This window comes from Nansenia antarctica (genome assembly GCF_963989245.1).
Source record: "Nansenia antarctica genome assembly, chromosome: 5".
NCBI lineage: Eukaryota > Metazoa > Chordata > Actinopteri > Argentiniformes > Microstomatidae > Nansenia > Nansenia antarctica.
In genome coordinates, this window is record NC_137690.1 from 41013123 (window position 1) to 41085211 (window position 72089).

Genomic DNA, 72089 nt, shown 5'->3' on the forward strand with positions numbered 1-72089 from the left:
AATTTTCGTCTGTTGTGCAAAATGCTATAATATTACAATAACCTATTCACATGTGTATAACAAAAAAGGGTTCATGTTTTGATGCATGTAGCGCTTGTAAAGGTTTAACTTGACTAAAGACTGACTAAAACAACCCCACACTAACTAAAATTGTCAGGCCTCGCCCTGACTGGCACCCCGGACAACCAAGTCAACGAGGAAAACCGTTACAACACGGCTAATGCGCATTGCAAGTTGCGGAGATATATGGTTATAGAAATGACGTTGTTTTATTGATTAAAAAAGGGTAAAACTGGAAAGAGAAAATAGAAAACTCACATTAATCCCAAACAATGTAACAAACTTCAGTTAACGTAATGTGGAGTCCGTTCATTGATCGATGCGCCCGTTCAGCGCTGGACATAATGGCATAGCACGCATGCGAATCATGTTATATTATTATATATTATATAGCTCGCATCTAATCGTATCGGATGAGAAATAGACATTAAATGGCATATATAGGCCGCTACACAACAGTAATCACCGCGACAAACAGCTATATTAGATTTGGCAAAAAAAAATATGATTTTGAAAAAAAAAAATATATATATATTTTAATATGGTGACCGGAATATATCACGTTTGTCCGGTAAATCGAAATCTTCCCGGACACGATGTCCGGCGGCAATTTTTTCTAACGGAAACCCTGATGTGTACATCTACATATATATCTTATTTGGGAAATAATAATACCTCTCAAATTAGGCCTGATGAACGGCTTCAGCTGGGCAACGTTCACACCCTGCTTTAGCTGAGGCCCTTTGGTGCTGGACAGCATCACCAGACCCTTGGGTGAGATGGAGGATATGATGTGCGGCCCAAACCAATTGGCCTCCAGTCGCCCTCCTTTCCGTTTGTTTGCCCGTAGGACCTCATCCCCAACTTTGAAGTCAAAGGATTTGACCCCCTTTTGTTTCTGGGCCTCGTAGGTCTTTTTCTGCCTTGCCTGGGCAATTTGGATGTTCTGGTAAATCTGAAAAATTGTTATCATTTAATTAATTTTCCCTTGAAACATATTCATATTTTATAGCATATATTGCCATTGTATGCATATTTGTTATTATTAGATATTATTATGCATAAATTGCCATTTTTACATCACCTTTGCATGTAGATCTGTAACTTCGACAGTCTTCGCCTGTACATCCTCCTCTGGCAAATCAACCACAACCACAGCTGAGTCGTCACCCTCCTCAGTCTGTGTTGTGTTGATGACACCTGGGCTGCGAGGGTGCCGTCCGAACAGTGCCATGTACGGGGTGTACCTGGTTGATCGCTGTAAAACAAAACAAAAGTACAATCAATAGCATTTCACCATCTTTCTATATTGTTTAAATAGTTTTTTGTTTCTTTCTATGTTTGTTTGAATTGTTTACATATGCAGTTGTTACACAATAGTAGGCTACCTGCTTAGAGGTGTTGATGCTCATTATGATGCCCCTCAAATGGACATCCCAGTCGTTCTGTCCCTCCCCACAGTACTTGGCAAGCGCAGTCTTCACGGTGCGGTTTGTGCGCTCGTCCTGTCCATTGGCCTGGGGGTGGTAGGGTGACGTGATGCAGTGTTTGACACCCAGGGCCTCAAAAACACCACGGTTGACCTGCAGATGCATTAGTGTATGCAATTAAATTAGATTAAATTACAATTATCAAATGTCACACATCACATACACTGTGTCTTATATAGATAACTGTACCTCATTCACAAATTCCCGTCCTTGGTCGGTAATGATCTTCTCTACCAGTCCAAAGTCAAAAAGAATGTTAACTATCTTCCTGGACACCTCTGTTTTGGTGTAGAGGGTTTTTGCCACAGCCCACTTGGTGAAGAGATCGGTTGCAGTCAGAATGTATCTGCAATGAAAAATGCAGATTGTTCTCCATTAGCTACAGCATTGCAGCAGCTATTCCTCATGGGGTCCACCAAAAACGTGCTTCATAACTTTTATTGACTTATCCAATACATGATGTCAGCTTATCTCACTAGCTTTAACCAAAAGGGGTTACACATACTTCTGCCCAACATTCAGTAGCTACCTTTTGCCCTTTGCAGTGGTGGGAAGTGGACCAATGAGATCAATCCCCAGGACACTCCATGCCTCTTTCACTTGGATGGGATGGAGTACAGGTGCAACTGTCTTTATTGTCTCATGATGTTGACAGCGGGGGCACTCATCAACCTTTAAAACAGTGACATTTCAGAGGAAATTATCTAGAGTCAGAGAATTCTTGATGTGGTTGAGGCGTCATGTTGGTGGTGGTGGTCAGCTGCTGGGCTTAGTGCCTTAGGTGCAGAACCGCTGTGGTTGAGGGGCCGCGGCCTGTATGATGGTCTGGGTGTTCCAGTGCAGAATCAGATTGTGGTCAGTATGATAATTACACAAGAGTTGGAGATCTTTGAGTAAAAGATCATTGCTAATGGGCAGTGTATAAATTACAATGTTCACACACACCATGCACTAATAACATCAGAAACTCACCCATTTTGTGACATCCTCCCGCAAGGTGGACCAGAGGTAGGACGCCGTCACCTTCTCCAGCGTTCGGCGTCTCCCTGGATGACCCCCAGTCCCATGGTTGTCGTGGCACTCCTTCAGATCAAATCAAACTTCATTTGTATAGCCCATTTCTCACAAAAATGTGACACAATGTGCTTCACAGAGAGCAAAGAAGATAAAACAACAATAGTACAGATGAAACAACAATAAAGACAGACATTTAAAAGGCGAGATTGAATAAGTAGGTTTTGAGGTCTCCAACAATGATAATCTTGTCATAATTGGGAAAGATGATGGACAAGAACTCAAGTCAGATAAGAAAGTTACCATCAGGACATCACGAACTCCATCTTTGTTTCACACCACCAAGCGAAGTTTGTCCTTGCACTTATAGTACAACTCCTCACCTGATGCAGCAGGAAAATACAGCATTCATTTAGAAGTGCAAATATAAAGCCACTGGAAACAGGTTTTATGCACACAATAGTTAGCAGATGCTTAATGAGACATTCAATTTTGATACAGGCCTATGCATTTTCGCCATTTTCGCCATTTCAAGCAGTGGCTTCAAGAGTGGATATAACATAGTTATTCACACTGACTTACCTTTCATCAAGTAATTCTTGGACGCCTTTAGAATCCTTGATTTAAGGTGTCTCTCTTTCACCTAAACTCTCTCACGGTGCGCGCGCAACATCCATGTATCTTAAGGTAGCTACAGAGATTAGATCTATAAACAGCCAAAATTACTGATGGGTAAAAATGGCGGTCATCATGTGATCGTAAATCATCGTCGTCAGCGAATCATAGCGCTACCTATGGCCGGAAAGGGCTGAACCTATGACCGGATCTGGTAGGGTCGGAAAAACCTTGCGGGTCGGAAATTCCGGTACTTACACCGGCTCTACCTCCTGCGCCATTGCAGCCCAGTCAGCACAGCTTCCCCAGAAAGACTCTAGTCAGCCCCCTCCACCAGCTCAGGTCAGCATCACCTCACCAGTAGCGCACTTCGCTTCCTCGGTTTAGTCGCTCGTCCCGTAGTTGAATGCAGCCAGCCAGCACACGCCAGCACACACACACTTGCTGTATCTACTAACATACATAGTACATATCTGTGGGGAGCATGGCACGTTCTGGCCTGCAGAGGGAGCCAGACTGTCGTTGGGAGGGGGGTAATGAGCTGATTACGGACAGGTGTCAGTGATCAGACTCGTTATCCCACTGGTCTATTTAACCTGTGTGTGTTTGTTCCCTCGGGTACCTGCCGCACGGAGACACACTGTGCGACCAAGAGAGAGAGAGAGAGAGAGAGAGAGAGCCGCGGCGAGGACGCACGAGATCCCGAAAGGGGGTGTGGTGCGGAGAGCCGGGCAAACGGAGCGGGTCCCGAAAGCGGAAGCAGCGGGGAGAGAGCGAGAGCTCTGCCGGGGAGCGAACGGGTCCCGAGAGGGGGCGTGTCGCGGAGCGGGTCCCGAAAGGGGAAGCAGCGGGGTGAAAGGACTCGCTCCCCGGTCCCGCGCCCTACCCCGACCCCGGCTCCGCGCCGACGGGCCGGCGGGGCGCGGCCTGGGGTACGGCCTGGGGTGGAGCCGCGGCGGGAGCCACCAACGCCTGCCCCGAGGACAGGGCGGGCCACCGGGGGGAGGAACGCACACAGGGGGCCAACCTCCACCCCACAGACGGCCCCACGGACGGTAGAGGAGGGATGCTGGCGATGCGGACAGCCTGGCCACCTCCGCCGGGACTGCCCCGAGATGGAGGTGGGTCAGGTAGTCCGCGTCGTCGGCGGTCCGACCCCTCCCCCGCGTCCAGGACAGGCGTTTCGCATCCCAGTAAGGATACAGCGCGAGACGCACCATGCGCTGTTGGATTCGGGTTGCGAACAGACCATGATCCACCAGCGCCTGTTCGACCCGGGGCATTGTTAGAGGCATCGCGGGTTGTGGTGATGTGTGTGCATGGGGATTGTCACAAGGATCCGGTGGTCACCATCGAAATTCGTTATGGGGGGAAAAAATATAGTGTCAAGGCGGCGGTTAGTCCGAGCCTCATGCACCCCCTGATTTTGGGTTTAAATTGGGCTGGGTTTCCGCAGGTATTAGGGGAAACCACGGGGGTGCGTGCACGACCGACAGGGAAATGTGAGGCGTGCGCAGTGCTCTGCGCTGATGCGAGGGCGTCCGACGCTGCCGAGGAGCCGGAGGAGGCGGTGGGTCCAGCACCCGCGGATCCGCCGCCTGCGTTCCCTCCAGTGTATATAGTATAGTATAGTGGATAGTGTACATAGCCTTTATTTATGTAAACCAGCTCTTTTCCCTTCTTGTTTTTAGTTTTTTTTTCTCCTAGCACCAGGGGAGCCCCCCCATCCCAAATTTCGTTGTTTGGTACCTGTACTATATCAATGACAACAAAGACCATTCATTCATTCAGTGGCCGACTTCCCCCTCGAGCAGTCTCGCGACGCCACTCTACGCTCCGCCTATGACCAGGTGATTAGTATTGATGGTGCTGGTACGGCCAGACGCTGTGCGCGCCCACCCGTGTTTTGTAGTGGTTAGGGACAGACTGTATGGAGTGAGTCGTGACACTCGCAGGGACGAGGAAGTGACCCAGTTGTTGGTACCTAGGAGCCGCCGGGAAGCTATATTCCAGGTGGCGCATCATAACCCTATGGCAGGCCACTTAGGATACGACAAAACACTCAATCGGATAATGGCTCGATTTTATTGGCCGGGGATTCGGGCAGAGGTGCGGCGGTGGTGCGCATCCTGCCGCGAGTGCCAATTAGTCAATCCCCCGGCCGTGCCCAGGGCACCGTTGTGCTCCCTCCCCCTGGTAGAGGCACCATTCGATCGGATTGGGATGGATATAATCAGGCCATTTGAACGTTGCTCACAGGGCTATCGGTTCGTGTTAGTCCTCATAGACTACGCGACTCGATACCCCGAGGCAATACCGCTTCGTACTATCTCTGCAAAGAGTGTAGCACAGGCGTTATTCCAGGTCATCTCCCGGGTGGGGATCCCGAAAGAGATCCTCACCGACCAAGGCACTAACTTTATGTCACGAACACTTAGTCTTAGGCTAGTGACCAAACTACTAGACCTGGGACTATCACACTCTATATATGCATGGATCAAGGACTTCCTGTCCGACCGCCCCCAGAGGGTGCGGGTGGGCTCCCACACCTCCACAGCCCTCAGACTCAGCACTGGGTCCCCCCAGGGCTGCGTGCTAAGCCCCATCCTCTACAACCTCTACACCTATGACTTCACCCCCGTCCACCCCAGCAACTCCATCGTAAAGTTTGCAGACGACACCACCGTGGTGGGCTGCATCTCGGGGGGGGACGAGGCGGCGTACAGGGATGAGGTAGAGCAGCTGAGCAAGCTGTGCAAGGTTAACAACCTGCTGCTGAACCAGTCAAAGACCCAGGAAATCATCGTGGACTTCAGGAGGAAAAAATCTGAGGTCCAGCTCCTGCTCATCGACGGAGGGAGCGTGGAGAGAGTCTCAACCCTCCGATTCCTGGGGGTGCACATACAGGATGACCTGTCCTGGAAGAACAACACAGCAGCCATCATCAAGAAGGCACAACAGCGGCTCTTCTTCCTGAGAGTCCTCAGGAAAGACCACATCGGACAGGAGATGCTGGTGGCCTTCTACCGCTGCGCAGTGGAGAGCATCCTCACCTACTGCATCTGCAACTGGTTCTCCAGCTGCACAGCCGCAGAGAGGAATGCGCTACAGAGAGTCGTGAGAACGGCCCAGAAGATCACCGGCGCCCCCCTCCCCTCTCTGGAAGAGCTGTACAACACACGCTGCCTCAGGAAGGCCTCCAAGATCTCCAGAGACCCATCCCACCCTGGGTACGAACACTTTGCTCGGCTGCCCTCGAACAGGCGGTTCAGGACCATGTTCGCAAGGACAAACAGACTGAAGCTCAGCTTCTACCCCAGGGCCATTCAGGCCCTGAACACAGCAAAGACCTAGGTTCTGGGCCCTGGACAGTCTGGACGGATTGATGGCAGCTGCTGGATTGAAATCAGGTGTAGTGCTGAGGCACAAATGTGTACATTTCAAGCCTGCAAACTGCGACACTTTAAATGAATGTGCAATAACACTATGTGCAATATGACAACCCTAGGGTACATAAGGTTGCAGAGAATAGGAAATGTTAGAATAGGTATAGCATAGCATAGAGTACAGCACAGTGTTTTATTTGTATAGTATAGTATAGTGGATAGTGTACATAGCCTTTATTTATGTAAACCAGCTCCTTTCCCTTCTTGTTTTTTCGTTTTTTTTCTTTCCTAGCACCAGGGGAGCCCCTCCTCCCAAATTTCGTTGTTTGGTACCTGTACTATATCAATGACAATAAAGACCATTCATTCACTTAGGGAACTCTACGGGTTGTTAGACATTAAGGCGCTCCGAACGAGCGTGTATCACCCGGCCACTGACGTGTGAGCGGTCACCCCCCCCCCCCCACTCTCCTCCTCTATGTTAATACACGTGTGAGCGGTTCAATCGGACGCTTAAGTCAATGATCCGTAAGTTCATACACGAAGATAGTCGTAATTGGCATAAGTGGTTAGACCCTCTGTTGTTCGCAGTGCGGGAAGTACCCCAGGCTTCCACTGGGTTTTCCCCCTTTGAGCTCCTGTACGGACGCAAGCCACGGGGCGTCCTAGACCTGATTAAAGAAAGCTGGGAGGAAGGGTCTAGTGACAGTAAAAATGAAATACAATACGTCCTGGACCTACGAGCAAAGCTCCACTCACTGGGGGTTATGTCACGGGAGCATTTGCTCGAGGCCCAGGAGCGTCAAAAACGGCTGTACGACAGAGGGACTAGACTACGCAATTTCACACCGGGAGACAAAGTCCTCGTATTACTGCCCATGTCTAGCTCTAAATTACTCGCCAAGTGGCAAGGGCCGTTCGCGGTCACACGGCGAATTGGGGATGTAGACTACGAGGTAGTGCGGTCGGATAGAGGGGATAGCACACAAATATACCACATTAATCTCCTAAATATACCACATTAATCTCCTGGTCCCTGTTTCCCTGGTGACGCTACTTCCCGAGAAAGATGAGTTCGGGCCGGAGGTCCCAAAAACTAGTACTAGCGCCCCGGCCTGCTTAGGCGACCATCTCTCGGCGAACCAGCGGGCGGACGTTGATCAATTGCAACATAGGTTCGCAGATGTGTTCTCCCCTATACCCGGTCGTACTCGCCTCATAGAGCATCATATAGTTACGCAACCGGGTGTTACGGTACGTACACGGCCATACAGGCTGCCGGCTCACAAACGAGATGTGGTGAGCCGGGAATTAGACGCTATGCTGAAACTGGGCGTGGTCGAGGAGTCGCACAGCGACTGGTGCAGCCCCATCGTACTGGTGACAAAGCGCGATGGGTCTGTACGGTTCTGTGTTGACTATAGACGGGTGAACTCTGTGTCAAAGGGATACTGGCAGATACCATTATCGCCGGTATCCCGGGAAAAAACAGCATTCTCTACCCCGCGGGGTTTATTCCAGTTCACCGCGCTTCCGTTCGGGTTGTTCGGGGCCCCGGCCACGTTTCAGCGGCTGATGGACCGTATTCTGCGGCTGCACTCTGCGTATGCTGCGGCGTACTTAGATGACATTGTCATCTATGCGGACACCTGGCCGTAGCATATGCAGAGGGTGGCTGCGGTACTACAGCAGCCACCCAAGAATTGAGAATCAAGGACCCCAATTGAAATAAGCCAGTGGCTTTCTTGGGTTTTTATCCTGTTAGTTGACCTTGTATGTAATATGTACTTTCATGTACCTACTTCTGCAAATCTTCTAATAAAGTTTTCAATCAATCAAAAAAACAGTCGCTGAGGCAGGCGGGGCTGACGGCTAACCCGGCGAAGTGCGTGATCGGGCGGGGGGAGATCCGGTATCTGGGGTACATCCTGGGCGGTGGGGAGGTGCGACCGCAGGTGGATAAAACCACTGCGATCACCGCCGCCCCGCGGCCCAGGACCCGGAAGGACGTGAGGCGGTTCCTGGGACTGGCCAGTTACTACCGGCAGTTTGTGCCGGGGTTTTCGGAGCTGGCCAGCCGCCTTACCGATCTCACCCGGAAGGGGGCCCCAGATCCGGTCCAATGGAGTGAGCTGTGCCAAGTAGCGTTCGATGGGATTAAGAACGCCCTCTGTGGGGAGACAGTCTTGTATGCTCCTAACTTTAACATTCCTTTTTCTCTGCAGACAGACGCGTCGGATAGAGGGCTGGGGGCGGTGCTGACCCAGCAGGTGGAGGTAGCCGACCGTCCGGTGCTGTACCTGAGCCGAAAGCTGTCGGAGCGGGAGGGCAGGTACAGCACGGTGCAGAAGGAGTGTCTGGCCATTCAGTGGGCGGTCGGCGCCCTCCGGTACTACCTGCTGGGGCGCTTGTTCACCCTCTACTCCGACCATGGTCCCCTACAGTGGCTCCACCGCATGAAGGATACCAACGCGAGGATCACCCGGTGGTACCTCGCGTTGCAACCCTTCAACTTCACGGTGGTTCATAGGCCGGGGGCGCAGATGGTCGTGGCCGACTTCCTCTCCCATGCAGGGGGGGGGGAGTAGGCTATCGGCCGGTTGTGTCCCCGGCCTCGAACTGGCGGTGGGGGTGTGTGGGGAGCATGGCACGTTCTGGCCTGCAGAGGGAGCCAGACTGTCGTTGGGAGGGGGGTAAATGAGCTGATTACGGACAGGTGTCAGTGATCAGACTCGTTATCCCACTGGTCTATTTAACCTGTGTGTGTTTGTTCCCTCGGGAGAAGGAAGGGGCAGGAAGTACCTGCCGCACGGAGACACACTGTGCGACTGAGAGAGAGAGAGCCGCGGCGAGGACGCACGAGATCCCGAAAGGGGGTGTGGTGCGGAGAGCCCGGCAAACGGAGCGGGTCCCGAAAGGGGAAGCAGCGGGGAGAGAGCGAGAGCTCTGCCGGGGAGCGAACGGGTCCCGAGAGGGGGCGTGTCGCGGAGCGGGTCCCGAAAGGGGAAGCAGCGGGGTGAAAGGACTCGCTCAGCACGTCGGTGACGGTGCTGAGCTGTGCGGGAAATAATAAAATACCTATTCTACACCTGTTCCTCTGTGTCGACCTCCCTCTGTGCGTAGAGTCCCTTACAATATCTACTAACATACATAGTACATATCTACTAACATACATAGTGCAGATCTACTAACATACATAGTGCAGATCTACTAACATACATAGTACATATCTACTAACATGTTACGTTTTGGTATAGAGTTCTAGATGTAGAATGGTGTTGGACCCATATGCGGTGCGACTCAGATGAATGGAGGTCGAGACAGTAATAAAATAAAGTTTCTCTTTACAAAAGTAAAGGGGAGCAAGCAAGGCTCTGAGTAACGAGTAAATAATAATAGTGGATACAAAACAACTTGCGTCTCGACAAAACAAAAGGAGAGCAATCAAGGCTCCATCAGCTAACCACAAGAATAACGCAAACACAATGAAAATAACAAACACTATATACAGTCACTATACCTGGGAACAGCGACAGGTAAATAAAGTCCTCCAGGACTGAACGGACAGAGTCAAATAGCATACACAGTATTTTCCATAGGACAAGTAAGGGTTCTCATCACGTCAACAAGCACAACAACTGACAAGGGAACAGGGAAATGGGACACACCTAAATACACATACAAACACTCACAGGTGACAATGATCATGCAATTAGTCCAGGGCATGAGTAATGCACTTCGACCAGCAGGAGGCATCGGGGAGTGATCCTCGCTGACCCCCCTCGTAACACTAACATACATAGTACATATCTACTAACATACATAGTACATATCTACTAACATACATAGTGCAGATCTACTAACATACATAGTACATATCTACTAACATACATAGTACATATCTACTAATAAAAAAAGTGCTTTGAGTTGCACATGTGTAGATATGCATGTATGATCATCCCACCATGAGGTAGGATCAGGTTGTTATGGTAATCACTAAACACTGACTGACAGCAGATCTGGGATCAGCAAAAGAGCTTTTATTACATTTACCACAATTTACAGGATTGGAGGAGAGGATATCTTCCCAATGCAGAGCACTAGTCATAGAGGAATCACATCCTGCCTGTTCAATTTGGAAATGGCAACACTGTCCCACAGCAATTCTAACCACTACAAGTTAGGATAAAAAAATGGCTTATTAATTTCATATTTGTTTTCTAATTTCTAATATCATAAGACTCCCGTTCGTGCCTCTGAGCCACGTTTAGTTCATTCACAGCAATAATAATAATAGAAAATGCAGCATAAACAATAAAAACTGTCTTAGGATTTTTTTTTTAAGAACTCAACATTTTTAAGACACAAGCATGAATATAAATCAATCAATTATTGAAAATGATAGGAAGAAGGATAAGTACATTTGACTCATGTTTCATAAACAGACTCATACACTCCTCACTGGGATGACATCACGGTCAGAGACACCTCTGATTGGCAGATCTGTAGATCAGGGTGTTTAGCATCACCAGCTGGTCCAATACAGAAGTATGGGAACAGTCTCTCAGTGAAGGTCTCTCTATAAGTGTGGATGAGTGTCATGTCTTTAGGGTCGTAGAAGGACACCTCCCCCTTGTTGTAGTCCAGATGTACTCTGATCTTCTGGGGTCTCCTGTTCAGAGTGATGGTCCTACTCATTCCATCTGCATACATACCATCCATCTGTTTTATAGCCCAGATTCCATACTTTGGTGATGCATACCTCCCCCTTTCTGTCACTGGACTCTTTAATCACACCAATGACCCAGTCAGGATGGTCCCCCACCTCCACCTCCCAGCTGTGCTCTCCTGAGATGAAACCCGCAGAGCCCACAACAGTTGGATACTTCATGAACCGTTCTGGGTTGTCAGGGAGCCATTGCAATTTGTCTGGGTTTCTCACACTGGTCAGATCATCAGACAGAGAGAGCCAGGGCCTTGCAGTGTTGGGGTCCAGAATCACAGGAGCTTACAAAACAAACTGGTCTGGTATTGGTCCGGCTGGACACATTTGATTTGCGTTCTCACAGCCCTTTATGTAAACGAAGTAGCATACGCAATCGAAGCAACAGACGTGGTTGTTGATTGGTCAGAAACATTTAAAATTGCCCGTTTGTCCCGCTCTTATCCAGATCAACACGCTGTTGTATATTGAAGAACGCAGTGGTGTGCCGTCAGGGCCAGCAAGGCCTTCTCTGCTGGCCTAAACATCATCAGAATATACATTTAATTTTGATATATTTTTCCACAAATATGTATTGAATTATTCCCTTAGTCTATTCTCTTCATTTCATAGCTTTCTTCTTGGTTGCGCTGCTTCCAGCCATTTGGGGGGCTGGGCTTTAGCTTTTATCCAATCATAGAATTTAATTTCAGCCATAATGTGTTGCCAGGGTACCAAGAAATCTGCCCGCCTGCAGATTCAACAGTGGCGCGAGTACAGATTGTAATTTAAAGTGAGCGAGAAAAGAGCTGTGGCGTACCGTGGTCAGATCTCGAGTTGGCGAGCAAATCCAAGCAAATCCGACGAACGCGCCTGCTGGATGGCGGAGCACCTGATCAGCACCTGCACGTCTTTTGATTGGATACAAACTATTGGGAGGCGGAGCTAGCAAACTGAACTTGATCTCGCTAATTTGTGTAGATGGAAGCAGCCACAATGGCTGAAGGAGGAGAAGAGGTAGATTTGGTGGCAGATATTATAACAATGCCATTTTCAAGAAGAACCTTCCAAAAGCTAGACATAATCAAAAGAGAACGGCCGACCCGAAGTTAGCGACGCTATCCATGTAGAAACAGACTTATTGGTGGAACTGATCAACTGTACAACAGAGACATTGAAGTCTTCGTGAGGAAAGAAAGGAGGATGGATTTTGTGTTCAAATAATCAGTTGTTTTGGTGAGTACAAAGCATTTAATGTTTTCTGCGAGAGATGTAGACATAGCTACGGAGCGACCCTGGGGTTCGTAGATAGAGTGTGTTGTGTTGCTTGGCTCAGCTGTGTGAGTAAGTGGGGCTTCAATGCGATCTTCTAACCACTTCCCGGGCTGCTACCATGGAAAACGACACACCCCCGTGACCGTATGAACATGAGGAAGATAACCGGCCTTAAATGGAACCTCGATACGTTTCTCCTATCGAGATCGACAGACCGCAAAGTTCGGGAAATCACTGACGCTTTCGTTTTCATGCAATGAATTGAATACACCCAGACAAGGTGCCGCTATAATAACAATGGCAACGCCCGGTTATACTGCGTTTCTGTCTAAATGTATCGTTTCTAGAGCCATGGCGTGTCATAATGATGGTATTAAGAGGTGGAATAATTCAGGTAGGACATCACTGAAGGCCTAGGTGTGAAATGCACCGCCCGCCACTGGAAGAACGGACATACACGCGTGGTCAGTTGCAAAACCCACTGAGCTTTAATTAACTTCCCACCCTCCAAGACCAAACCTCAAACTGCTTGAATCACGTAATGAATATAGCACCCCTACTGGCGATCAGAGGTGTCAAAAGTATTCACATTCATTACTCAAGTAGAAGTATAGATACTATGGTTTAAAAACACTTCTGTAGAAATTGAAGTATCAACTCAAGCTTTTTACTCAAGTAAAAGTATAAAAGTACTGGTTTCAAAACTACTTAAAGTATAAAAGTAAAAGTAATGTAAGGGGAAAAAAATGCCATTAAGGACAAAAGCTTAGGCCACGCCACAGGGGCCTATAGTGCACTACCCCACCTCCCCCCCAAAAAACATTTTTCTAAAGGCCATATTATGTTATTATTACAATGTTAATGTTGAAACATTTGGGATGCACTTGTTTCAGACGCATTTATGCCCATTGAAAATAAACACATTTTAGTACAATGCAAATACATTAAAGAACCATATGTGTACTACTGAGCATTAACATGTGAACACGGAAGATATGATGACTAGTTGCCTAAGTATTGTAATGGTGCAAAAAGTCAAACGTCAAAAGTCAAACGTCAAAAGTCAAACGTCAAAAGTCAAAAGTCAATAGCCTTTATTGGAACTGTGATGGCAAAACCATACAAACCATAACAAAGTAGTGATTCAATATTTCCTGAAAAAACACACACATACACACAATCTACATCAGCATCAGAGTTACCAATAAGCTTTGTTCAGCCGCAAAAGCAGCAGGTTCTCAAAGTTCTTTGAGCCAATGCATGCTCTTTTTGGCCTGAAGATCAGCCCTGCGACACTAAACAGTCTTTCACAGGCTGCTGAGGCAGGGAGTCCCGTATTAAGTTTGAGTGATAGCTGGCACACAGCTGGGAAGGTCTTCAGTACCTCTACTGTGTCTCCTGGGCACCCCAGGTACGCATCCAACTGCTGGGACGTTTCAAGAGGGCCGGTCTTCTTCAAGGAGGAAAAGAAGTCCTCTTCCTCAGACGATTGGGAGCCCTCACTGAAGTGTTTCTCGGCCTGACAGTCCAAGTGGCTTCTGATATAGTGAAGGCCTGTGGAATAAAAAACAAAAATCATGACAATTTAGACTATATGGCAGTATTGTAACTGTGTATTGGATAGTGTTGTGTGTGTGTGTGTGTGTCATTAAATGTAATTTCAAACTAATTTCACTGTCTTCATAGAAATTACACATATTAAGCGGAAGTGAGACACTTACCAAGTTTGAGGATATTTTCGTCACTTGTCCAACAGGTCTTACATTTGGGAACTAGAATGGCTGCGGCTATCAGTTCTGGATCTGCAAGCATCTCTCCGAAGCGTTTCTCAAGGCCTGAAAGAAGTGCAGCAATCAAAGGCTCACAGAACTTGGAGGCGACTTGAAGGTGCTGTAGCTTGGTCCTTAGCAGAGTTATGGTGGGGACCAACCATCCCATCTGCACACTGGTTTCTCCCTGAAGAACATCCAGTGCCTTTGCAACTGGGCTCATTGTCTTCGCATATTCTGCAAGAAATGCAAGTTCCACTGGAGTAAACCTGTACAAAGAAGAAGAGAAAAACACAACATGGAACATTAAGTCTACTTGATGTAGCACCTTCAACTGGAGGAACTGATCATTAAAAAGGAAATATATTGTCATCTGAGACTTTTAGAAATGAGGTTGTGTTGCTACAAATCACATTCATAGTAAATATGGGGACTGCATATTGGCATAGTGCATACGTGTTCTACAGTATTCCAAGTATAAAACTGTGACTTAATCTATTGTTAATCACTTCATTAACTGTAAGGCAGAAAAACAAGCACTTACTTGGGTGTATCTAGTTCACTGCAGACAGCTGCAAGGGCTCCCTCGCCTTGTTCTCGTGTTATTCTCACTATTCTTTCTACGGCTGAGAAGAGTGAATTCCACCTTGTAGCAACAGGCCTTACGAGTTGGAGTTTGCAGTGGTCTTCAATTACTTCAGATGCGGTGGTTGATCTTGAACTTTTATTCCACAGGCTAGAGCATTTGGCAAATGTGGACCTTGACACACGCTTGTACAGTGGGTTGACCTCTGCTTTTGAAGCATCAACTGTGGACACTAAATTGAGGAGGTGGCAGGAGCAGTGATGGTACTTGGGTAGCTGGTATTCTAAGTAGTCATCTTCTTCCAACAGGGCTCCGGCATCAACAAATTCAACACCCTCAAGGCTTTCCTCTTCTTCATCGTTATCATCATTTTGGCCACCATCATCCTCTTCTCCATCACCCTCTCCTACAGGTTCAGCATTGTTGTTCTCGTCAGTCTGCCCATAAACTCTGAAGGCTTTCAGGAAGTTTGATCCGTTGTCAGTTGTAGTGCGAACGATCTTCTCTCTGACATTGAATTCTGTGTGAATATCATTTAGGGCACCAGCCAGGGCAGAAAAGGTATGTGACCCTTTAAGTTGCTTGCATGCCAGGGCAGCACAGGATCTCTGCATGGTCTGGGGGTTAAACCAGTGCGCAGTGACACCAATGAAACCGCGACGGTGTGCCGTCCAGCAGTCTGTTGTTGTTGCTATGAACTCAATTTCACTAAGGGCAACTTTCAGTTTTCTTTTCATTTCAACAGAGGCCTTTGTGACTTTGTTAACAACAGTATTACGCGTCATGACATTTGTATTTGGCTGAAGATGTTGCACAAGCTCAATGAAGCCCTGTTGCTGAACAATGTGTGGTGGGTGCAAGCCTTGGACAATGAATTTGAGGACTACTTCATCCACACTTGCCTGGGACACTCTTCGAGCCTCCCACAGCTTGGTTTGTTTGGAGGGTGGGGTCAAAGAACCTTCAGTGGATGACTTCCTTTTGAGGGCTGTTGAAGAAAGTTGCGTGTACCTCTCTAGACGAGTGGGGTGTTTCTTCTGTGGAGAAAATGAATGCACAGGCACAGATTGAGATTCATATTATTTCTCTCAAACCACAAGCTGAGACTATCTAGGACTTCCGCTGTATTAAATGTCACGCTGGAAGTTCATGAATGGAGGTCAGACTACAAGTTAGGGAGCAGTTTCACTGGTCTATGCAATTATGTTGAGCAGACCAGAATATTGCCACCTAAAGCTGTTTTAGGACCACAAGCAGCTGCTGGCATGACTGAAAAGTAACATTATTGTTAATGGCACACACCGCGCACATTTCTTCTCCCGTGGGAACATAATTAACTCTTTACAGCAACAAACACGGTAAAACTCCGACCTCAACACATGAAGGATTACAAATGAAACATTGAATCATAGCCTACTGCTAGCAAGCAAACCATGGCATGTTCTTAGCCATAGCAAACATTGCAAATTTACCATTAGTACGTTACTAGGTTACTACAAAATGTCGACTGATAATAACAAACTTTCAGCTTACCTCAATATGCTTTTTCAAATTAGACGGTGAGTTTTTGAAGGCCATTAGCTCGTGGTACTTGGGTGCGCAGAGCTTGCAGCGCATTCGAAAGGAGTTGTTTTTGCATCCAACCATTTCAAAAAAGTCTTCCAGGTACGGCCAGGGATGGAGAAGGGTTGGCTGATCTTCCTGGCTATCAACCTGGTTGATGCTGGTGCTTGGTTGGGACATTTCGCTGTTATTTTGAGTCTCTGGCACGGTCACGGACATCTTTGGCTACATACATCTGCTTTCCTTGCTGGAGTGTGATTTGTGTCATGTGCAGCAGATGGAATGCATCTCGTACAAACCAATAGGGTGTCGGAATGGTATAATGTTTATACTTCTCATCCAACCACAATCAAATTCACTCTATCCGGATGGCGCGACTTATCTGGATAGTTTTTTTTTGTGTGTGTTTTTTTTAACGATGAAAAGCTGTAATGAAATAGGAGTGACGAGGCTATTTTTAAAATGTAAGGAGTAGAAAGTACAGATCATTGCGTGAAAATGTAAGGAGTAGAAGTAAAAAGTCGGCTGAAAAATAATTACTCCAGTAAAGTATAGATACCCAAAATTTCTACTTAAGTAAGGTAACAAAGTATTTGTACTTCGTTACTTGACACCTCTGCTGGCGATGTATAATAAACTAAGCATAGCATAACCTATGTTATCAAACATAACATTTCCCCCCCCCCCCTCCGAGAAAGAAAGAACATGGCAAGATAAGCCCTAATACCCCACTTGAACAAACCCATATAACCAAGTCCATGAACTGCTAGGCCTGAGACTAAGTATGGTAGGATGTGGCATAGTCCTGCTAGGGAACAGGTCGGGTTCTAAGCCGCACTGGCCTGGGCTCCAACCCCATAGGCTCTTGTGCTGGTGCTGCATCCGGTACTGGATGAGGAGGTGGGCCAGGGTCAGTGCCCATGGCATAGAGAGACGGTGGTGGGGCTTGAGCTGCAGCTGTGTGCCCGGAAAGGGGAACTAGAACTTTCCTCAGTCTCCTAGCTTGCCATCGCGAGCCGTCGTCGAGCAGGAATGTAGCAGGCCCCAACAAGCATCTGACCTGCCTTGGCTCCGACCAGAATGAGGCCATCTTGTTATCTCGATGTGGGCGTCGAGCCCTGACCCAGTCAGAGACCTGGATGGATGGTGCCCTTGCCCTGCACGTTTTGTCCACCCTCTTCTTTGTCTCCTGTTGTTGTGTGGCAATGGTGTCCCGGATCCGGGTTAGTGAGCTGGCCTTGAGAGTCCTTCCAGCTGGTGCTCTGAGCCTATGCAATGGCAATTCTAGCTTTCGGCCGAGCATTAGGAATGCCGGTGACACTTGTGTGGTGGAGTGTGGGCTTGTCCTGTAATGTAGCACGGTCTGGTTAAGTGCCACTTCAAAAGTGCAGCCTTGGGCCAGGTGTGCACGAATGCCATTCTTCAACGTACCATTGAAGCGTTCCACTCCACCACTGGCCTGCGGGTTGTAGAATGCCGTTCTAATATGCTTGACACCTCGGCTGGTGAGAAAATCGGAAAATCCAGCAGACGTCAGCTGCGGCCCGTTGTCTGTCGTCACAACCTTTGGCACTCCCCAGGGTGCGAAAAGGCTATCCAGTATCCGGATTATGGCGTGTGACGTCACTGTCCCCACTGGTACCACCTCCGGCCACTTGGAGTGGAGATCATACACGACCACCAGAAAGCGCTGGTGGTGGGGAACACCGCGGCCATGGACTTCCCCGCAGATATCTAGTTGGACATGCTCCCAGGGGCGAGGAGGCCAGGGAAGAGGTTGTAGAGGGGGAGGTGCTGGAAGTCCAGTCTTGCCGCTGAGGATGCATGCTGAGCAGTCCCGGACAAGACCTTCAATGTCTCGGTCGATGGCCGGCCACCATACTAGGTTGCTTGAGTTTCACAATTCCCAAGTGACCCTCATGTGCCATTGACAGGACGCGTGCGCACAGGGCACTTGGGATGACAGTGCAGAGCCCCCTCGAGACACAGGTATCTGCCCAGCAGGACAGCTCGTCTTTCACCCTGGCGAATGGCTTCAGCTCTTCAGGAATGTGGGGTGGCCAGCCAGTTCTGATGAATGTGCACAGTGTAGACAGTATTGGGTCCTTGTCTGACACTGCCTTCAGTTCCTCGAATGTGACTACCTGCTGCAGAGGTGCCTTCTTCATCGTCTGTCGGTTCTCCATTGCTTGATGGAACGGAAGGGGTTGGGGCTGTGATGGAGTGGGAGAGGCGGTCCGCCACCATGTTGTCCCTCCCTGGTGTGAAGGTGAGGTCATAATGGTACTGGCGAAGACATTCCACCCAACGGTGAAGTCGCAGTGGCTTGTGACCCGAACCTGATGTGGCGAGTACTGTTGTGAGGGCCTGGTGATCTAGTGGTGGTGGGGTAGTGGTGGTCTAGTGGATAGTGAGTTGGACTTGTGATCGGAAGGTTGTGAGTTCAAATCCCGCCTGAAACCACACCACTACTAGTGCGCCCTTGAGTAAGGCACTTAGCCCTCAGTTACTCCAGGGGGAATGTCCCTGTAATTCGTAATTGTAAGTCGCTTTGGATAAAGGCGTCTGCTAAATGGCAAAATTATTTATTTAATTAAATTATTAATTGATCTGTCCTGATGGTAAAATGGCGGCCATACAGATACATGTGCCATCTCTCGCATGCCCACACACAGGCCAGTGCCTCGCGTTCACCCACAGAGTATCGCTGCTCTGTTGGTGTCAGGGCCCGGAATGCAAAGGCGATCGGCCTCTCGGTGCTGTCCTGTACCTGGGACAGCTCAGCCCCAATTGCCGCAGCAGAGGCATCGCAGGTGAGGAGGGTCGGGCTGGAGAGGCTGAAGTGGGACAGAACTGGAGGCGAGGTTAGTTGTGCTTTTAGTGTACAGAAGGCCTCTGCCTGTGCTGGTGACCAGTCCCAGGGCTCATCCTTCCTCAGGAGCTGGCGAAGGGGTGCTGTCGTTTGCGAGAAGTGGGGCAGGAAACGCAGATAGTAGGCAGTCATCCCCAGGAAGGAGGCAACCTGTGAGGCGGAGGTCGGTTCTGGGATGTGCTGTATTGCTTCAACATTAGATGAGAGGGGTGCGATACCTTCAGCTGAGAGGCGGAACCCGATGAACTCCACTGTGGGGACTGCAACCAGACATTTCTCTTCATTCAGCGTCAGGTGGTGCCTGGCGAGCGCCTCAAACACTCCGTGCAGATGTGTGTCGTGGGTTGTTCGGTCTGGCCCGTGCACCACAATGTCATCCAGGTACACCGCCACCCCTGGGACCCCTGCGAGGATTGTGGACATCACCTTTTGAAAGCAACTGGGGGCAGAGCTAAGGCCAAAAGGCATGCGTGTGTACCTAAAAACACCAGCATGGGTCACAAATGCCGTCAGGTCCCGGCTGGCTGGATGAAGAGGCACCTGAAGGTAGCCTTGCCGCAAGTCTAACTTTGAGAATATTGTTGAGCCATGGAAGAGAGTGGTGAGCTCTTCCGCTGTTGGCAGAGGATACTTGTCCGGAATGACAGCTTTGTTCACCTGGCATAGGTCTACACAGACGCGTAGTCCCCCCGTCTTCTTCTTTGCTACCACCAGGTTTGATATCCAAGGCGCCGCGTTTATCGGCTCAATGATGCCTTCTTCCAAAAGGGAGGCGAGCTCAGCGAGCAGGCGAGGGGCAGGCACCTGAGGGGCTGAATGACGGGTGCCACTGCAGGGTCAACCAGGGGTCGGTGAGTGAAAGGTGTCAGGCAGCCTAGGCCGTCAAACAGTGCCGGCCACTCCTGTCGCACTGTAAGCGAGACCTGCAGTATAGCAGCTCCACTGCTGTCCCTCAGAGAGAAACCCAGTCCTGTGAAGAGGTCCAGGCCAAGGAGGTTGGCCCCTCGCTGTGCCACATGGAAAGTGAAGGAGGGTAGGTACCTCGTACCGTAGTGGACAGGCCCCTGGAGGGTGCCCACTATTTCGATCTTGGAGTTGCCATACCCACACAGCCGTGTGGATGGTCGTTGTAGTGATATGTGGGAAAATAATTTCCTGTACATGCCCAGATTGAGCAGCGATACTGCAGCACCCGTATCCAGTGGCACACTAGTGGCACACTAATGTCTCCTAGCTGTACTGTGCATGTCAGAAATGTTGCTTGTGTAGAGACTACATTGCTGATTTCAGTGCCTTCGGAGCTGGGTTGGGAGCGCCTGTGTTGTGGTGGCACATTGGTTGGGGCAGAACGGCAGACTTTAGAGAAGTGATTCAATTTCGAGCAATTGTGGCAGATTTGCCCACGGGCGGGGCATTGTGGTGACCTAGATGCATGAGAATTTGATCCACAATTGGCGCAGTTGCGCTTGAGACCCATAGGAGGGCGCTGTCGGGCCATCTGTTGCACAGGTATGTTTACATCGGTGTTTTGGGAAATACCCTGTGATGACGTCGGTGGCCAGTGATCAGTGTAATTCAGTTGTGCTAGCGTGGTCGCAGCAGGGCTAGCTAGCAAGGTAGTGCATTCTAAAGCTGATTCTACTTGCAACGCAATCTTGATTGCATCACTTAATGTCAGATTGTCTGGCTCTGTCATGCCAAAACCTGCGGCTGCCAAAAGCTGCAGGGCCATCAGCGGCCTAACGCGTCACGACCAGCTGGCACGCGTCACGACCAGCTGGCAACTGTGACGTCAGTCTAGTGTTTTTGAATCCTCCGTTTTGGCCGCCATTAGCGAAAAGCTGTAATTTGGCTCTACAAGTGTTAATATGTAATTTTATGAAGTTTTAATATGTTTTCAGGCGAGAAAGTAACCATATATATTCACAAAATGTATCCGGTTGATCAAAAGAACCCGTTTATATATCTAATCTGACGGTTTTTTTCACATTTAGGTTGTGTCACTCCGCGAAGACAAATCTTCTTGCACTTGAATAGCACAGAGCACCTCGGGTTGGGAGAGCTCTATAAGACCCCGACTATCAAATAAAAGCAGAACGGAATAAACGTTATTAAATACAACGTTATAAAATGCAAGTGTGCACAGCACACACACACACACACACACACACACACACACACACACACACAGAGGAAATCGCGCAAATAAAGTTGCAAACGCAACTTGAGCCCTGGACTAAGCATCCTAAAACAATGCACAGCAATTCAACTTAATAAAAAAAATGCGCGTTTCGTTCAAGATCCATTAGAGTAGGACATGTACAGTTATGATAAGTACATGTAACTTTTGGACTAGTATAGTAGTTGATATTGTAATAAAACGTGCCAATGTCAGACGATGAACAAACACACCACGAGTCCACACTGATTCAGAAAACGGAATAAACTTTATATATAAATACACAACACTTCAGGGGGATAACGTTTGCAAAAGAACTGTACAGGTTACAATCAGGTATATAATAATAGTTAGGGAGTAACATATCATTCACAAATTCAACAATAATAGAACCAGTATACGTATGTTACACAGTCAACTGTTAAGTGGGACAATGACAAGCTGGTCTGTGTCCAGAGGGGAGAGAAGAAGAACAAAGGATGGAAGCATTGGATTGAAGGAGGAGAATTATACTTGGTGAGCTCTTGTCCTCATACATGCATTTCTTTTTTACTACAGTAAACATTGTATCCAAGAAAAGAAAAAAAAATCAAAGTAAACATTGTCAACAAGAATGAAGCCCTGCATTTGTATAACTTTATATTTGTTTCTCTCTTAGGCAAGTCTAAAGGTTGTGGTGGTGGTGTGTCTGAGGTGGTGGTGGTGTGTCTGAGGTGGTTGTGGTGGTGTGTCTGAGGTGGTGGTGGTGGTGTGTCTGAGGTGGTGGTGGTGTGTCTGAGGTGGTGGTGGTGTGTCTGAGGTGGTGGTGGTGGTGTGTCTGAGGTGGTGGTGGTGTGTCTGAGGTGGTGGTGGTGGTGTGTCTGAGGTGGTGGTGGTGGTGTGTCTGAGGTGGTGGTGGTGTGTCTGAGGTGGTGGTGGTGTGTCTGAGGTGGTGGTGGTGTGTCTGAGGTGGTGGTGGTGTGTCTGAGGTGGTGGTGGTGGTGGTGTGTCTGAGGTGGTGGTGGTGGTGTGTCTGAGGTGGTGGTGGTGTGTCTGAGGTGGTGGTGGTGGTGTGTCTGAGGTGGTGGTGGTGTGTCTGAGGTTGTGGTGGTGGTGTGTCTGAGGTGGTGGTGGTGGTGGTGGTGTGTCTGAGGTGGTGGTGGTGGTGTGTCTGAGGTGGTGGTGGTGGTGTGTCTGAGGTGGTGGTGGTGGTGTGTCTGAGGTGGTGGTGGTGGTGTGTCTGAGGTGGTGGTGGTGTGTCTGAGGTGGTGGTGGTGGTGTGTCTGAGGTGGTGGTGGTGGTGTGTCTGAGGTGGTGGTGGTGTGTCTGAGGTGGTGGTGGTGGTGTGTCTGAGGTGGTGGTGGTGGTGTGTCTGAGGTGGTGGTGTGTCTGAGGTGGTGGTGGTGTGTCTGAGGTGGTGGTGGTGGTGTGTCTGAGGTGGTGGTGGTGTGTCTGAGGTGGTGGTGGTGTGTCTGAGGTGGTGGTGGTGTGTCTGAGGTGGTGGTGGTGTGTCTGAGGTGGTGGTGGTGGTGTGTCTGAGGTGGTGGTGGTGTGTCTGAGGTGGTGGTGGAGGGTTGGGGTAACATCTGGGAGGTTAGGGGATAACATCTGGAGGGTTGGGGGTAACATCTGGAGGGTTGGTGGGTAACATCTGGGGGGTTAGGTAACATCACACCAATCAGCTCTCCTGTTGAGGTAAGCAATAACCATGTTGTTAGTGTAAACACACAAACAAGCACAGATATGTACAGTCAAAATAACATTTTGTGAGTAAATACATTTCTAAATAATCCCTATTCAATGTGACTTACCAGTGTACTGGGTGGATGGGGATGAAAGGTAACTGTCCAGATGTAATTTTGTCCAAAACATCTTGGTGCTGTGTGAATGAATGAGCATACATTTAATGTATTAGTAATGAAACAATCAATATGAACATTTAAAAATAACAATGATGTAATTGTGGCTCATACTTGCAGTAGCCTGAGGTAGAGGTGGTCCTCACAGAGGAGGTAGAGGTGGTCCTCACGGAGGATGTGGTAGAGGTGGTCCTCTCGGAGGATGTGGTAGAGGTGGTCCTCACGGAGGATGTGGTAGAGGTGGTCCTCACGGAGGATGTGGTAGAGGTGGTCCTCACGGAGGATGTAGCAGGGCTGGACAGTTACTTATGTACAGGGGAACGGGCCCTCACGGAGGATGTAGCAGGGCTATCTGTGTACAATCTGGAAAATACTTAAAAAAACAACTTTACAAGCAGTACAAACAAATTCATTAGGAAACATAATATTAATTGACACACAAGACGAATGGAAACACTTGAAACACCTCCTGCAGGTTACCTGAAGCTCTGGTCCTCTCGTCCGGATGGTCCTCCTGCAGATGCAGTGCACACTAACGTCCATAGTGTACACTGACTGGGCCGTGCGTGGACACCGTATGGAGCTGGGGAATGGTGTCAGGTGCCCAACCTGAAAGCAAGAAAAGAGGTGCTTACGCATAGCAGACTGATCAAATTCCATGCTTGCTGGGTCCTCACCTCTGCAGCATGTGAGACTGTTCGCAATAGCAAACATTCCACAGTCTGAGCTGCCTCTCTGCTGCTGGACATCAGGCCACTGCAGAAGGACCTTGGGACCTGAAAAAGAGAGGAGACCTGTTATTTGAGAAATGAACTCCTCGGTCGACCCGTGACCAGAGGAGTCATAAACGTTAACAGTACCTACCTCGCAGTTGATGTTACTTACCGTAACCCAGTGATTTGAACAAACATTTAAAATCTGAACAAACCCCTGGGTTGATGCAGGCACGGAGGAGAGGAGGGAGAGGGACGTTGTGGCGTAGAGGCCTCCTACATGGGGATGTTGAGCCTGTAAAAGAGCCTGAGCATTGTCAATGGAGAGATCATTCAGCCAACAATTGGGATTCTGAACGAAAGGCCTAAGCACCTCCAACCTGCTACGTAAAGCTGGACAGGCCCGCCCCAGCTGAGCATCTGTGATGATGACATCTAGCAGCTGAGATGGTGCCTAAAAAACATAATGATGTTGGGTTAAAGGGACTGTCATGTTACAGTACTCAGCCATTGGAATTTTGATTATTTAAAATGAATGAAGCTAGGATTTTTAAGTGTACCTGAAGTGAGTCCCACTCCGGCTCAGAGTTTAGCGGTTCAGGGTCATCAGAACACACTGGCTCCGGTGGATGGGACACAGCTTTCTGAGTGGGCGGGCAGGCTCGGAATCCTTAAGTCAATCAACAAAACCATTTTAGAATGACATCTTGTGGTAAAAAAAATACAGTTTCACATTACATTAACTTTAAAATGTGAACTGTATGTTACACTTACTCTTCCGCTGCTCCGCAGAGGCTTCACTGAGGCATAGGGGGTTTTGGTTCCCAGTTGTTGGCCATCCAAGGTCTCCAACTGCACCAAATTGTTGTCCCCAACCTCAGTCACCCTGAAGAAAATATGTATTAATAATGGCAAAATTGGACATCACACATCACCCTCTCATTCTGAATATTCTTAAAAGTCTAACATTTACCGGTACTTAGTTGGCCAGTCTGGGTCCATTGTGCCACCAGGTCTCCCACGTTTCCTCTCATTCTTCTTCAGGACCTCCATGCCCGGGAGGATCTCAAACCGCTTGGTTCCCTTCTTGATCCTCTTCCGGTAGCTTTCCCGCTGTTTCTCCTGGGCCTTCTCCACGTTGAGTCGCACCTTGATCGTTGAAGAAAAAGCGAAGCAGCAGAGATTGTAATTCTCTGTTGTGCAGTATAGCTCTGTATATTGCTGAGGCATTGTTATTGCTTTAGCAGTTACTTAGCATCACTCAGGTGGTTGTTCAGTATATAGTTGTGTAATATCTTTCACCTCGTCAAAGACCTCCTCATCCTTCTCAGCCCTGGCGTGGAGATAGTCTGCAGCGGTGTCTTCATCAATCTCGTCCACCTCCACAAAAGGACGGTCGCCTGTGATCTGAAATGAGAGGCAAATAGAGATACGCAATACATACATTTGCATAGAGTTAGTGTTTTATTTTTTGTTTATATTGAGAATCAATTTGCAAAACAAATTATATATTATAAGAACAATAATATCAAGAGTTGACATACCTCAGAGGACAGCCGTGGCTCCCGACCGTACATCAGGCGGTAGGGCGAGTAATTGGTGGAGGCCTGGACGCTGGTGTTATGTGCGAAAAGGATTAACTTAAGGTTGTCCTCCCACCGTTCCTGGTTCCCATCCAGAGATTTCCCGATAGCCCTCTTGAGTGTTTGATTGGTCCGCTCGTCCAGTCCGTTGGTCTGGGGATGGTAGGCCGAGGTAATCCGGTGCTTCATCTCCCACTTCTCAAACAAAATCTGGTTGACCTAAAAAAGAAAGTAAGACAGAAGTCATTAGTTTTGTCCATACAAGTATGTCCATAACTGTTACAAGATCATATGTTTTAGCAAGTACATGACCTTGTTGCAGAACTCTTTGCCCTGGTCAGTCAGGATGACCTCCGGCGCACCATGGGTGTGGAAGATGTCTATCAGGGCCTGGGATGTTGCCACTGCCGTCTTGTCCTAGCAGTGTATACACACAGGATATGGTACTATTATATGAATACTTATAATGTTAATTTTAAGATGAAAATTGGGATACATGGTGATGAACTGTTCAAGTACAATACATTCAAGTATTTTAAAAAGCATGGTCATGATCATTATATTTGAGAAAACAACACTAAACACAAATATAACACACCTGGATAGGAATGGCCTCCACCCACTTGGTGAAGAAATCTGTCGCTGTGAGGCAGTAGCGATTGCTATTCTTGGATGAGGCCTTGAACGGTCCGATGAGGTCCACACCTAGCAAGAAAAATGTGTTGGCATACTCTAACATTGGACAAGCGGAAGTAAAACATTCACACTAAAAGAGCATACTGAAAGAAAGCATGGTGGGAAACAAGTCAAAACCCAAAAAATGAATTGGGATATAAAAGTGTAGAACTCACCAATCATGTACCACGGTGAAACAGGCTTGATGCTCTTCAGCTCAGGGGCTTCAGTCTTCACCTTCTCAAACCTCTGGCAAGCCACGCAGGTACGGACCTTGAAACAAACAGTAAAGTGCAAGTTGAAATGAAATGTGAATGAATGAATATTATCTGCGTGTAAAATACAATCTTGCTACTGTTTGTAAAACATAAAAACTAACTAAAGAAATAATAGATTTGCTTGCCCAGTCTTTCACATCCTTCACAATGCCAAACCAGAAGAAGCGCTGATTAATCTTGCCAATCATGCGCTTCACTCCGAAGTGACCGGCATGGACCTCGGTCAGCACTGCCTCCCTTTCCTCGTCTGACATGATGACCCTCCTTTGTGGCTGTCCCTTCTTGGGCCTATAATACATGAGACCATCTACAACATCAAAAGGATTAGAGAAAAGAGACCAGGACTTGTTAAATAATGTTTTTTTTTGTTGTTGTTTTTTTTACAGTAGTACACTATTTTATTGCTTTATGGGTTAATTTAACAAATCTTACCCTGAAGCATGTATTTCTCAGCTGCTCTCTGGAGAGAACACTTCTTCACCGCAGACATATCCTCCTGGAACTGGGCTTTGGACAGATATAAGAAAATGTCACTGTGGCTGGTATAGGATGCCATATCTATTATCTGATATGTATAATAATTGTGTATATATATATTAAAACAGATAAAACACAATTTCACTAGAAAACAATCAATAAATGGTTGGAAAGCTAGCTATCAATGCCCTGTGTGTGTGTGTGTGTGTGTGTGTGTGTTTGTGTGTGTGTGTGTGCGCGTGTGCGCACAAGTTAGCTAGTTCGAAATAAATCACAATCTAAAATAAAACAATTTACAATACAAGCACAATATAAGAGTAACGTATAAAAGGAAATTATAGGGTTATCTGTAGTAGTTCTCTAGTAGTTCTCTGTAGTAGCAGGTGTTTCGTCGTGCAGCAGCAGAGCAAAATGGTGGAGTAAAGTGCGGAGGATTAAACATAGCGCACTAGAATGACGTCACAGTCACCACCTGGTCCTGACGCGTTCTAAACGATTATTGATTGATTGATTGATTGATTGATATTGATTGATTGATCAGACACACCACCACCACCTCAGACACACCACCACCACCTCAGACACACCACCACCACCTCAGACACACCACCACCACCACCTCGGACACACCACCACCACCTCAGACACACCACCACCACCTCAGACACACCACCACCACCACCTCAGACACACCACCACCACCTCAGACACACCACCACCACCTCAGACACACCACCACCACCTCAGACACACCACCACCACCACCACCTCAGACACAGCACCACCACCACCTCAGACACACCACCACCACCTCAGACACACCACCACCACCACCTCAGACACACCACCACCACCACCTCAGACACACCACCACCACCACCACCTCAGACACACCACCACCACCACCACCTCAGACACACCACCACCACCACCTCAGACACACCACCACCACCACCTCAGACACACCACCACCACCACCACCTCAGACACACCACCACCACCTCAGACACACCACCACCACCACCTCAGACACACCACCACCACCACCTCAGACACACCACCACCACCACCTCAGACACACCACCACCACCACCACCTCAGACACACCACCACCACCACCTCAGACACACCACCACCACCACCTCAGACACACCACCACCACCTCAGACACACCACCACCACCACCACCTCAGACACACCACCACCACCACCTCAGACACACAACCACCACCTCAGACACACCACCACCTCAGACACACCACCACCACCTCAGACACACCACCACCACCACCTCAGACACACCACCACCACCACCACCTCAGACACACCACCACCACCACCTCAGACACACCACCACCACCACCACCTCAGACACACCACCACCACCACCTCAGACACACCACCACCACCTCAGACACACCACCACCACCACCTCAGACACACCACCACCACCTCAGACACACCACCACCACCTCAGACACACCACCACCACCTCAGACACACCACCACCACCTCAGACACACCACCACCACCACCTCAGACACACCACCACCACCACCTCAGACACACCACCACCACCACCTCAGACACACCACCACCACCACCTCAGACACACCACCACAACCACCTCAGACACACCACCACCACCTCAGACACACCACCACCACAACCTTTAGACTTGCCTAAGAGAGAAACAAATATAAAGTTATAAAAATGCAGGGCTTCATTCTTGTTGACAATGTTTACTTTGATTCTTTTTTCTTTTCTTGGATACAATGTTTACTGTAGTAAAAAAGAAATGCATGTATGAGGACAAGAGCTCACCAAGTATAATTCTCCTCCTTCAATCCAATGCTTCCATCCTTTGTTCTTCTTCTCTCCCCTCTGGACACAGACCAGCTTGTCATTGTCCCACTTAACAGTTGACTGTGTAACATACGTATACTGGTTCTATTATTGTTGAATTTGTGAATGATATGTTACTCCCTAACTATTATTATATACCTGATTGTAACCTGTACAGTTCTTTTGCAAACGTTATACCCCTGAAGTGTTGTGTATTTATATATAAAGTTTATTCCGTTTTCTGAATCAGTGTGGACTCGTGGTGTGTTTGTTCATCGTCTGACATTGGCACGTTTTATTACAATATCAACTACTATACTAGTCCAAAAGTTACATGTACTTATCATAACTGTATGGATCTTGAACGAAACACGCATTTTTAAAATTAAGTTGAATTGCTGTGCATTGTTTTAGGATGCTTAGTCCAGGGCTCAAGTTGCGTTTGCAACTTTATTTGCGCGATTTCCTCTGTGTGTGTGTGTGTGTGTGTGTGTGTGTGTGTGTGTGTGTGTGTGTGTGTGTGTGTGTGTGTGTGTGTGTGTGCTGTGCACACTTGCATTTTATAACGTTGTATTTAATAACGTTTATTCCGTTCTGCTTTTATTTGATAGTCGGGGTCTTATAGAGCTCTCCCAACCCGAGGTGCTCTGTGCTATTCAAGTGCAAGAAGATTTGTCTTCGCAGAGTGACACAACCTAAATGTGAAAAAAACCGTCAGATTAGATATATAAACGGGTTATTTTGATAAACCGGATACATTTTGTGAATATATATGGTTACTTTCTCGCCTGAAAACATATTAAAACTTCATAAAATGACATATTAACACTTGTAGAGCCAAATTACAGCTTTTCGCTAATGGCTGCCAAAACGGAGGATTCAAAAACACTAGACTGACGGCACAGTCGCCAGCTGGTCGTGACGCGTTAGGCCGCTGATGGCCCTGCAGCTTTTGGCAGCTGCAGGTTTTGGCATGACAGCTCCATTAACAATTTCTCTCGAGTCTTGTTACATGACGTGCCTTCTATCAGTTGGTCTCTGATCATCTGATCATGCAATGCTGCGTAGTCACAGGCTCGGGCAAGCTCGCGCAGATCAGCGACGAATGCTTGCACGGACTCACCGGGTCGTTGCTGACGTTTCCGAAGCCTGTATCTCCGTATCAGGACTCTTTGTTTGCCCGCGAAGTGGTCTTTCAGCAACTTGACTGCTGCATCAAACGTATTAGCTGACCCCAGCGCTGAGAAAACCCTCTGGCCCTCGGTACCGAGGCAGTGAATAAGGAGAGCGGTCTTCCTCTTCTCGGGGAGCTGTTCGGCGGAGAGCCCCAGTGCATCGACGTAAGTCGTAAAACTTGTCAGCCACCATGTCCATGGTACAGGAGGTTCCCCGGCACTGCAAGGAAAGGGTCGGGTGGGGGAAGGCTAAAGAAAGAACGGACATACACGCGTGGTCAGTTGCAAAACCCACTGAGCTTTAATTAACTTCCCACCCTCCAAGACCAAACCTCAAACTGCTTGAGTCACGTAATGAATATAGTATAATAAACTAAGCATAGCATAACCTATGTTATCAAACATAACACACGGATGCGCTGTTGTTTTCCTATGGACAGCCTCGATGCATTGTTTCTAATCGGAGCGAAACCACTTTTTTCAAGCGGAGCATGCATTGGTTGTTTGCTCCGGGAGCGACTTCGAATGCGACTTCACAGCTCCAAACGATGCAGAGCAAAGCGAATTTTATCCAGCAAATGTTCTAGTGAGAACACACCCTAAGAATCTTGTATAACTGTAAACATATTAAAATCTTCTTCCAGATAGTTAAAAACATTATTGTTGGTACTAACTGTGTTTGACAATCTTCTGCATCTTCTCCCAGACTCTGAACTGCAGGTTTCCCAGGTGTTTGGCCACATCTATCAGTGCTCCTGAAACATTCTCTGGGTCTGGCAGTGTGAACTGGGCTCTGGAAGAACATTCAGTAGTCAGTGCTGCTGTGGGCTTGGGTTCAGAACCACAGAGAAGAGAGACAAGAGACAGATCACTTACCTTTTCTTACTGGCCTTGAAGTTCTGGAGAGGAACAGAGGAGAATAGTCATCAATGTGGTCATCAATCAGTCTTTGAATACATTTACAATTGCTGTCTGAGAGATGGCATCCTTGCCTGCAGGAAGGAGATGTCTTCAGCTTGCAGCTCCTTCTCTAAGGCTGTGATTGTGTCTGACAGTGATGACATCTGTCTGCTCAGTAGCTCAGTCTTCTCCTTCATCATCTGACTCTTCTGCTTCTCTTCCTCCCTCAGTGCAGCTATCCTGGCCTCCTCTTCCTCTCGTAGAAACTGGTGAAGTTTCTCAAACCCCTCCTTAATCTGTCTCTCTGTGTGCTGGGCCTGGCTCTGGAGACAGCAAGGGGAATATATCGTATAATCATTGTAGTTTTACTACCATATATTACATTAACTATTTTTACTTTTACTTTTGTATTATTGTTATTCAATGTTTAGGTGAAATGTATGCAGCTCTCTTTACGATATTGAGTTGCAAATGCATGACTTCAGTTAGATGTCTACAGTATCCAATATTGAGCAGCACAAGAGAAGACCACATCATTGAATACAACACGTTGCATGACTTACACAGTACCTTAATGTGCTCTGATGTTTCATCACAGGTTTGTTTAACTTTGTTAAAGACCTCCAGCTTCTCCTGTAAGGGTTTCAGAGCTGTCTGGAGTTCCTCCTGGATTGAGACAAAACTTTACTCAGGAGATTTCTGGACTCATTTGACAGTATCTGTTTACCACAGTTCTGTAGGAATCATTATCATAATCCTTACAGTCTGTGTCAGAGAAACACATTCTCTCAGCATTGCCAAAACGATATTTGTTATTTCAGACAAAAAAGGATGAATCAGAGTAAAATTAAAACAGAAACAAAAAACGATCATTAATTTTTATCATTGTGAAGAAAACAACAACCCTTTATCTATTAAATAGTCATATTATTGTATCTATTTTATTATTATATTGTATATTATGTTTACCTTATGTTCCTGTGCAGCCTCGTCTACTGGGACAAAGTCATGAGATTTGTGTTTCTTTGAGGCCTGACACACAAAACAGACCTTATCCTCCAGACAGAAGAGCTTGAGTTTCTCACCGTGCAGACTGCAGAGCACCTCAGACCCTGCTGCAGCTCTCTGACTTCTCTCCTGTAAGAAGGCCTTACACAGGTTCTTTAGAGCTAGGTTAATGGGAGGACTAGCTCTCGAGGACCTTCTCCTACAAACTGGACATTCCTGAGATTCCTTGTGTTCCCAGTATTCCTGTAGACAGGCTTTACAGAAGCTGTGGCTACATGACAGGACGTCTCTCCCAGGATGACTGGGAGAGACGTTTTAGCAGCCATTTTCTCACACAATCCCAGTCCCTTTTCTCTAATAGCCTCTAAATATTACTTTAACTTTTGACAAAGTTCTCCTGCTTTTAAACCAACACTTAAATAAAAAATGAAGCTGGACTTGGAGATAGCTTTTCTGATAGTATTTTCTGTGCCGTAATCTTGCCACTGCTGTGTTGTAAGTCTGATAGGGCTGAACAGAGCCTGCGGCCTCGTACCTACGACCCAATCACAGCCGTGCTGATATTCAGTATAACACACTCTCTCTCGTGTGATAATTGCTTAATCAGCAATGGTGTAGGGCAGGGGTCGGCAACTAAGTTTGGCCTCGGGCCCAAAAAATGTTGAGCCACTAGATGACGGGCCCGAACATAATCAAAGGCTAATTTAAGTAATTGATTGTTAAAAAATGTGACACGTTCTAATGCTTTGACTTTTCGTTCGAAAAATGTACACATCGCTAGTCAACTAACACAGCTTGTTTTGTGAGCCTGCTAACAATGTAAAGTAGTGTTCTAGTTAACTAGGTAGCAGTCCAATCCATTACGTTGCAGTATTTTGGCTTGACTAGCGAGTTTGTGTTGTGATTCTCAACAATGTTGAAACTTAGTTTTACCCTTTTCCATATTTTTGAATAATAAATGTGTGGACTGACGATGTAGCGCAGCCTAACTTATTCTAATAATTATTTAACATACTTTTGTTCTGATAATTATTCCCCCCTCCTCCCAGACAAGGTCACATTATTATTGGATTGGTTGTTTGCGTGTCGGGTGAAGTTAGCTAAACATTTAACCTGCTAGCTAGCAAGAGAAACATAATGTCACTCTCCAAAGGTCTAAAGAGGAAAGTTGACGGTGAAAACAAGGCATTTAAAGAGGAATGGACAGCGAGCTATACGTTCATCCTACCTGGTTTCATCAATGCAAAGCCATTGTGAGACTCACATTTTACGTGCTCACTGACAATGTTCCCTTTCTATACATGCGAGTCGTCCTTTTCGTCAATGAATGCGATAAAGACGCACGAGAGGAATCGATTGATGCATAAAAATCTTGAGAACTGCCTGCGGATTAAAGTGACGTCCATATCACCAGATATCAAGCAAATACTGACCGATGGGAGATGCCACTTTTCACATTAAGTGAGTACCAAGCCTGTCGTTATTGTATTTAATAACCTAATTGTATTTTGTATATTTTGAAAGAATGGCTCATTGTAATTATTATCCCTAATAGCGTGTTTGCTCTGTCGTTTCAGGAGCGTAGATCGAAGATCAAGCGGATTCTGCTTTTTGTTTGCGCCGATTTTGTTGTCAATGTTTTTCAGAAAATTAAACAGAATTTGCTTTGTTACTGTTCATATGTGTGTTGCAGTCATATACGTAAACATTACGTTTCAATGGTTTAATGAGCTCGTGTTATTTCTTTCAAACCACACACCGCATGTCAGCTATTTCAGCACCACGGGTTGTCCACCTACTTAGTGCGCTTCGCTGCCTGATTGTCTGTCCCTGTGTCAGTCACTCTCAACATGGATAAAAGTACAATAAGCATTATTCAGGTGGAGGTCTATTCTCTATTCGGACATTATAGGCGCTATATGTGGGACTGTCGGTCCGATATTGTAAAAAAAAAGTAAAGAAAAAAAAGTGGATTCTCAAAATAATCTGCTGGGCCAAATATTATTGGTGATGGGCCAGCAATGGCCCACGGGCCGCCTGTTGCCGACCCCGGGTGTAGGGTGTGGGTGAGTGATCTGTATGTGGACAATAAACTAGCACAGCCTAAATAGGCACCGGCACAGGTGTGCTGCATCAGCCAATCAAGCCAGTCAATCTCCCCACTGCCATCCTGCAACACAGAACCACAACAAGACAGCAGTGGAGGGAGGAGGCCGTCACAGTGTTTCTTGCCTCAGTGAACATGTAGTATGTGTATGGATTTCTAGTCCACTAAATCTAGGACTACAATTCCCTGAGTGTGCATGACTTGCACACAGGTTTGATTGGGATTTGATTGGGATTTCACCATGGGATTTGTTTATATTGGCAGACAGGCAGAAAGACAGTGACGGTGCACTCAAACTAAACAGTGATGTCATAAACCACATGGTTCACCTGTGTCCTAGTCCTGTTACAACACATATAGGCCTAGCCCTTATCTGCGAGCGTCAACATTCTGCCACTGGGAAAGCAAACGGAAACACAGTGGTGTAGAGAGACAGAGAGGGGCAGAACAAGGAGATTAAAGGTAGGAGTTATGGAGAGCACGCTGGTCTTAGCAGGCCTGGTTTTGGTTCTGCTGTGGTTGTTTAGTGTGAGCAACAGGAGGCACCGGCTTTTACCTCCAGGACAGGACCCACCGCCCTCCCACTCATAGGCAACCTGCTGCAGCTGGACAAACAAGCTCCCTTCAGAAGCCTCCTCAAGGTGAAAGACGGGTTTGGGAATGATCAGGATTATTTGTGTTCGCTTTTGATGGAGTAGTTTGTAAGCCAGCCTGGACTGATTACATTGTCTTGTAACTGTGGGAAAACCCACAGTACATGGTTTTAACTGAAATAATGTTATTGCTTTCTGTTTGTTTTTGCTTATAAAAACCAGAGGGAGTGCCCTAAAGTTGGTGTGTGAGTGAGTGTGTCTTGCGTTCATACCGCTCCAGTTTAGTGCAAGCTACGGGACGGTGATGACAGTGTACCTGGGGCCACAGAGAGCAGTGGTACTGATGGGATATGAGACTGTGAAGGAAGCCCTGGTGGACCAAGCTGATGACTTTACAGGAAGAAGTCCAGTTCCGTTCCTCCACAGAGCTACCAGAGGCTATGGTGAATAAAGAAGGTTCTACACAATCTATCCAATGCTGCCATTACAGTAAAACAAACCTTCACAAAGACTGGAATGATTATCTTACAGTGTAATGTCATAGTGTGCACAGTTGATATTTTACTGGTTTGAACAGGTATGGGTTGCTCTGTTGATATATGTAATATAAATGAAGATCAGTCTCACATTAAAACGCCCACCTCTCTCTCTCTCTCTCTCTCTCTCTCTCTCTCTCTCTCTCTCTCTCTCTCTCTCTCTCTCTCTCTCTCTCTCTCTCTCTCTCTCTCAGGCTTAGGCATCAGTAACGGCGAGCGGTGGCGCCAGCTGCGGCGTTTCACGCTGACGACCCTCAGAGACTTTGGGATGGGCCGCAAGAGAATGGAGGAGTGGATTCAGGAGGAGAGCAAACAACTTATAGCCCGCATAAATGACACGAAAGGTTTGTCGTGGTTCAGCTTTAATAATAATAATAATAATAATAATAATAATAATAATAATAATACATTAGACTTATATAGCGCTTTTCTAGACACTCAAAGACACTTTACAAACTGAAAAGATCGCGTAGTAATAATAAAAAGAAACAAAAAATAAATAAAAGAAAGTAAGTATAGGGGCCTAAATAAGGTAGTGCTGGAGACACATGGGGAGGGGAGGGGGAGAGGGTTCACTGGTGAAGGCAAGCTTGAAGAGGTGGGTTTTGAGGGCCTGTTTAAATGTTGGCAGGGTGTTGGCCTGTCTGATGTGGTTGGGGAGGGTGTTACAGAGGGCTTTACCCTCATCATGGTGAATAGAAACTGACCTTACAGTTATGAATAGATACCCATTTCAACCATAATCGGTTGCACACATACTGTAGACAGAAAGACAATAACGGTTATGCATGACCAATGCATGATTACTTGTGAATAGAAGCCAGCAGGCAACCAGCCTCTGAAGAAGCGACACACTTCATCACTCCTGTATGTTGAAAAGCATATTTTTTTAAGGTCTATTTTACACAGATTTTCAATGAGCATCCTATGATATCTCCTCCATGTGTGTATGTAGGTTGCAGCATTAGCGTCTGTGTAAAGGCTGAGTAATGTTTTTTTTTTCCTGAGTGGGGCAGTCCCACTCAGACATTTTTCATTTTATTGGACAGACATAGTGAAGACACAGGAAAGTAAGGAGAAGAAGGCATGTCAGCAGGGCATGGGCCCGATTCGAACCCATGCCGGCATGGGCACATGTGTGCACTGTAGACCGCGGTGCTAGACTACTGAACCACCCCAGGCCATAAGGCTGAGTAATCTTAATAACAATACTCAAATTGGGCAGTCAATGCATAATTGTATGTGGATAATGAATGAGAGGGTCTAGGTCTGGCGGGTTTAGTGTTGAACCAGACCAGATGATCCATAAATAGTGGTTGACTAAGCTAAGAAATCACACAATATAACCAAAAAAATCAAACTTCATTTGTCTTGCGATATAATGTGTATAGGATTTAGTAGAAGCATCTCTGGTTGGTTTCCTCACTGGTGTGTTAACCTCACTCTCCCTGCAGCCGCACCCTTTGACCCCACCTTCTTCCTGAGCAGCTCTGTGTCCCACATCATCTGCTCTCTGGTGTTTGGACAGCGCTTCACCTACAACGATGAAACCTTTCTGCACCTACTCAACATAATCTCTGCAATACCGAAATTCGCCAGCACCCCCTGGGGACAGGTACTGTCCTGGATTTTAATGAGACGCAAGATAGTAACTTGCTTTAAATCTAAGTATAATATTTATTATTCATTAAGAAATGGTCTTTAACAGGAGTTGGGCAGTCAGATCGGCCTCACATTCAGAAGCTTTCAAAGACTGACACCAACCTTCCACATTGTACACTGGGTATACTGTCAACATAGTCACAACATTGATAACCAGTCTGCATTCAATCACTGTCCATGAGCACAAGAATTTGAATTTCAAGAATTTCCCAATGGAGAATTTCCACAAGAATTTCCTGATGGAAATCTACTGTTACACTGTGTGAAAATGGGTAGATCATGCATACAATACAAAACAATACATGTTACAGTACTACATTACTACATTACAGTACTATGTTACTACATTACAGTACTACGTTACTACATTACAGTACTATGTTACTACATTACAGTATTACGTTACTACATTACAGTGTTACGTTACTACATTACAGTATTACGTTACTACATTACAGTACTACGTTACTACATTACAGTACTATGTTACTACATTACAGTATTACGTTACTACATTACAGTACTACGTTACTACATTACAGTATTTCGTTACTACATTACAGTACTACGTTACTACATTACAGTACTAACGTTACTACATTACAGTGCTACGTTACTACATTACAGTACTATGACGACCGAGCTGGGAATGGAGAGAGATAAGGGGAGACCAAGGCACAGTCCAACCCTCTGACCCTGGGTTATTCTGACCCTGGGTTATTCTCCTCTGACCCTGGGTTATTCTGACCCTGGGTTATTCTCCTCTGACCCTGGGTTATTCTGACCCTGGGTTATTCTCCTCTGACCCTGGGTTATTCTGACCATGGGTTATTCTGACCCTGGGTTATTCTCCCACAGATGTACAACATGTTCCCCTTGTTGATGGATCGCTTGCCTGGAGAGCAACACACGATATTTGCCCAGATAGACGAGGTGAAGATCCTGGAGCACCAGGAGACTCTCAGCCCAACCTCCCCCAGAGACTACATCGACTGCTTTCTCACCAGACTCAACCAGGTCTGTGTCTGCAGTATTACTGAGTTTACTGTACATGTTGTTCTGGTGGTGGTAACATCTACTGACAACCACACGACTTGTCTCTTTGTCCTTCCAGGATAAAAACACCCCCTCTTCTGAGTTTCACTATGACAACCTGGTGGGTACAGCCTTAAATCTGTTCTTAGCTGGGACAGAGACCACCAGCACCACAATCAGATATGCCATCAAGATACTCATCAAATACCCAAACCTACAGAGTAAGGAACGTCTAAATGCCACTGGCTAATCTGGTAACTATTCAAAATAACGATGTGACAAAAGAGTTAACCTCATCTTTGGAGTTCAACTGTATTATGATTGTTCTCTCATTCAAGAGCGAATACAGCAGGAGATTGACACCGTGATTGGACAAGAGCGTGTTCCACAGATGGAGGACAGGAAGTCTCTCCCCTACACGGATGCAGTGATCCATGAGACACAGCGTTTCATTGACCTTGTGCCATTCAACGTCCCTCACTATGCTACAAAAGACATCTCCTTCAGGGGCTACACCATTCCACAGGTACCCTATCATGTTCTATTATGCACAATAGTACATTTAATTTAAATAATTAACATTTAGAGAGAATTTCTAGAAACAATACTGTATCCTACATAGTGTAGCTACTGTACTTACATACCCCTCCTAACCCTACTGTACTTACATACCCATCCTAATCTTTTTCAGGGCACAATGATCATTCCCCTGCTGCACTCTGTGCTAAGAGACAAGCAGCACTGGGACACCCCGTGGTCCTTTAACCCTGAGCATTTTCTGGACGAGAATGGCAACTTTAAGAAGAACCCAGCATTCCTGCCTTTCTCTGCAGGTAGAGGATACGCCTGTTTTAGGCAACCTCAACATCATTTTCCAATATGTCAGAAGCTTGGACTGTACAGTACAGTGCAGTTGTTATTGTCACCTTTTCTATAAAGAGAAATATAAATGATGTTTACAATATACTGTAATGCAAATTATGTTCCCTTTACAAACAAACTTTAACCTCTAAAGGCCAATGCACACGGCGTGCAATATCTGTTGCACCTCAACATTCGATTTTGAAGTTTGAATGGAAGTCTATGAGAAAATCGCATCCCAACGCACACAGCCCCGATTTTAATCGCACGGCGAAAATTCGATTCCATTCATTTTGAATGGGACAAAGCACACGGCGTGCGAGTTTTGTCGCACTGTCAAATTTTGCAAATGTTGTAAAAGTTTGTGGTGCGACGGATTATTGCATCACAATGGGACAATTGGGAAAACTTCAACTGGTCTATCTAAATTAATTGAGTCACTCATAACGGGGAGAGAGACTGGAGCATACATTTTTGACTGTCTCCTTTTTTGAAAGAAGTTAAAGGCTGAAGGTCTGACCCAAAAGGTCTGATATAGTACATACACCTACGGTACATGAAGGGTTTATGATGTACAACATTATCATTTCATTTTCATATCATATATTTCAAATACATACTGGACACAACGGATAATGGATGCCATTTGGTAAACCTCATCTTCCCAGGATAATAATAAAGTGGCTTTTATAATACACCTTTCTGGCTGTGTGTTTTGTGCGCTCCCTCTCCTGACATTTTACCAATACCCCTAAATCAGGGGACCCACATATTTTATCACAATATGTCCAGTTGTATCTTGTAGAAATTGTGGAAGCAAGGCAAGCAATATTGGTAGAGCCTATTGTAATCAGCCTGCCTGGTCCGACTACGTAACAATTGAGAATGGAATGTTGAGGTGCAACAGAAATTGCACGCCGTGTGCATTGGGATGCAATTTTTTATGATTTTCTCATAGACTTCAATGGTGTGAGTTGAAAATGGAATTCTGCGGTGCAACAACATTGCATCGCACGCCGTGTGCATTGCAATGGAATGTTGTCGTGCAACAGAAATTGCACGCCGTGTGCATTGGCCTTTAGGCCCATATTCTGATATGCAGTCATTGCGGTGCACAGTACCCCCATAGACACTGGACAATTATTAAACCCAAAGACTATTGTCATAATAATCATGAATCAACATCACACATGTTGTTGTGTATTCTTATGATCATAGAAGTATAGTTGGTATACTGAAATACTACTTTTTGGGGAAAAAACACTCAAATTAGCAAATAAATGCTATTCAACTGGATTATGGAAAAGCCCCCAACAATCACTCAATGGTATCGTGAGATCTTCAAAATCTTACCGATGGAAAGACTGAGTGCTAGAGTAAAGGGCAACGAACAGCTCTTTATTAGAATATGGAAACCCTTATTTGACCACCTGCCACGTGACGTTGCGAGTCTGTGTATAGATTAGTGTGTTGTGCTGACTGATGAGCTTGCGAAAGGTGCATATTGACCCCCATTTCTTTTTTTTTTTTTTCTTTTATCTTTTTTTAAATTTTGTGTATATGTATGTATATATTCAGATTCAGATAACGTTTATTGCCATTATGCATACACATATAGGAATTTGCTTTGGCGTTACAGTAAGTGCATTAATATGCATATATAGTGTATATATGTGTACGCGTATGTATGTATGTATGTGTATGGGTATATATATATAATGTGTAATTTATGTTTGTTTGTCTCTTGTATGTGGGTATTGTGGAGGTTTGTTTTGTTGATTCAATGTAGTGTTATATGTATTGTGTATCTAAATCAAATAATAAAAATAAAATAAAAATAGCAAATAAACAACGCTAAGCCTAACTCTAACATTGTAATTGTAGAAATTGTAATTGTAGGGGTAGTGGTGGTCTAGTGGATAGTGAGTTGGACTTGTGATCAGAAGGTTGTGAGTTCAAATCCCGCCTGAAACCACACCACTACTAGTGTGCCCTTGAGTAAGGCACTTAGCTCTCAGTTACTCCAGGGGGAATGTCCCTGTAATTTGTAATTGTAAATCGCTTTGGATTAAAAGCGTCTACTAAATGTCAAAATTATTATTAAAATGATTATTAATTAAATTAATTCAATTCTCCCAAACAAGCATAATATATCAACCTATTCTATAGATGATGTCTGCGGTTTCTCTGGTGCTGACATTTCTATCCCTTCTTCCCCAGGAAAGAGAGCCTGTGTTGGGGAGTCTCTGGCCCGCATGGAGATCTTCATCTTCCTGGTGTCGCTGCTGCAGGGCTTCACCTTCTCCTGCCCCGGGGGGCCCGACAGTCTGGACCTCAGCCCAGAGTTCAGCAGCTTTCTGAACGTCCCCCGTAGGTACCAGCTCATCACCACCCCCCGCTGAGCCACTGCTCATCACCCCCCCCCCCCTGCTGAGCCACTGCTCATTACCAGGACAGGAGCACTCAGAAGGACGGGTGGGCAGGCGGTGGTGTTTTACCTACTGGAAAAGCCGCCTCGGGGGTCCTCTTTACAATGCTCAAGCTGCTATTTACACACAACGACTTGTAAATTCCGCTTGTAAATTAGCCTGCTTCCTACACAGAAAAACGGCAAAATAGCTTTATACTAGCTTATCCTGATGTGATTTTGAAAATGTAAGGATACTGGGTGGTAGAACACACATATCTAGGAAAAGTCATGGTGAGGACGGTCCTGAAATTTTACAAAAATATTAAAATGTACTATACTAACACTGTTCTAGTGTTAATTCTTTGTGGCATAGATTCAACAAGGCGCTGGAAACATTCCTCAGATATTTTGGTCCATTTTGACATTATAATGTCACACAGTTGCTGAAGATTTGTGCCAAGAAAATATCCCCCACACCATTACACCACCACCACCATTTTCTGCCGCTCACTGGATATTTTCTCTTTTTCTGACCATTCTCTGTTACCCTAGAGATGGTTGTGTGGGAAAAACCCAGTAGATCAGCACAGCTATTCAAAACAGCCCGTCTGGCACCAACACTCACGCCACGTTCAAAGTCACTTAAATCACCTGTCCTATTCTGATGCTGGTTTGAACTTCAGCAGATTCTTTTGACCATGTCTACATGCCTAAATGCATTGAGTTGCTGCCACATGATTGGCTGATTAGATATTTGCGTTAACGGGCAGTTGAGTTGAAAAGGTGTACTTAATAAAGTAGCCGGTGAGTGTATGTCCATGATAGAACTCGACAGGCTGTAACAACTATTGGAATACCATGCTACTGTTAATCCGGAGATCCAGAGAGGAAGCGACATTACAGCAGTAGAGGGGAGAAGTCACGACTTCCCCCTCTTTAAGCTAAGTACCTCTCTTTGGCATTCAGGACTGCTTGGTGCGCAATTTATATAGATATCCGATCATTTGATGTAAGGCTTGTGGTTGACTATTTGAGTGTGTTGTGTATTTATCTTATTGGTTATGAATCAAAGAACAGTTATTGAGTTTAAGACGATTTAATTAAAGTACAAAAACAGGGTATACATATACCAACACTGGAGCCTGGTGTCTGTTCTCCTCTGCAGGGCTGGGCTGGTAAAGAGACCCCTCTGCTCTTGTGTGAAGGTCTTTATGGCCTTTTCGTATGCAAATATCTACCAGTGATCCTATCACAGTTACTACAGATGCTTGGGGTGTGAAAAGGGAGAGCCCAATATGATGTCACCTGGCCTTAAGTCAGGGGGCAGGTCACAGACCACAAGAGCCATTCCACAACACTCCCCCACAGCATATATACAGGCCCATATCATATACAATCCATGCATGTGTGTGTGTTTAAGTAGAAATAAACTACATATTCCCCCCTCGGTTCCGAAACTAAACGACCACAAAACAAAAACAAAAACACAAAACCCCACATACTGCAACTAAGAAACCAAAGAAAATTGTTTAAAAAATAAACAACAACAGACAGAAAAACTACACCAACATACAACACAAGAAACATAATAACACAGACCAACCCAGCACCAGTACCAGCAACCAAAAATATCATATAAACCAAATACAAAACAATCAACAATAAAAAAGAATCCTAAAAATAACAATACAAATTAATCTAAACACAGTACATCATACATATTTCAACACAAAAACTTCCAACGACCGACGTCTTCTTGTTTCTTGCATCTTCAGAACACCCTTTACCGCTGTCTCAGATTGATAACTTTCCTAGTCAGGAGCTTTTTCTTCATTGCGCTAGGAACAGAACTTCTTTCCTATCTTTGCATAACCACCACATCACTTCTCAACTGACATCAATCACATACGATATAGAAATAAACAAACAATACACAAATAATGACATTCAGTTATCATAACACATAATTCCCCAACAGTAAGCACAGGACAAAGGGAATGCATTAATGCATAGATCTTCACCTCAGGTGAGGACTAGTCTTCTGAAAAGTTCATCAACGTGGACTGAGTGACTGATTTTCCAAAAACAGTCAATAAGGCCCTGTCTCCTAAGAAAGTCAAAAATCATGTCTGCTATAATAGGTGCTCCTATCTTAGCAAAATAAGTTTCCCATGCCCCTAAGACCGTTTCCAGCCATGCTATCATCTGCTGTCCATTCCCGTCATTCCCTTTGATCTGCTGCTTCACTACCCTATGCGTAGTCTTTAATATTTTCCTAACTGGTCGTCGTCCGTCAGTGTCATTGAGGTTCAGGCAGTCGTCTGGTCCCCTCCCACGCTGATCAAGGTCTGGGGAGTCGCCCTCAGCATCATCTGAAGCATAATGCAGGCACTCGCCAGCATCCCCAGTAGCACAGGTGTCCAGGCTTTGGACACTCCCAGGCTGGACCTCCAGACTGTCAACACTCTCTGCTTCGTTGGTTTCTGGTTCATTGGCATCTGGACAGCTTTCCACTGTCCCCTCGGTTTCAGGCATTGCCGGTAATGTCACTGGCTGTAACACTGGCATTGCCACTGGCTCTGGCAACATCGCAGCATCTCGTCGTAGCTCCTCCTTCTCAGGTTCTCTGGGAACCTCGGCACCTGTTGGCACAACATCCTGCCTACTCTGTACATCCACCCCCCTGTCCACCACCCGTGGCCCAATTGGGGTAGGGATATGCCCAGACACCACTGGTGTACCCACTCTGATGTTGTTTCTCCAACAGACCCCACATTGACCTAAAGCATGGTCAATCTGTTCCATCAAATATGGACTCCAAAACCCATATTCCTTGTTGATCTTGCGTCTTACCTCCCCCCTAGCCACATGTGCTAATCCATGAGCTTCCCGTATTAACATGCCTAATAAATCTGAGGGTGCTACAACCAACCCCTCATGATTCCTCCACAGACCTGTGTCATCCTGACTTGCCCCCCTTGCTAGCCAAACGTTTTTGTCTAACGTAGTTGCTCTACTCTGTAACATCAATAAATCCTCAAGTGTGACCATGCCCTGTAATTGCATTTCATGTGCGACCAGAAGACCTTTACCTGCCTTGTCTGCTCCTGTAATGGCTTTGGCTGCATCCTCTGCAGCCCTGTTACCTTGTGTGACATGTGATGAGTCAGAGCTGTGTGCGGCACACTTCACTATGGCTAATTCCTTTGGCTTCATCATGGCTTGTAACAGCTTCATGATCTGTGCGTGGTGCTGTATAGGCGTACCATCAGTTCTCTTAAAACCCCGCCCCCTCCATACAGCTCCATTAAAATGACAAACATTATGTGCATAGGCAGAGTCGGTGTACACTGTCACTCTCCGTCTGGTTCCTAAGTTGCATGCTTCTGTGAGGGCAATCAATTCAGCCAACTGAGCTGAGCAAGGCTGAGGAACTGCCTCAGCCTGTTCCACAATAAACTTTGAATTCTGTGCTTTAACTAAGGAATACCCAGCGCACAAAGTTTCTCCTACCCGGTAACATGACCCATCAACCCAATATTCTATATCAGCTCCCTTTAAAGGCAAAGCTTTTAGGTCTGTTCTATGCTTAATCACTCTGGCTGTCGATGGAATCTGAGCACCGGATGGCACCGTCACCTGACAGCCGTCAGGTGTGCTTTTTACTGTACAGTTCAATTGGCATAGAGCATCTCTCCCTAGCAGCCCTGTTGGCGTGTGTTCTGACACAAGTATTGACAGAGTTGCTCTCTGTCCCTTGTACTCTAAGTCTACAAGCTCAGTTGTAGGAATCAGCTGTTTAATTCCCTCAAATCCGATTGTCTTCACATATTTTCCAGACATAGGAAGGTGCGTGGCGTCTTCAGGCTTCTTTGTCACCACCAGCTGGCACCTCCCACTCGGATCTTCCGGGCACCCCTATAGGCCAGCTGCTGGGTCTCCGTAGAGGTTCATCCCTCCTGGAGCAGGTGTAGCAGGGGGCCAATATCCTCCTCCTTGGCTCCCCCCTGCGCCCCCTTGGGGCCTGTTGTAGCAGGTACAGGCTAGATGTCCATTCTGGCCGCATTGGTAACATGGTTCTAGCATCTTCTTCCCTGCTGCTGTCCATCCCCCTGGTGGTGGTCCTTGGCCAGGCTGTGTGTACGGCTGGTATGGAACCGCTTGCACCCCTGGTGGCCCCTGTGGGTATGGCTGGTAAGTAGCAGGATACCCCCCTTGTGGCCCCTGTGAGTAGGACTGGTAAGTAGCAGTCTGCACTCCAGGTGGCTGTTGCTGTGGAGCTAAAGCCTGCACTCCCTCTATGTTCCTCTTGCTTTCAGTCAATTGCACATGAGTCAATATTCTGAGTGACTCTTCGTCTTGTGTCTTCTGTATCTGAATATTATTTCGATATAACTCAACTTTATGAGCTACGTGGTCTATATAAACAGCTTTGTTCATGTGTCGTAGCCCCACCACTTCTGCTAGCTTATCCTTGACTGGGGCAGGAAGACCTTGTTGTATTTTTTCCCTGATTATGGATTTTTCTAAGGGGTTATCTTCAGCATCCTTCCCTGTCACACGGGGCGAGGATATCGAGGTGGTGAAGACCTACAAGTACCTGGGGGTGCATCTGGACGACAAACTGGACTGGTCCAACAACACAGAGGCACTTTATAAGAAGGGCCAGAGCAGGCTGTACTTCTTAAGAAGACTTAGGTCTTTTGAAGTGTGTGGAGAGATGCTGGCCATGTTTTACCAGTCTGTCATGGCCAGCATTCTCTTCTACGCTGCAGTCTGCTGGGGGGGAAACATAACCAAGAGGGATACCGGACGGCTGGACAAGCTCGTAAAAAAGGCGGGTTCAGTGGTGGGAAGGAGCCTGGACTCTCTGGGGACGGTGGTGGAGAGAAGGACTAGGAGTAAGCTGCTGTCCATCAGGGACAACCCCAACCACCCCCTCCATCATGTCCTCGCTGGGCAAACCAGCAGCCGCCGCAGAGGGCGGTTCATTACGATCCGCTCCCGGACGGAGCGATATAAAAAATCATTTATCCCGGCTGCACTAAGACTGTTCAATGGCAACTAAAGTAGCAGTCGGGGTCAAGGCTCCTGAATCTGTATTTATTATTTATTTTAATCACCATCATCACTTTTTTAGTATTTTAATATAAATAACTATAGCCATCCTTTTAATCCACTTTTATATCAGATCTCACTGTTTTTTTTTTTTTTTTTTTTTTTTTTTTTTAATATACTGTACATGGCTGGCCCAGTGTTGTTGTCTGTCCTTTATGTTGTGTTGTGTTGTTATGTGTGGTTTTTAGTGGAGTGGCGCGGCAAAATGAATTTCCCCACGGGGATAAATAAAGTATTTATCTATCTATCTATCTCTACTTCTCCATTGAGAGTGCACACAGGCAACAAAACCCCTGGGATTCTCATCTCCCCCCAGTGGCTTCACAATTATATTGTCTGGGTGAATGTGAGTAGGGTAAGTCTCTCTGATTGCCTTCCACAGCCTGCCTCTGTTTGCTGCGAAGAGCTCTGGATCATAAACTGATGTATTGATATATCTATGAAGTCCTGCCTTCATCAATATTTCCTGCATTGTATCCAATCCTGCAATAAAGGCTAAGAGTCTTTTCAGGTCTCCCATCGCTGCTTGCGTTCCTGTCAGTCTCACGTCTACCTCTGTCGTCCACGGGTGGCCACCATCTTCCAGGACTGGGAGCTTTTCTATCACTTCAGACAGATCTGTAATGATTCCAAGGATGATATTCCATCTTGTTACCCCGAATCAGCACTGGACAGTTCTTTAATGTATTTGATGACATTCGATGACAATCTTCCTCTTCCTCCCTTTCTCGTTGCTCCTTCAGCCATCTGTGGTGTCTTCCTTCCTCTCTTTCCGCTTTCTCCCGGCGTCTTCTCCCACCTTTCTTTTTGGCTGTGGCTATCATCTTCCTGACCTGAGCGTTGTAGCCTCCATCTGCATTGTCGTCATCACTTGAGTCTTCACTGCCATCTTCGCTGTCATCTTCCTTGTCACTCCTGTCGTCCCCTTTTCCCCTTGGCTCCTTCTTCTTCTTCTGGGAATGGTCCTCCAGTGCCTTAGCATATGGAGGGGGACTGGAGACTGGACACATGTTTGTGAATGGAATGTTCAATTTCTGTTCCAGTGTTCTGGCCAATTCATCTTTTTCTTTCGGTTCCATCTGAGCTAATTTCTGCCCCTCTACCTTAAATAGCTCTAAAATAGCTAACTCTAACCTGCGTTTTTCTGATCTATTCTTTGCCTTTTTCTGGTTTGCTTTATAGGTTTTAATAAGTACTTCTAAAGTTGCAATAACTCGTAAGTCGAAGGTGCCCTCTTTCGGCCACGGCTGTTCAATGTCTGCCCAACGGCTATTCCATTTCGTAGACATTTTGCTAATTTCCCTAACAAGAGGATTCATTTTTTCCACTATAGCCATAGGGGATAAAGTAGCCAATATTCCACTATGTTTGTTAACAGCCTTTACCATTTTACTGGATTCTGCCCCCATTCTACTGCTCAATATGCTGAAAATATTCTATATGAGATAAGGTGTACTTTTCTTACAACCCACCTCCTTATTGCCTTGTTTGCTAAACAAATGCTAGTCCAATTTAACTGTATTAACTGTCCACACAGAACCCTACAACTCAGAATACCAGATTTGCCTCTTGTGTATGTCAGTGCAGTATTAACTTAAATCTAATCCTCTGTGTAAGTACTTTATACTTAAATGTTTTTCCTAATTGTTTATGAATATATGTCACTTAATTACTCATTCAATACTAATTACAGTTCTGGTCAACACAATTATTAAACAACAAAGGCTGGTCAACACCTAAGTATTCACTGATCTACAAAAACCCTTTTACTGCTCAACTATCAATACGAACTATTCTGCTATTCCTAATCAAAAGCTGTGGACCCTCTAACTAAAATAAAAGATGTAACTTACAAATATTAATTACAACCTGTAAATAAATCAACTGTTAAGTGAAAGGAATGAATGGTTAGTTAGAATTATTCATTATATAATCGTATACTTCATTGATGCAAACCTGTGAAGTCATTCAGCTATTATCAAAATATTTAACAAAATAATTATTATTCAGAATGGTTTTTCATTAGACAGTCACAGACATTGATCAAATCTGTGGAATCAATCAATTGTTTTGTGAAACAGACAATGAATGATCTGAATTATTATTTTACACTTGGTTCCTTCAGACCTCCCCTCTTCCCAGGGCGCAGTCTCAGGCTGGAACCCTTTCCGCTGAGGTCCTTTCCAAAGGACATCTCATCTCAGCCTCTCTGCTTCCCAGGCGTCTCCTTTTCAGAGCCCTGATCACAGAAAGCACCACTCGCCTACTAGCTGTACGTCGCTTTCAGCTTATGGTGGCCTGACTGTACATTGAGCTGAGCGCTACTGCCATATCATATGGCCTTACTTTCTTGAGCGACCCAACCGGCCGGTGACCCAGTCGATAGCGACCCCCTGCAAATGTATAACACTGGCCCTGTAGCGGTGATTAGCCGCCCAGGTGGGAACCGACGGTCTGATCCCTAGCCCACTTCGCTATGGGTCTAGAAACTTTGACCGTTTACACCAGCCTTGCCTGTTCACGGGTGTAGCTTCCTCTCACATCCCGCTAGGTGTGGGCTGTCGCCCACGTACCACGCACTGCCCACACACCTACATGCGACAGCTGCGCCGACTAAACGGTACCACGGTAGTATGTTCATTCATACTTCATCAGACACGGGGGCCTTCAGTCCTCTCCCCAGCACTATATACTGTCTTTAACGTGCCCTCGGAACTTTGCAATTCCACCGCCGCCTGTTATTGGCTAGGTTCGGGGTGCCTAATCCCCTGCCTAACCAATTAGTAATTAAACAAGTAATGTAATATTCAACAGTCATTTACAAACATCAATCTATGAATGATCTCTACAGATCTCTCGTCAACATTCTGTGCAAGCACACAGTCACAGAGCCGTTTTTATGGGGGTGATAAATATCCTTGCTGTGACCCTGCTGTGATTCTGGTCAGGGAGAGCAGCCCTGTCTCACGCACAAATGGCCTCTTTTCCTTTGAATCTATCAAAAGCCCACAATCTATCTTTACTTCTAACAAACAATGCTTAAACTTTCGTGATTCAACGATCACAACTTTATCACAGAGAGAGAGGGGTTGAAATTAAAAGTATGGGTACCGTCTCTCAGCACTACAGTATTCGCTTCGCGCTCTCTCTGTGTGTGTGGAATGCGCCTGCAATGCACATGCGCGAGTCTCCGTGTGTAAACTCGCCTCTTTCCCTAGTCTATGAATGTTTAACCGTAACCTTAAACTATTTAAAATACCCCGATGATCAATTCACTATATCTCTATCTTTATAAATACTACAGTCTATGGGAGTTATGTAATCAATGACATTCAGCTTCCCTTTTTCTCGGAGATAGAGGAGAGAGGAGGGGGCTCAATTTTACATTCCTTTGTCTAATCTCTGGGGAAACCCGCGCCCTCTGTTTTCGCTTTAATCAATAACTTAATACAACTTTGTTTTCACAAACAAATTACATTCTCCACGACACAACAATTTCAAGATTATCTTTCAATGCAGTTAAACTATTAGTTACCAAACTAAATCTCATTCAAATACTCATACAATGTATATGCTTTTTACTGTTTCTCTTCCAAGAGACGTCTAGGCCTGTGTGTGTCCGCGTCTCTGCGCGCGTGCCTGAGCGTGCGTGTTTTTGCTCCGCTGACAAAGGACAATGGCTCCCAAAATACTTTGATTTCTTAATCTAATGCAATAATGCTCTTTCTTACAAAATAGACTTCACAGTCCAATTACACTTTATCAAATTAGGAATACTTTATTCCATAAACACAATTTTACCGAATTTTACACAGACACACACGATATTCCATAATACCATACAAACACTATATTTACAAAAAACGAATTTCCAAATTCGGCCCTCACCAACCCCAGCTTAAAGATTATGAAAGGTTTGTTTCTATTCCAACAAGATACTCTACTTTAAGGTTGTTTTAGTCTCAAAGAAAATGTTTGAAAACACAGCTGTTCCACACAATCATACCTTTCTTGCAGCTTCAGTTTTCAAACGTAGATTTCCCCTTATAGACTCCTGGCTGGCTCGCCATTTATGTTGTGTATTTATCTTATTGGTTATTAATCAAAGAACAGTTATTGAGTTTAAGACGATTTAATTAAAGTACAAAAACAGGGTATACATCAGGGTTTCCGTTAGAAAAAATTGCCGCCGGACATCGTGTCCGGGAAGATTTCGATTTACCGGACAAACGTGAATTATTCCGGTCATCATATTCAAATATAATATAGCTGTTTGTCGCGGTGATTACTGTTGTGTAGCGGCCTATATATGCCATTTAATGTCTATTTCTCATCCGATACGATTAGATGCGAGCTATATAATATATAATAATATAACATGATTCGCATGCGCGCTATGCCATTATGTCCAGCGCTGAACGGGCGCCTCACTGGGAACTGAACAGACAGCATCGATCAATGAACGGACTCCACATTACGTTAACTGAAGTTTGTTAAATTGTTTGGGATTAATGTGAGTTTTCTATTTTCTCTTTCCAGTTTTACCCTTTTTTTTAATCAATAAAAACAACGTTATTTCTATAACCTGGGGGGTATTCCATCAACATTGCTAAAAGAAAATCCAGGTTTAGTCTGACAAAGTCTCGCGAGAGTTCCTAAAAATATACAGGCATATTCCGATAAGTCTCGCGAGAGTTATCAAAAATAAGCCATGATTTTCCTTTAGCGACGTTGATGGAATACCCCCCAGGTCTCGCTGGTTGGGAAGGCATTTCGTTTAGCTGCCTGTCAAATCATACTTAATCGGACTCGGGAGTATGACAATGAGGAGAACATAACTGTTTATTGAGAAACAATTGATAGGCAGGCTGGGGATACGTATATAAAGAAATACCACAATGTCTAGATGTATAACATTTTATTGAACAGTGCAAGCATGTAGGCTTCTGGCGTGACACGGCTAGCCTAATTTCCGTTCATATGCCTTTTATCAGATAAAATAAAATAGAATAAAACTCTTTGAAAATAAATAGGCTTTAAATTAACTTGCAATGCGTATAGGCTAATTTCCGTTCGATGTTACAGCCTAGACCTATGCCTTTTCTCAGATAGATAGGGGATAGCCCTGTAAGCTCATACGGGTCTGTATGTCGTCCTGAAGACCGGCTGTTAGATCATATCGCTGAAGTTTGTCTCCATCTTAGTGTAAATGTTGTCCGTTTCGTTTGTTATCCTTGTTATTGTGCGATAAAGTTAAGGCGCTCCGCTTCGGGCCACCATTTTCAGCTGAGCACCAAACACACACACACAACACTGCCCCCTTTAGTTAGCCTATAGGCTAACTAAAGGGGGCGGGTCCTTCTCTCTCGGGCAGTGTTGTGTGTGTATGAGTGTGTGTGTGTTTGGTGCTCAGCTGAAAATGGTGGTCCGAAGCCAATTTGAATACAAAATGTGAACTTTTGCGAATTGTATTCAAATTGTGCTTAGAGGGAATTATTTTCACCGGACATTATGTCCGACGAGTTTTCAATTTGTCGGACTTCAACAAATGTTACCGGACAAAGACCGGTAATTACCGGTTAACGGAAACCCTGGTATACATACACCAACACTGGAGCCTGGTGCCTGTTCTCCTCTGCAGGGCTGGGCTGGTAAAGAGACCCCTCTGCTCTTGTGTGAAGGTCTTTATGGCCTTTTCGTATGCAAATATCTACCAGTGATCCTATCACAGTTACTACAGATGCTTGGGGTGTGAAAAGGGAGAGCCCAATATGATGTCACCTGGCCTTAAGTCAGGGGGCAGGTCACAGACCACAAGAGCCATTCCACAACACTCCCCCACAGCATATATACAGGCCCATATCATATACAATCCATGCATGTGTGTGTGTTTAAGTAGAAATAAACTACAAGTGTTTGGTCTTCTCAAGGAAAACCTGGACAGCGACGCCCAGGAGAGTACGGACTGGACTTCACGTAGTGGACGGAGTAACTTAAACAACGCCGCCTGCTACATCTACTCTGCTAGCTGAGGCCTGCTACATCTACTCTGCTCTGCTAGCTGAAGCCTGCTACATCTACTCTGCTAGCTGAAGCCTGCTACATCTACTCTGCTAGCTGAGGCCTGCTACATCTACAATGTTTGTTTTTTTTTACTCTTGCCGTGCTCAGTTTGTTAACTGGATGGGACTCTACTATTAGTGACAAATGTCGGTCCTACAACTCGGAAGACTTGTTCTCACAGTTGGTCATTCCGTGCGGTGAAACCCTTGCTTTTGGTGTACTCTCCCTGTCCCCACTCCACTGTGTCCCGAACTCTCTCAGCTACGCAGTCTTTGCAAACTGGCGGCAGCTTCTCAGTCTCACTGTTCTAAAAGACTGCTTCACAATCACATCTGCGTTCTCCTGGACGTCACTGCCTCCAAGGACTCTGTCTCGACTGAACCCTCCATTCGTGGTGAGAAAGAGACTTCTTGTTCTTTTGATGTCTGGAAATGTTCAGCCAAATCCTGTCCCCATGTCTGTTAATCCTACCATTTGTAACACACCAGATGATTTTAAGAATATGCACGGGTTACGTTTCATTCACATTAATGCACGCAGTCTCTTACCTAAAATGGATATGATACGTATATGGGCAGAATCGACTGGTGCTCACATTATTGTTGTCTCTGAGACCTGGCTCTCAAAGTCCATATCAGATAGGGATGTTGCTTTAGATGGGTTTGATCTCTACCGCTCTGATCGTCCCCGGAGAGGCGGGGGCGTGGCTATCTATGTTAGATCATTTCTCGCTGCTCATGTCCTGCTTTCTAGATCTGCTACTAAGCAATTTGATTTGTTAGCCTTGAATGTAGATCTGTCTGGAGGTCAACATCTAACCGTTGTTGGCTGCTATAGGCCCCCATCAGCCTCCCCTGATACATTGCCCTCCTTAATGCAGCTCCTGTCTCAGCTTCATTTTAATGAAATCGTCCTCATAGGGGACCTGAACTGGGACTGGCTCTCCATAGCTTCAGATGACTTTAAAGCCCACTGCTTGTCTTTTGATTTCACCCAAATCATTGAAGGCCCCACACGGCTAAATCCCAAACGTCCAGATAAATCGACGCTTCTGGACTTATCACTAATAGGCCGCATAAATTCACTGCAGCTAGTGTTTTTGCAAATGACCTCAGTGATCATTGTGTAATTGGAGCTATCAGGGATAGCAAAATCCCTCGTTCTAAGCCCTGTGTCATTCAGGAGAGATCTAAAGAACTTCATAGAGCAAGCTTTCCTCCATGACCTGCAGCAGGTTCGTTGGGACCGTATTTTCCTGATTGGTGATGTTGACCTCGCCTGGGAATATTTTCACGATAGTTTTAGCTGTCTTATTAACAAGCATGCTCCTTTTCGGCGCTTCAGGGTTAAAGGTCGAAACACTCCCTGGTTCTCTAGCGAGCTGTCATCCCTCCTTCACAAAAGAAACCGGCTCTGGGCTGCTGCCAGGCAGTCCGACTCTGAAGCTGCTTGGCTTTCTTTTCGGCAGGTGAGAAATAACTTCACTGCTTCTGTCAAAACAGCAAAAAGTGATTTCTATCTTTCTCGTTCCACTGATAATCTGAATGACCCCAGAAGGTTTTGGAACACAGTTAACACTAGAACAGCCGTGAGGTGTTAAACAGCACCAGTGAGTACAAAAAAATTTCTACCTTTGCACTCGATCACATTTCAGGACCCTCCTTTCATGACTTTTCCTAGATATGTGCGTTCTACCACCCAGCATTTTTACATTTTCAAAACCGAGTTAGTATAAAGCGTTTTAGCAGTATTTCTGTGTGTGTCTGTGTATTTGTGGCTGCCATCTTTTTCTCCAAGCCTGCAATTCTCTTTTATATCAGCAGAGGTAGCAGGGGGGCACACACTGTGCTCAAATTCAGGCTTCAGTGCTGAATGAGACACAGTGCATAAGACTGATATTTGTGTTTATATATAGGCTACAAAATAAGATATGTATATGTGCAGACAGTTATGAAAATGATCAACTGTACAGTATGTCTCCCAATCAATGTTCGTTCAGACAATACAACCAAAGGCGTAAAAATACTGAGCAAGGGGGCACACACTGTGCTCAACCTTCAGGCTTCAGTGCTGAATTAGATACAGCGGATAAGACTGATATTTGTAACATAATGTGTTTATATATAGGCTATATATAGCAATAGTGATACATAAGATATGTATATGTACAGACAGTTATGAAAATGCTAAACTGTACAGTATGTCTCCCAATCCCTTCAGATTTGTTGGAGCTGATGTTTTTTTTTTCACCCAAGTTCCATGCAATAGTGATAAGATATTATGATATGTGTAGCCTATGTACAGTTATGAATGATACACTGCACAGTATGTACCTATCAAGCTGTGTGGTATTACATAGGTACCGCAGCAAAGTAGTTCATCAACGAATATTATATAACAAACGGATATTTATAATATTGTATATAATGTATTTTTTGTATATCACTGTAGACCACGTTGTAGTAGTAGCCAATTGCAGAGTGTATTAATTATTTTGTTTGTTTGAATCCTCACTGTGTTCATGTTGTGCAGTGAACAAACAATTGTTGGGTGAATAAACTGTCTCTTGCCGTGAAATGTGTACATTTAAAATGATGTCGGCGATGATTATGCCTGTACAGCGCTGTCAATTTTCAAATAATGCTATAGGCTATATATATAAATGTTCAGTTGTGATATGAAGTAGCCAACAATTCTCATGTCGACCATGATAATAATAGGCTACAACAAGGTTGTACATAGATATACGCAGATTCATATTTGGATAGTTGATTTTGGCACCATTGTATAGTAGCCAATTGCAGAGAGTATACATTATTTTGTTTGTTTACTGCACATTATAAATGAAATGAAAATAGCTGTTGTGAAAAGTGAAAATATAGTGTGTTCATGTTGCAGTGAAATGTCTTTACATAGATATATCAGATGTGATATTTCTACTACAAACGAACACAGACAGAGAGACAGATAATTCAAGTAACATTTTTATTTACTTGCAATGTTCACGTCAATTCTTCCAAGTAAAAAGTAGACTTTCTGAGGCAGTGAAATAATACATTATCAATACATGATATACTGGTGGCTTTTCCTGTCTGTCTTCACTAGATCTGTCCAATAAAATGAAAAATTATGAGTGGGACTGCTCAGAAAAAATAATAATACATTATATACTGTAGGCCTATTATAAATATCCGTTCGTTATATAATATTAGTTGATGATTACATAATCAAATGTAGGCTACTTCAATTACTTTGCTCCGCACAACAGAGAGAGTTGAGTAGCCTACAGCCTTTCTGGTGGGAGGTGAGGGGGGGATGGTAGAATGCTTTGTTTGCTGATCGGCAAGCAATCATCATGAATAAGATTACGCTCCCCCTCGCATGATCCATTCTCTTTAGAAACTAGTTATTCTTGTTTATTTCAGTGGTGTAGGACGTGACTTTCATTCATACAATTCACCCCGTCTGTGTCACCCCGTCATATTTGGATAGTTGATGTTGGCACCATTGTATAGTAGCCAATTGCAGAGAGTATACATTATTTTGTTTGTTTACTGCACATTATAAATGAAATGAAAATAGCTGTTGTGAAAAGTGAAAATATAGTGTGTTCATGTTGCAGTGAAATGTCTTTACATAGATATATCAGATGTGATATTTCTACTACAAACGAACACAGACAGAGAGACAGATAATTCAAGTAACATTTTTATTTACTTGCAATGTTCACGTCAATTCTTCCAAGTAAAAAGTAGACTTTCTGAGGCAGTGAAATAATACATTATCAATACATTATATACTGGTGGCTTTTCCTGTCTGTCTTCACTAGATCTGTCCAATAAAATGAAAAATTATGAGTGGGACTGCTCAGAAAAAATAATAATACATTATATACTGTAGGCCTATTATAAATATCTGTTCGTTATATAATATTAGTTGATGATTACATAATCAAATGTAGGCTACTTCAATTACTTTGCTCCGCACAACAGAGAGAGTTGAGTAGCCTACAGCCTTTCTGGTGGGAGGTGAGGGGGGGATGGTAGAATGCTTTGTTTGCTGATCGGCAAGCAATCATCATGAATAAGATTACGCTCCCCCTCGCATGATCCATTCTCTTTAGAAACTAGTTATTCTTGTTTATTTCAGTGGTGTAGGACGTGACTTTCATTCATACAATTCACCCCGTCTGTGTCACCCCGTCATATTTGGATAGTTGATTTTGGCACCATTGTATAGTAGCCAATTGCAGAGAGTATAAATTATTTTGTTTGTTTACTGCACATTATAAATGAAATGAAAATAGCTGTTGTGAAAAGTGAAAATATAGTGTGTTCATGTTGCAGTGAAATGTCTTTACATAGATATATCAGATGTGATATTTCTACTACAAACGAACACAGACAGAGAGACAGATAATTCAAGTAACATTTTTATTTACTTGCAATGTTCACGTCAATTCTTCCAAGTAAAAAGTAGACTTCTGAGGCAGTGAAATAATACATTATCAATACATGATATACTGGTGGCATTTCCTGTCTGTCTTCACTAGATCTGGGAAAAAGGTGTCAAGAGCCTGGCAGACGGCCTTGTGTGACATCGCCCTCCAGCGATCCTTGTCCGTCAGTACACTCTTCTCCATGTTAAAATCTGCTGGTGCTGTTTCACACCTGATTGCGGTGGAATGAATGGCGATCCCATGGCTGTTCTAGTGTTAAGTCCCTCTCAGCCAACTCCGGTCCTGCTGAGCTACCTTCCCAAATTATCGACAACTCAGTACCAGTGTTCGATAAATCTGAGATGCTTAACTGTTTCAACAAACACTTTATAGCCTCCGGTTTACTGTTTGATTCCTTGTCAGGAGCCAACTCCCCTCCTTCTGGTCCCCCTCCTCCTCCTTTCACGAAAACCTCTGGTAGTCTCCCTGGGCACCACTCTTTCTCGTTCTCCCCCTTCTCTGTTAGTGATGTCTGGAAAGCCTTAAGAGAGCTAGACCCTAGGAAATCGGCAGGTCCTGACAATCTTCCTCCTCTCTTTCTGCGCCTTGCTGCAGATTTCATTGCAGAACCTGTATCACACATTTTCAATTTATCGATTTCTAACAATGTGATGCCAGAGGTCTGGAAAACCGCTTTTGTGCTCCCACTTCTGAAGGGGGGTGACCCAAAATGTTTGAACAACTACAGACCAATTTCAAAGCTTTCTGTCCTAGCCAAGGTCCTTGAGCGACTAATTAACGATCAGATCAAGGACTTCCTAGATTCACACAACATCCTATCGCCCCTTCAGTCTGGCTTTAGGAAGCAGCACAGCACAGTGTCTGCTGCTGTCAAAGTGGTTAATGATATTACTGAGGCTTTGGATAAGAAGAATCACTGTGCTGCACTTTTTATCGACTTGTCTAAAGCCTTTGACACCATCGATCATGCCATCTTATGCCAGCGCCTCTCTGATATTGGGCTGTCCCCTCATGCTGTTGGCTGGTTCACCAACTACCTGTCACAACGGAAACAGTCTGTGCAGTTTGGTGATCTCTCATCCAACTTGCTCACTGTTTCCAATGGGGTGCCACAGGGTTCGGTCTTAGGGCCAACTCTCTTCACCATTTATATCAATGAAATAGGATTAATCTCTAATGCTGCTGTTCATTTGTATGCGGATGTCACAATCTTGTATTGCTTTGCATCCTCTATCAACCGTGCCTTCGAGGCTTTGCAGACTGCTTTTGATGCCCTTCAGTCCCAGCTGTTTCAGCTCAGACTGGTGTTGAAGACCAAAGTCATGCATTTTTCCAATAACAAGCGGGTGCCAAGTGCTCTTCCTGACATTGTATCATGTCAGGGTTCACCTATTGAGCTTGTGCCAAACTACAAATACCTTGGCATTCAACTGGACGACAGCCTCTCTTTTCAACTGCACATAGACAACCTTCTAAAGAAACTAAAATTGAAGCTAAGCTTTTTCTTTAGAAACAAGTATTGTTTCTCAGCTGCTGCAAGAAAACGTCTGGTTGCTGCCACCTTTCTGCCTCTCTTGGACTACGGTGATGTCTTGTACATGAATGCCTCTGCTACCTCTCCAACATCTGGATGCAGTTTACCATGGCGCGTTAAGGTCTATAACAGGCTGTAAACCCCTTATGCATCACTGTGTGCTATATTCTCTGGTTAACTGGTCATCTCTCTCTATCCGCCGAACCCTTCACTGGTATATTTTCATTTACAAATCCATCCTTGGTCTACTCCCCTCCTACCTTTCTAACCACCTATCACGCAAGCAATCTGTCTACGGCCTTCGCACACAGGCCATCATCACATACTCCATCCCCTTGGTCCGGACCATGAAAGGCAAAAGGGCGTTCTCATTTGCAGCCCCTTCCTCTTGGAATTCTTTACAGCAGAGTCTGAAACTGTCTCATCTGATCCCTCTTTCCAGTTTCAAGCTCTTGCTGAGAGACATACAGTGCGAGTCCATGATTTGTTCTTGCAATTAAGTTGACCCTCCCTTTTGCCCATTACTGACCCCTCCCTGTCCCTAGCTCTTTAGCTGTCAAGTTTTAGGTTTTGTAGTTTTAGTTTAGTTTTAGATTATCTTAGACTAGTTTTAGACTATATTGACGGAAAGTTTTTGATTATCTTAGACTGTTTTAGACTAGTTTTAGTGTTAAACGTTGGTTATTGCGTATTGGCTAAAACCATAACGATCGGACTACACACTGAACGGAGGAATCATACGCTGTCAGACAGGGTTCATGTTATCAAGGAAGCAACTTTTATTGTGGGAATGGTCACATACAGGTATATAGGATCAGCTGGCTCAATCATTGATGTCACACAGCTGGTGTCAATCAATCAATTATGCCCCACTCACACTGGGATAGGGATGACTGGAGAGCACACTCATGTCAACACCCCCACTTGCTCTCACCTGACCAATCTGAGGCCCTGTCCACACCTATACGTTTTTTTTGATAAACGTTTTTCGTATATAAAAATATTACCGTCCACACCAGCATGTTTATAAACAATGTCTGTGTCCACATGCATACGCATGAACGCAATATAAACGCTGTCATTGAGCATTCCACACCAGTAGTCGGCGATATAATATTATCCCCATAGCCCCGCTGGCCAATCAGACGCCTCTGTCTCTCAATGTTCTCGATCATTAACTGTGCATTTATCTGTAAACAGGTTAAAAGTCCAGTTAACAGTGAAAGAACTAGAAGCACTTTGTTCACATCCATTTTCCTCGCTTGTGTAGCCTCGAACACCGTTGCCTGTTGTAAACATAGTAGTTACTGGTGCCAGGATATGACGTTGGAGGGAACAGCAAACAGCTGCAGTGCGCATGATCATAGAAATCTACGCGCATGATGACGTGACGAATACAAAAAGCTCTGTCTATCTCGTCCACACGTCAAAAATATACGGCGAATATACAGCGTTTTTAAACATCTTCACTCTGGCAGGCGTTTTTAAACATCTTCATTTTCAGAGGGCAAAAACTCGTTTGCGTCTGGACGAACCCCCCAAAACGAATATAAAAATCCACGTTTATCAAAAAAACTTATAGGTGTGGACAGGGCCTAAGATGGAGAGAAAAATAAACAAATCAGTAACAATCAGTAGCCTACAATTTCCATAACACTCTTTGGGGCTGTCATTCCATCAATCAAACAAACAAAAGCTGGCACTGATATTGTTCCTCTCCTGTGAAACAAGAATATACATCATCATCATCATTTATGTGACCAAACTACTAGACCTGGGTCTATCACACTCTATATGTGCGTGGATCAAGGACTTCCTGACCGACCGCCCCCAGAGGGTGCGGGTGGGCCCCCACACCTCCACAGCCCTCAGACTCAGCACTGGGTCCCCCCAGGGCTGCGTGCTAAGCCCCATCCTCTACAACCTCTACACCTACGACTTCACCCCCGTCCACCCCAGCAACTCCATCGTAAAGTTTGCAGACGACACCACCGTGGTGGGATGCATCTCGGGGGGGGGACGAGGCGGCGTACAGGGATGAGGTAGAGCAACTGAGCAAGCTGTGCAAGGTTAACAACCTGCTGCTGAACAAGTCAAAGACCCAGGAAATCATCGTAGACTTCAGGAGGAAAAAGTCCGAGATCCAGCCCCTGCTCATCGACGGAGAGAGCGTGGAGAGAGTCTCAACCCTCCGATTCCTGGGGATGCACATGCGGGATGACCTGACCTGGAAGGACAACACAAAAGGCACCATCAAGAGGGCACAACAGCGGCTATACACCCTGAGAGTCCTCAGGAAGGAACACAGCAAGCAGGAGATACTGGTGACCTTCTACCGCGGCGCAGTGGAGAGCATCCTCACCTACGGCATCTGCAACTGGTTCTCCAGCTGCACAACAGCGGAGAGAAATGCGCTACAGAGAGTCGTGAGAACAGCACAGAAGATCACCGGCGCCCCCCTCCCCTCTCTGGAAGAGCTGTACAACACACGCCTGTCTCAGGAAGGCCTCCAAGATCTCCAGGGACCCGACCCACCCTGGGTACGAACACTTTACCAGGCTGCCCTCGAAAAGGCGGTTCAGGACCCTGGCCGCTAAGACAAACAGACTAAAGAACAGCTTCTACCACAGGGCCGTCCAGGCCCTGAACACAGCAAAGACCTAAGTTCTGGGCCCTGGACAGTCTGGACGGTTTGTATGGCAGCTGCTGGACTGAAAAAATCAGGTGTAGTGCTGAGGCACAAACATGTACATTTCAAGCCTGCAAACTGTGACACTTTAAATAACGTGAAACAATACTATTGTGCAATATGACAACCCTAGTCGTCTATCTGTACAGTATAGTACAGTGGATAGTGTACATAGCCTTTATTTATGTAAACCAGCTCCTTCCCTTCTTGTGATTCTTTTTTTTAAAGTTTTTTTTTTTTCCCTTTCCTAACACCAGGGGAGCCACCCCTCCTAAATTTCGTTGTTTGGTACCTGTACTGTAGCAATGACAATAAAGTCCATTCATTCATTTACAAACAGTCTTCAGTTTTTCACTGGTATTCTCTTATAACACTCTCACACTGATGTGGTTTCTCTCCCAAACATAACCTTTGTGAACCTAACCAATTTGTCCTTAGTTACTGGTTTGGTAAACACATCAGCCACCATTTGATCTGTGGGACAATATTGCAAAGATCTGTCCATTCTGTACTGTAGACCTGATGAAATGGTACTTTATATCTATGTGTTTGCATCTTTGTCTGCGGACTGGGTTCTTAGCTAATGCAATCGTTCCCTGATTGTCCTCATGGACAATGGGTGGTGCATACTTACATGCATCCATATGTGTCAACAGTTGAGTCAGGTGTAAACACTCTTGGGTGGTTGCAGCTAATGCCATGTACTCCGCCTCACATGTGGACAACGCCACCGTTGGTTGCTTTTTGGTCTTCCATGAGACCAATGGACCATTCTCATGTAGACTAACACAGTAACCTGTTGTGCTACGACGGTCTGTGACATCTGCTGCCCAGTCAGCATCACTGAAAGCCTGTAATCTCAAATCAGAGTTACACCTTTTGTAACACAACACTTTATCACTGGTGCCCTTTAAGAACCTCAATACCTGTTTGGCAGTGGCCCAATGCTCCTCGGTTGGTTTGGTAAAATACTGGGACAGTTTACTCACTATGAAACAAAGATCTGGCCTAGTACACATAGTCAGGTAGATGAGGCTACCGACCACCTCTCTGTACCGAGTGACATCACTAATTAATCCTGCCCCTTCAGTGTAATTGAGTGTCTGCTCACAAGGCGTCGATCTGGGTTTACAGTTCTGTATGTCAAACCTCTCTAGCATGTTCTTTACACACTGCTTTTGTGACATTGTTACACATCCATCACACTGTTCAAAATCGATTCCCAGGAAATGTGTCAATTTTCCCATATCTTTCATCTGAAATTTCTTTGAGAGCATCTCTTTTACAACATTCAGTGCATTCTCGTTACTGGCAGCAATAACCAAATCATCGACCCATATAATCATGATCACTTTCTCATGTTCCGTTTCTTTAGTATATACACAATGATCTGCAGGGTTTTGCACAAACTCATTCACCATTAGATAGTCATGTAATAAATGGTTCCAATTTCGGCCAGACTGTTTTAGACCATACAGTGACTTCTCTAGTTTACACACCACTGTCTCTGTGCCAGATGTCTGCTCATAACCCTCTGGCTGTTCCATGTATATCTCACAATCTATCGGTGCATGAAGATAGGCAGTTTTGACATTTGATGTAAAATCAAATTCTCCTGTGCTGCTTTTTGCATCAACACTCGAACACTGGTTAAATCGGCTGTGGGAGAAAAGGCCTCTTCATAGTCAACACCCCTTCTCTGACTGCAGCCTTTTGCAACATATCGTGCTTTGTATTTTTCTGAACCATCTGCATTTTTCTTGATTGTATACACCCATCTACCCCCCACTGCAACTTTGCCCTGGGGTAAGTTAGTCAAAGTAAACGTACCATTCTCTCTCAATGATTGCATTTCGTCGTCCATAGCACTGACCCATTCTCTAGACTTGGGTGACTTCACTGCATCACTGTAGGTCAAAGGTACGTTACACAACATTTTGTAGCAGTAATCAATGTTTACCTGTGCCAGGTCCTGACTTCCTACTTCATACTGTATACACGGTCCCCAAAATAATCTGGTCTCTTCCTCTCCCTGGGAGGATAGCGTGGAGACTCCTGTTTCTCCCTAGTCTGCACCTGTTCGGGCCTGGTCACAGGAATATGCTCTTGAGCAGTCTTTGGACTCACGTCCTTTTGCTTAGTCGTGCTGGCCCTTTGTGGCACATCACAGTCCTCATCATCTATTGATATCTCAGTCTGTGTCTGCTGCTCACCCATCATCTTTGGCATAAATCTGACCAGTCTGTGCTTCCTCACCTTTCCACTGTCAGGATAGAAAACCAGGTAAGCTGGGCTTTTCTTGTCATGCCCTACAAAGAAGCCCTTCTCACTCCTTGGGTCTAGCTTTTTCGTATCCTGTTTGTAGGCATAACACACCGTTCCAAACTTCTGCATCCTAGACATATTGGGACGTCTCCCTGTCAGCATCATGTAAGGTGTCTGTTTTGTGCGATTGTTAAAACACCTATTTCTCACTACAGATGCAGTTGTAGTATATTTTTACTTGATTGCACATGTATGTGGTGTGGGCCTGTTCTACTGAAGATGGGGGTTTTATGACGGCCATATGCTCAGGACACTGCCTCAGGAAATGACTGTCCTTATATGGTCATCTGAGGAATGACTTCCTGTGAATCTGCCCTAGCCTTTAACCTGGAATGACTTTAGGCCAGGTGACATCATATTGGGGTCTCCTACTTTTCACACCTCAACCATCTATACAGTGAAGGTGATAGGATCATTGTTGTAGATATTTGTGTGGTGGCCTGGGAAAACCCGTCGGATGTCGCTGGCGTTCGTTTGTGGCAAAGAGCAAAAATAGATGGAAATCGCGATTTTGGTGATTTTGATATTATGTGGTATTCTAGTACTTTGAACTCCATACTACATTATGGTGAATAAACATTTTAAGAAAACAAAAGAGAAAGTACTTATTTTTATGTTTTTGTGGTGGGTAGTTTGCTTTGCATCACAAGCAGACAAACGAGACCGGCCGATCTGCATAGGCTCCTCCCCCGACCCGGAGGAGAAAGGAGTCGGGGGCAGCATGGGGGCAGCATTTCTTACCTTTCACTTTTTTTGACATGATACATTAAAATGCTCATAACTTTTTAAAATAAAGGGCTATCTCAGTCATTCAACCAGTTATGAATAGCTGAGAACTTCTCATTTATGGAAATATAAACAAATGAAAATGTCAAAATGCCACCATGTGAAGGGTTTTCCCAGGCCACCACACATTTGCATACGAAAGGACATAAAGGGGAGAGCACAGGGGCAGATCACTCTCTGATTCACCCCAGCTGACCAGCAGACCAGAATCCAGCTCTCATATCTTGTATACCTGTGCTTTGTTTAAATAAATCGTCTTAAACTCAGAATTGATTCTTTGATCCATAACCAACAAAGGAAATTAACCTCATAAGTGGCGAGCCAGCCAGGAGAAACAGACATAACCATCTATTCACCGTCATTTTGCATCTCTTCAATTCAGCAACGAGGTAAGTCTCAAGGGACTAATCCCAATCCGCGTTGTCGTCCGCTTGGCCAGCGGTAGAAGTGTGTGCAAAGTTGACTGTGAAAGTTATATTCAAAATAATCTTGTGTAAAGTTAACTTGTTGGAAAAGGAAACAAATCTTTCATAGTCTTAAAATAGCTGGTGGTGAGAGCCGGATTACGAAATCCGTTTTTGTAAATATAGTGATTTGATGGTAAAGAAATGTGATTTGTATGGTATTAATATTATGGAATATCGTGTGTGTGTGTGTAAAATTCGGTATTAGAGGAAGACGGACTCTAATAGTGTCTATATGAAATAGTGTAGACTGCCAGAAACAAACTGATAAAGGCATTTTGAAGTGGACTGGTATATTATTGATTGTAAGTGTGTTGGATCAGAAAAGAGTCTGATTATTGTGTTAATGGAATAAGAATTCCTGATTTGATAAAGTGTAAACGGACTGTGAAGTCCGTTTTGTAAGAAAGAGTATTTTTTGAAGTAGATAGGTAAGAAATCAATTCTTCAGAACAGTGTCTCAGAATCCATTGTTCCTTGAGAAAAGACACGCGCGCAGACACGCGGACAAAGAGGCCTTTAAAATCTCTATGAAGAGAACGTGGAAAAAGTGATGCATTGTAGAATATTTGAATGAGATTTAATTTGGTAACTAATAGTTTAACTGGATTGAAAGATAATCTTGAAATTGTTGTGTCGTGGAAAATAACATTATTGAAGAAAGCAAAGTCGTGTTGAAAGTGATTGAGTAAAGCCATTCTCTCCTCTCCATTTTCAAATATACGCGCGTTCACACACACGAGCGTCCGTGCTCGTACACATATACACGCATTGATTCAAACATAGACATTACTCATCTCTTACAGATAAAGATAAATCCATTCACATAGATTGTAGTATTTATAAAGATAGAGATATAGTGAATTGATCATCGTTTTTAAAAAAATAGTTTAAAGATATGGTTAAACATTCATAGACTAGAAACAGAGGAGTTTACACGCAGTATACACAGAGACTCGCGCATGCGCATTGAAGGCGCATTCCACACAGAGAGAGCGTGAAGCGCACTGATTCTAAGTGAATACCCATACTTTTCATTTCAACCCCTCCCTGTGCTAAAGTTGTGATCGCTGAATCACGAAAGTTTAAGTGTGTTTGTTAAAAATAAAATAATAGATTGTCTTTAGGTTAGATTCAAAGCATAGAGGCAACTTGTGTGTGAGCCTAGACAGGGCTGCTCTCCGTGAACAGAGTCACAGCAGTGTCACAGCAGGATATTTATTACACCCCAATAAAACGGCTCTGTGACTGTGCTTGCTCAGAATGTTGATGAGATAATCCTTTACATTCATAGATTGATGTTTGTAAATGACTGTTGAATATTACACTACTTGTTTAATTACTAATTGGTTAAAATAATAATTCAGATCATTCTTTTGTTTGATATAACAGCAAAATTGATTCCACAGGTTTGATCAAATGTCTGTGACAATCTAATGAAAAACCATTCTGAATAATCATTCACAGGTATTAAATCAATGTATATGATTGTATAATGAATAATTCTAACTAATCATTCATTCCTTTCACTTAACAGTTGATTTGCGTGCCGCTCTCAGACATCGCTGGCCTGGCCGTGCCGTGCTACTACCCTCGTCCCGGGAGGTAGCCACCGCTCCCTCCCCGGCTCGGGGGTTGCCATCTCCGCAGGTGAGTGTCGGTCCTTCCCAGCCTTCACTCACTGCTGCGCGATTTGGTCGCTGGCATGGCACGGCTAGGCTGGCCGGCCGCGCGGGTTCGGTCCCAGGCTGGCAATACTGACGACAACGGCAACGGCGGCACCGCCTGTCGTTTTGCCCTGGACTCCCGGCCATCTCACCTGCCCCCCACCTCCCCCTGCCCTTCTCTCGTCTCACCTACACTCACTGAACCACAACCATCGCCTCACTGCTGCTGCTGCCACCAAGGCAGGCATTCTCCGCTGCCGCCGCCACATCCATCGAGGCTCCCAGCAACATCAACACCGGACTCTACACCACCCCTCCCCGTTCGCTGACTCTGTGTTCCATGTTACTTGTTGTTGTTACTTGTTGTTTTTGTGTGTCCCCATGTGTATCATATATTGTCAGCGTCTTTGAGCCTTGGAAAAGCGCTATATAAATGTAATAAATTATTATTATTATTATTATTTATTCTACAGGTTGTAATTAATATTTGTAATTTACATCTTTTATTTCAGTTAGGTCATTTCCACAGCTTTTGATTAGGAATAGCAGAATAGTTTGTATTGATAATTAAGCAGTAGAAGGGTTTTTTGTAAATCAGTGAATACTTAGGTGTTGACCAGCCTTTGTGATTTAATAATGGTGTTGACCAGCCTTTGTAGTTTAATACTTAAGTTGACCAGAACTGTAATTAGTATTGAATGAGTAATTAAGTGACATATATTCATAAACAATTAGGAAAAACATTTAAGTATAAAGTACTTACACAGAGATTAGATTTAAGTTAATACTACACTGACATACACAAGAGGCAAATCTGTTATCCTGAGTTGTAGGGTTCTGTGTGGACAGTTATACAGTTAAATTGGACTAGCATTTTTATAGCAAACAAGGCAATAAGGAAGGTGGGTTGTAAGAAAAGTACACCTTATCCCATATAGTATATTTTCAGCATATTGAGCATTAGAAATCAATCAACTTAAAATGGGGACAGATTCAAGTAAGATGTTAAAAGATATTAGTGAACATAGTGGTGTATTGTCTACACTATCCCCCATGGCTATAGTAGAAAAAATGAATCCTCTTGTTAAGGTAATTAGCAAAATGTCAACGAAATGGAATATTCGTTGGGCAGACATTGAACAACCCTGGCCAAAAGAGGGCACCTTTGACTTACAAGTTATTGCAACTTTAGAGGTACTTATTGGGACTTATAAAGCACATCAAAAAGGAAAGATTAGATCAGAGAAACGCAAGTTAGAATTAGCCATTTTAAAGCTATTTAAGGTAGAGGGGCAGAAAATAGCATCAGCTTGGAATGAGAAAACAGCACAGATGGGAACGGAAAAGAAAAATGAATTGGCCAAAACACTCGAGGAGAAATTGAACATTCCATTCACAAACATGTGTCCAGTCTCCAGTCCCCCTCCATATGCTAAGGCACTGGAGGACCATTCCCAGAAGAAGAAGAAGGAGCCAAGGGGAAAAGGGGAGGACAAGAGTGACAAGGAAGATGACAGCGAAGATGGCAGTGAAGAATCAAGTGATGACGACAATGCAGATGGAGGCTACAACGCTCAGGTCAGGAAGATGATAGCCACAGCCGAAAAGAAAGGTGGGAGAAAACGCCAAGAGAAAGCGGAAAGAGAGGAAGAAAGACACCACAGACGGCTGAAGGAGCAACGAGAAAGGGAGGAAGAGGAAGATTGTCATAGAATGTCATCAAATACATTAAAGAACTGTCCAGTGCTGATTCGGGGTAACAAGATAGAATATCGTCCTTGGAATCATACAGATCTGTCTGAAGTGATAAAAAAGCTCCCAGTCCTGGAGGATGGTGGCCACCCGTGGACAACAGAGGTAGACGTGAGACGCAAGCAGCAATAGGAGACCTGAAGAGACTCTTAGCTTCAATTGCAGGGTTAGATACCATGCAGGAGATATTGATGAAGGCAGGACTTCATAAATATATCAATACATCAGTCTATGACCCAGAGCTCCGTTGGCTGAATTGATTGCCCTCACAGAAGCATGCAACTTGGGAACCGGACGGAGAGTGACAGTGTACACCGACTCTGCCTATGCACATAATGTTTGTCATTTTAATGGAGCTGTATGGAAGGGGCGGGGTTTTAAGAAAACTGATGGTTCGCCTATACAGCACCACGCACAAATCATGAAACTGTTACAGGCCATGATGAAGCCAAAGGAATTAGCCATAGTGAAGTGTGCCGCACACAGCTCTGATTCATCACATGTCGTACAGGGATGAGGTAGAGCAATTGAGCAAGCTGTGCAAGGTTAACAACCTGCTGCTAAACAAGTCAAAGACCCAGGAATTCATCGTAGACTTCAGGAGGAAAAAGTCTGAGATCCAGCCCCTGCTCATCGACGGAGAGAGCGTGGAGATAGTCTCAACCCTCCGATTCCTGGGACACAACATGCGGGATGACCTGGCCTGGAAGGACAACACTAAAGGCACCATCAAGAGGGCACAACAGCGGCTATACACCCTGAGATGCCTCAGGAAACAACACAACAAGCAGGAGATACTGGTGGCCTTCTACCACGGCGCAGTGGAGAGCATCCTCACCTTCGGCATCTCCAACTGGTTCCACAGCTGCACAACAGCGGAGAGAAACGAGCTACAGAGAGTCGTGAGAACAGCACAGAAGATCACCGGCGCCCCCCTCCCCTCTCTGGAGGAGCTGTACAAAACACGCTGTCTCAGGAGGGCCTCCAAGATCTCCAAGGACCCGACCCACCCTGGGCACGAACGCTTTGTCAAGCTGCCCTCGAACAGGAGGTACAGGACCCCGGCCGCTAAGACAAACAGACTGAAGAACAGCTTCTACCACAGGGCCGTCAAGGCCCTGAACACAGAAAAGGCCTAAGTTCTGGGCCCAGGACAGTCCGGACTCCGGACGGATTGTATGGCAGCTAGTGCTGAGGCACAAACATGTACATTTTCAAGCCTGCAAACTGTGACACTTTAAAATAATGTGAAAAAATACTTTTTGTGCAATATGACAACCCTAGTTGACTATCTGTGCAGTATAGTACAGTGGATTGTGTACATAGCCTTTATTGATGTAAACCAGCTCCTTACCTTCTTGTGATTTTATGCATCTATGCTCTTTCTAAAATGTGTTTTCTTTTTCCTTTCCTAAACACCAGGGGAGCCACCCCTCCTAAATTTCGTTGTTTGGTACCTGTACTGTAGCAATGACAAATAAAGTCCATTCCATTCCATTCCATTCCATGTCACACAGGGTAACAGGGCTGCAGATGATGCAGCCAAAGCCATTACAGGAGCAGACAAGGCAGGTAAAGTTCTTCTGGTCGCACATGAAGTGCAATTACAGGGCATGGTCACACTTGAGGATTTATTGATGTTACAGAGTAGAGCAACTACGTTAGACAAGAACGTTTGGCTAGCAAGGGGGGCAAGTCAGGATGACACAGGTCTATGGAGGAATCATGAGGGGTTGGTTGTAGCACCCTCAGATTTATTAGGCATGTTAATACGGGAAGCTCATGGGATAGCACATGTGGCTAGGGGGGAGGTAAGACGCAAGATCACCAAGGAATATGGGTTTTGGAGTCCATTTAATGGAACAGATTGACCATGCTATAGGTCGATGTGGGGTCTGTTGGAGAAACAACATCAGAGTGGATACACCAGTGGTGTCTGGGCATATCCCTACCCCAATTGGGCCACGGGTGGTGGACAGGGGGGTGGATGTACAGAGTAGGCAGGATGTTGTGCCAACAGGTGCCGAGGTTCCCAGAGAACCTGAGAAGGAGGAGCTACGACGAGATGCTGTGGTGTTGCCAGAGCCAGTGGCAATGCCAGTGGAATTGCCAGTGGCAATGCCAGAGTTACAGCCAGTGACATTACCGGCAATGCCTGAAACCAAGGTGACAGTGGAAAGCTGTCCAGATGCCAATGAACCAGAAACCAACGAAGCAGAGAGTGTTGACAGTCTGGAGGTCCAGCCTGGGAGTGTCCAAAGCCTGGACACCTGTGCTACTGGGGATGCTGGTGTGTGCCTGCATCATGCTTCAGATAATGCTGAGGGCGACTCCCCAGACCTTGATCAGCGTGGGAGGGGACCAGACAACTGCCTGAACCTGAATGACACTGACAGACGACCAGTTAGGAAGAGATTAAAGACTACGCATAGGGTAGTGAAGCAGCAGATCAAAGGGAACGACGGGAATGGACAGCAGATGATAGCATGGCTGGAAACGGTCTTAGGAGCATGGGAAACTTATTTTGCTAAGATAGGAGCACCTATTATAGCAGACATGATTTTTGACTTTCTTAGGAGACAGGGCCTCATTGACTGTTTTTGGAAAATCAGTCACTCAGTCCACGTTGATGAACTTTTCAGAAGACTAGTCCTCATCTGAGGTGAAGATCTATGCATTCATGCTATCTCTTTGTCCTGTGCTTACTGTTGGGGAATTTTGTGTTATGATAACTGAATGTGATTATTTGTGTATTGTTTGTTTATTTCTATATCGTATGTGATTGATGTCAGTTGAGAAGTGATGTGGTGGTTATGCAAAGATAGGAAAGAAGTTCTGTTCCTAGCCCAACGAAGAAAAAGCTCCTGACTATGGAAAGGTTATCAATCTGAGACAGCGCTAAAGGTTGTTCTCCAACTGGGTTCAAGTGCTAGTAACCTCTGACCCTGAAGATTCAAGAACAAAGAAGACGTCGGTCGTTGGAAGTTTTTGTGTTGAAATATGTATGATGTACTGTGTTTAGATTAATTTGTATTGTTATTTTTAGGATTCTTTTTTGTAGTTGATTGTTTTGTATTTGGTTTATATGATATTTTTGGTTGCTGGTACTGGTGCTGGGTTGGTCTGTGTTATTATGTTTCTTGTGTGTTGGTGTAGTTTTTCTGTCTGTTGTTGTTTGTGTTTTTTGGTTTCTTAGCTGCAGTATGTGGGCTTTTGTGTTTTTGTTTTTGTTTTGTGGTCGTTTATTAATATGTAGTATATTTTTACTTGATTGCACATGTATGTGGTGTGGGCCTGTTCTACTGAAGATGGGGGTTTTATGACGACCTTATGCTCAGGACACTGCCTCAGGAAATGACTGTCCTTATATGGTCATCTGAGGAATGACTTCCTGTGAATCTGCCCTAGCCTTTGAATGAATGAATGAATGAATGAATGAATGGACTTTATTGTCATTGCTACAGTACAGGTACCAAACAACGAAATTTAGGAGGGGTGGCTCCCCTGGTGTTAGGAAAGGGAAAAAAAAAAACTTTTAGAAAAAGAATAAAATCACAAGAAGGTAAGGAGCTGGTTTACATAAATAAAGGCTATGTACACATAAATAAAGGCTATGTAACCTGGAATGACTTTAGGCCAGGTGACATCATATTGGGGTCTCCTACTTTTCACACCTCAACCATCTATACAGTGAAGGTGATAGGATCATTGTTGTAGATATTTGCATACGGGACATAAAGGGGAGAGCACAGGGGCAGATCGCTCTCTGATTCACCCCAGCTGACCAGCAGACCAGAATCCAGCTCTCATATCTTGTATACCTGTGCTTTGTTTAAATAAATCATCTTAAACTCAGAATTGATTCTTTGATCCATAACCAACAAAGGAAATTAACCTCACAGTCTGTACTGCATAAGGCCATAACACCTTGGGTAGCTTGCTCTCTAATAACATGCATCGAGCCATGTCAAAGAGAGTCCTAAACTGGCGTTCTGCAGTGCCATTCTGATGTGGCGAATATGGAG

The 72089-nt window shown here is 45.1% G+C and overlaps 1 protein-coding gene and 1 pseudogene across 2 annotated transcripts; one reads left to right on the top strand and one right to left on the bottom strand.

The window, feature by feature from the left end:
* Positions 1 to 11023: 11023 nt before the first annotated feature.
* Positions 11024 to 33767, bottom strand: LOC308158031 (E3 ubiquitin-protein ligase TRIM35-like; annotated as a pseudogene). The gene is made up of 7 exons: positions 33763 to 33767; positions 31965 to 32304; positions 31566 to 31661; positions 31088 to 31318; positions 30972 to 30994; positions 30770 to 30888; positions 11024 to 11572 (listed from the first exon to the last, which is right to left on the bottom strand). The product of its transcript is annotated as an E3 ubiquitin-protein ligase TRIM35-like (transcript).
* An 814-nt stretch (positions 33768 to 34581) lies between these two features.
* Positions 34582 to 41505, top strand: LOC308157426 (cytochrome P450 2F3-like; the record flags this gene model as incomplete). The annotated part of the gene is given in 10 exon segments (XM_080530979.1): positions 34582 to 34671; positions 34674 to 34751; positions 34984 to 35146; positions 35434 to 35583; positions 36694 to 36854; positions 37760 to 37918; positions 38016 to 38157; positions 38275 to 38462; positions 38628 to 38769; positions 41018 to 41505. Coding segments are annotated over 10 exon segments (1455 nt in total). The 3' UTR covers positions 41200 to 41505.
* Between the last annotated feature and the right edge of the window lie 30584 nt (positions 41506 to 72089).